Consider the following 72,089-nt stretch of genomic DNA (forward strand, 5'->3'; position numbering starts at 1 on the left):
GGTTTACTGGTTTGATCTCCTTGCAGTCCAAGGGACTCTCAAGAGTCTTCTCCAGCACCACAATTTGAAAGTATCAATTCTTTGGTGTTCAGCCTTCTTTATGGTCCAACTTTCACATCTGTACATGACTAGTGATGTAGTCTACCATGCTGCTGCTGCTGCTGCTAAGTCTCATCAGTTGTGTCTGACTCTGTGCGACCCCATAGATGGCAGCCCACCAGGCTCCTCTGACCTTGGGATTCTCCAGGCGAGAGTACTGGAGTGGGTTGCCATTTCCTTCTCCAATGCATGAAAATGAAAAGTGAAAGTGAAGTCACTCAGTCGTGTCCGACTCTTCGCAACCCCAGGGACTGCAGCCTACCAGGCTCCTCCGTCCATGGGATTTTCCAGGCAAGGGTACTGGAATGGGTTAGGGACTATATGGACCTTTGTCAGCAAAGTGATGTCTGTGCTTTTTAATATGCTGTCTAGATTTGCCATAACTTTCCTTCTAAGGAGCAAGCATCTTTTAATTTCATGGCTGCAGTCACCATCTGCAGTGATTTTGGAGCCCAAGAAAATAAAATCTGCCACTGTTTCCACTTTCCCCCCATCTATTTGCCATGAAATGATGGGACTGGATGCCATGATCTTAGCTTTTTTAATGTAGAGTTTTTAGCAAGCTGTTCACTCTCCTCTTTCACCTTCATCAAGAGGTTTTTTAGCTCTTCTTCACTTCCTGCCATTAGAGTGGTATCATCTGCATATCTGAGGCTGTTGGTATTTCTCCTGGCAATCTTGTTTCCAGCTTGTGCATTATCCAGCCTGGCATTTCATGTGATGTTCTCTGCATAGAATTTAAATAAGCAGGGTGACAGTACACAGCCTTGTTGTATTCCTTTCCCAATTTGGAATCAGCCCATTATTCCAAGTACAGTTCTAACTGTTGCTTCTTGACCCACATACAGGTTTCTCAGGAGAAAGGTATGTGGTCTGGTATTCCCATCTCTTTAAGAATTTTCCACAGTTTGTTGTGATCCATACAGTCAAAGGCTTTAGGGTAGTCAAAGAACCAGAAGTAGAATTTCTTTTCTGGAACTCCCTTGTTTACTTCATGATTCAACAAATAATAAATAAAATAATAAAAAATAAATAAAAGCTAATACAGTGTTAATTTCCTTGACCCATCTCAGCCTCCACTTGGGGAATTAATCCAAATTAAAATATATAAACATAAAATGCATAATGTTTTTCCCTTAATAAACTCCAACAGTTGGGAATGTCACACATCAGGTTGAGTTCCAGGGTCTGCTTCTGCTTTTCCCTCTCCCTAAATTCTTTCTTGTGGCCACAAATCTGCCTCCATTTGTGACTCCTCTGCTAAGTGTTTTTGTAGGCAGGAGAGAGAGAAGGATTTACAATGGAAGTATCAGTGTTATATTTGTGATGTTTACCCCATGTTGTTTGTGTTTGTAGTTTGCTTATTTTCATGTCTGTATTATAACGCATTATAGGATTATAACACTCTTTTTTGCTTGATGGACATTTGCATTGCTGTACGTTTTAAGCTTACCAATTAGTCTTCTTCATGTCTTTTGGTGGACACAAAGACATATTTCTGTGGAAATATACCAAGACTGCAACTGCTGAGTCAAAATGTACATGAATGTCTAGCCTTAGTAGACATTGTTTTCTAAAGTGGCTATATAAATTTATACTTCCACCTAGAGTACATATGTGGGTTCCAGTTATTCTCTATCCTTGCCAACACTTGACTGTCAGTCTTTTTTTTAGAAATGGATTCTTTTTTAAAATAATTTATTTATTTTTGGCTATGCTGGGTCTCTTTTGCTATGAGTGGGCTTTCTCCAGTTGTGACGAGCAGAGCCCACTGTCTAGTTGCAGTGTGAGGGCTTCTCATTGCAGTGGCCCCCCTTTCTGTGGAAAGGGCATGCAGGCTCAGTAGTTGTGGCCCACAGGCTTAGTTGCTCCAAGGTATGTGGGATCCTCCCAGACCAGGGATCAAACCTGCATCCTCTGCATTGGCAGGTGGATTCTTAACAACTAGACCACCAGGGAAGTCCACTGTCAGTCTTTTGACTGCTATTCATTCTCCCATTTGACATATGGATGGGCAAACCAACTGGGCCTAAAAGAGGTTAAATATATTTTTTTAAGTTCCAAGTCTGAATTCTAGGCTCTTCCCACTAGGCCATCAACTTTTACTGCATGGGTTTTCAGTACTCAAGAATTAGTTGTTTCAAAAATACATGCAATGATTTTTTGTAAGATTAAAATTATATTAAAGTTACCCTCTTAAATGAATGAAATGTTACCTGAAATTTACCCTGAAATGCATGAATATTAGTACTTACTCAACATCATATCTTAATAGTAATGGTTGTGGTGGTAGTGGAGGTTTAGTTGTTTCCTTTGGTCTAGGACCTGGGTTGACAAAATTTCTTTGTAAAGGACCAGATAGTAAATATTTTAGGCTTTGTGCACTATCTATTATCAAACCTGGTATTTTCATTTCCTTTATATAGGTTGTTCTGGTTACTATTGGTGCATAACAAATTACTCCAAAAATTAGCAGATTAAAATAATCATTTATATTCAGAAAGTATTCAGCTGCTAGGTTCTTTATTATTGTTATTCCACTATTATTTTCTTCCAGTTTTGCTGAGATATAATTGTCATATAATACTGTATAAGTTTCAGATGGTAAAGAATCTGCCTGTAATGTAAGAGACCTGGGTTCGATCCCTGGGTTGGAAGGGAAGATCCTCTGGAGAAGGAAATGGCAACCCACTCCAGTATTCTTGGAGAATACTGTGGACAGAGGAGCCTGGTGGGCTGCTGTCTATGGGGTCGCACAGAGTCGGACACGACTGAAGCGACTTAGCGTAGCATGCATCATCTTAAGTAGATACAAAATCAAAGAAATAGAAAAAAATTTTTGTGATGAGAATTCAAGATTTACTCTCTTATTATTCATGTATAACATATGGCAGTGTTAAATATATTATCTTGTACATTACGTCCCTACTACTTATTTATCTTGGGCTTCCCTGGTGGCTCAATGATAAAGAATTCACCTGCCAATGCAGGAGACAAGCAACACAGATTGGATCCCAGGGTTGGGAAGATGCCCTGGAGAAGGAAATAGCAACCCACTCCAGTATTCTTGCCTGGGAAATCCCATGGACAGAGGAGCCTGGTGAGTTACAGTCTGTGGGGTCAAAAAAATGTCAGACATGACTTTGCAACTAAACAAGAACAGCTTACGTATCTTATAATTGGAAGTTGTACCTTTTGTCTGCCTTCATCCAATTCTCTTTCACCCTTCCCCACTCTGGTAACCACAAATCTGATCTCTTTTTCTTTATTTGTTTTTGAAGTTTAATTGACCTACAACACTAAGTTAGTTCCTGTTACACGACATAGTGCTTTGGAATTTCTAAACATTTCAAAATGACCACTGCAATAAGTCAAGTCACAATATGTCACCATACCAATATATTACATAGTTGTTGATTATATTCCACACTGCATATTTCATACTGGTGACATTTATTTTGCAACATGAAGTTTGTACTTCTTTATCTCTCTCACTTAGTTCTTTCCTCCCCCAACTCCCCTCTCCTTTGGCACCCACCTGTTTGTCCTCTGTATATGTAACTGTTTCTGTTTTGTTATGTTTATTCATTTGTTTTGGTTTTTAGATTCCACATATAAGTGAAATCATACAACATTTGTCTTTGATTTATTTAATTCAGCCTAATACCACCTAGATCAAATCATGTTGCTATAAATGGTAAGAATTCATTCTTTTTTCATGGCTGAGTAATATTCCATTATATATCACATCTTCTCTATCCATTCATCTATTGATGGGCACTTTGGTTGCTTCCCTATCTTGCCTATTGTAAAGAATGCTGCAATGAATATATGGGTGCATATATTTTTTCTAATTGATGTTTTTGTTTTCTTCAGATAAATACCCAGAAGTGGAATTGCTGGATCATATGGTAGTTCTATATTTAATATTTTGAGGAATCTCTATAGTGTTTTCCATAGTGGATGCATGCTCAGTCGTGTCTGACTCTTTGGGACCTCAGGGACTGTAGCCCACCAGGCTCCTCTGTTTCCCAGGCAAGAATACTGGAGTGAGTTGCCATTTCCTCCTTTATGGGATCTTCCCAACCCAGAGATTGAATCCACATCTCCTGCATCTCCTGCACCGGCAGGCAAATTATTTACCACTGAGCCACCTGGGAAGCCCTTTTCATAGTGGCTGCACCAATTTACATCCCCGCCAACAGTGGGGCTCCCTTTTCTTCACATCCTTGCCAACACTTGTTATTTGTTGTCTTTTTAATAATAGCCATTCTGACAGGTGAGATGATACCTCATTGTTGTTTTTATTTGTAATTCTCTGATGATTAGTGAGGTTAAGTATTTTTTCATGTGCCCGTTAGCATGTATCAGCTCTTTATTCCATTTTTACTGAAAAATAGTATTCCATTATTATAGCACATTTTTTTTTATCCATTCATCAGATCACGAACATTAGGGATATTTCCACCTTTTAATTATTATGAGTAATGCTGCCAAGGACATTTGCATATAAGTTTTTGTGTGATATTTTCCCATTTATCTAGAAGTGGAATTGTCAAATCATACAATAACTTAATGTTTAACATTTTGAGAAACTGCCAGACAGCCTGTTTTCTACAGGTACACCATTTCCCATTCCCACCATCATTGAGTGATGGTTCTAATTTCTCCACATATTTGCAAATGCTTATTATTTTCTGCCTTTTTATTATATGGATATGAAGTGGTATCTCATTGTGGTTTTGATTTGCATTACCCTGGCAGCTAATAATGTTGAACATCATGCTTATTGGTTTTCTATACATTTTCTTTGCTGAAATATCTATTCAGATCTTTGACCATTTCTATTTATTTATTTATTCATTGCACCACAAGGCTTGTGGGATCTAAGTTCCAACCAGGGAAGAACCCATGGCCTTGGCAGTGAAAGTAAACACAGTACTGGACAACCAGGGAATTCCCTGCCTATTTTTAATTGAGTTGTAAGTGCTTTTTGTATATTCTAGATATAAGTCCCTTATCAGGCATATTACTTTCAAAATTTTTCTGTGGGTTGTGTTTTCACTTTATTAATTGTATTGTTTCAATTTAAAAGTTTTCCATTTTGGTGAGGCCCCATTTTTCTATATTTCTTTTATTACTTGAACTTTTAGTGTCATATTGAAGAAATCATTGCTTAATCCAAGATCATGAAGAGTTACACCTTTATTTTCTCCTAAGAGTTTAATAGTTTTAACTCCTATATCTAGGACTTCATTTATTTTAAGTTCTGTATACGGTGTGGTGTGGGAGTCCAAATTCATTTTTTGCATGTGGATATCTAGTTGTCTCACCATCATTTGCTAAAAAGACTCTTCTTTAAGCACTAAATTTTCTTGGCATTCTGGTTGAAAACCAATTGATTGTAAATCTGAGGCTTTATTTATGTATTCTCAATTCTGTTGGTCTGTATGTCCTTCTGCCAGTGCCACATTGTCTTGATTCCTGTAGATCTATGGTTAAGTTTTGAAACTTGAAAGTGTGAGACCTCAAACTTTATCCTTCTCTTTCAAGATTATTTTTGTCTATTCTGAGTTCATTGCATTTCTGTATGAATTTTGGGATCAGCTTGTCAAAATCTGCAGAGAAACCATCTGAGATTTTGAGAGAGGTTGTGTTGAGCCTGCAGATCAATTTAGGAAATATTGCCCATCTTAATGATATGAAGTCTACCAATCTATGAAACATAGGATAACTTTCCATTTATTTATGTATTCTTTAATTTTGTTCAACAACGTTTTATAGTTTTCAGTATAAAATTCTTGGACTTTCAAATTTTATTTCTAAGTATTTTATTCTTTTTGATATTTTAGATGGAAATGCTACTTTTCTTTCCTCTTTGAATTAGTCATTGCTAGTATATAGAAACACACTCAATTTTTGTTTATTGATCTTGTATTTCTGCCACATTGCTGAACTCTTTCATTCTCATAGTTCTTTAGTGAATTCCTTGGGATTTTCTATACGTGTGATCATATCATTTGTAAATAGAGATAGTTTTTACTTCTTCCCTTCCAATCTAGAAACTTTTCATTTTATTTTTCTTGCCTAATCTGAAAAGAATTTGAGTGTTTGTCAGAAAATAAGGCTCTTCATCTTCTTTAACTATTTAAATAATTATACAAATTTACTTTCCATAATAACCTATACCTTACTACTGAACAGAAATGCTTCTTTATCATATACTAAAAACTTTTATACTTGGAGATGTTTTGTTCCTCTTACTGTCTTTATTTCAGTACTACAGTGAGTTAAGCTTGTAGCTTTATAAATCATTCTGTTTCACTGAAGTATGAGTTTTTCCATCAAGTATAAATGAAATCCACACCAGATAACATAAGGTAACTAGCACAGTGCCTAGCACATAGGTGGTATTCTCTAGAGCAAGGGTCCCCAACCCCCTGGGCCATGGACCAGTACTGGTCTGTGGCCTGTTAGGAATGGGCTGAACAGCAGGGGGTGAATAGCAGGTGAGTGAGGGAATCTTCATTTGTACCTACAGCTGCTCCCCATAGCTCACATTACCGCCTGAGCTTCACCTCTGGTTACGTCAGTGGCGGTAGTAGATTCTCACAGGAGCGCAAACCCCACTGTGAACTGTGCATAAAGGAGATCTAGGTTGTGCCCTCCTTATGAGATTCACTCCCAAACCAGCCCCAGTCAGGGTCCATGGAAAAATTATCTTCCACAAAACCAGTCCCTGTTGCCAAAAAAGTTGGGGACTGCTGCTCCACAGGTCAATACCACATCCTGTGGTTATCCTTTGGGTCACACCATCCACAGTAATTTTGGGTTATGGATGGTTAATCATTATTTTTACTGCATTTTGAGCACCCAACATAAAAGGATTATTTTTCTAACCAAATGTCCAAAGATAACCAGGGTAAGCAAATATACTAAGAAGATTATGTAACCCTGGTTGATTCCTGGGTGGGGAAGACCCCCTGGTGAAGGGATAGGCAACTATATCTGTACTGATGGACAACTGTGATGTTCCTTTTTTTCCCATTGTAAACAAAGCCTACAGAATCACTACTGTAGCCCCAATTCCAGCAAAGGATAAATGCATAATAAATAATTGGTATGGGAATTTTAAAACATTAAAACACAAGATTCTATTTTAGCATTTTATTAATTATCTCCATGGGTAAATATTCGAGTTGGAATTGCTGAACCAAAATATCAAATATTTTTATTTTTAAACAATTTACAAAATTGCCCTGCAGAAAATTTTTACCAGTACACTCTACAAGAGCAGGGAGGGGTCGGGGGTGGGAGGGAGGTGGGAGAGGATAGCAGCAGGAATTTGGGGTTAGTAGATGTAAACTGATATATATAGAATGCATAAAGAAGGTGCTACTGTATAGCACAGGAACTATATTCAATACCCTGTGATAAACCATAATGGAAAAGAATATGAAGAAGAATGTACATGTATACATAACAGTCACTTTGGTGTACAGCAACAATTAACACAATGTTTTAATGCAACTGTACTTCAATTAAAAAAATTAGAAAAAAGAGCAGGGAGAAATGCATGTGTCCCCAATCTCTTACGTTTTTATGTAATCAAATCCATCAATCCTGTTCTTAATTGTTCAACTTTCACTTATTATGTTTTTAAAGACCTTCTACACGAAAAGCTTATGTAGAAGCAGAAGCTAGTTATTCAGAGCTTGTTATTAACAAGGGAGTTAGCCACCCTAACTTGTGTTTGGCTGAGACTTAAAGAGAGGCAGGGCAATGGGAAAACTTGAGAGTGAAAAAAACGAAGACCATATTTTCTCTGATTGGAAGTTGTTGGCAGTGAAACGCTGGTGAGCCAGAGGTATTTTATGTGATTGGTTTGGGGAGCATATTTAGATTTCTCTAGTTAGCAGCAGGGCAAAAATAGGAAGGCTGGTAGTCATTGATCAGAAGTCCAGAACATTGCTGTAGAGGCTGTGGTTTGGCTTGTGGGGCTGCTTGCTACAGAGGTTGTGGGTTACAATTCTATTGTCATCTGGTCATCGTCCGTGTATTCAGTCTCTCACTTAAAAATAAAAATCATTCTTTCATTTTGTTTCAAATATAAAATCATTTTCAGATCTAAATATTTAATTGATTAGAAAACTTATGTTTTGCATACCAGGAAAAAGGGACAATTTCACTTTGACGGTAACGTTTTTTCCTAAAAGTGCAATATTCTACTCTTTGTACAATATTAAAGTTCACAGTCATAGGATTTCATTTGTAAGTCTATGTTCTTTCAGTGGAATTTAAGAGCAAAGTTAGACTCCTCCCCCAGACTGCCCAAACCATTAAAAAAAAAAAAAAAAAAAAAGCCTCTGAGGTTTTGTTTTGTTTTGGTGGCGCCAGGCAGCATGTGGGATCTTAGTTCTCCCACCGCGGATAGAACCCGTGCCCGCTGCAGTGGAAGCGCGGAGTGCTAACCACTGGACTGCCAGGTAAGTCCCCACCTCTGTGGTTTTTACTAAAATTATTTCTTTGACCAACTTCTCAAGAAGAGGAAAAGGACAAAAGGGCCCAGAGAGGTTAAGAGGCACCTGCCGGAGGGTGGCGGTGGGCGGCTAGCAGACGCCGGCTGGTGGGCGGGGTACGGGGGCGGAGCTCGGGTGACGCGACGCTCACGTGACCGCTGGGCCCAGAAGTGGGCACCGGTCCGAATACTGGCCCTCCCTCGGTGCTGTCGGACCCGGAGCCGTCTGCGAGCCCCTAGTTGTTGCTCCTGGTTCTTTCAGGTCAGTGTGAGGGTTCTCGTCGCTGCCTGTGGGACACCGGAATGGGGGAGGAGGAACGGGCGCGGAAAGGAGAAAGGTTGGGGATGGGGTTCTGGTCGAGGGGAGCTGGCCAGACTGTAGCTAGTGATGGCGGTGGGAAAACGGCTAAGGGGGAGCAAGCGGCCATTGGGCGGAGGGAGGGGAAAGCGGACACCCCGAGTACCCATTCCCCTTTCTCTACACATCCTCTTCTCTGCCTTCCGTCCATTTTGGAGCCGGAGATTGTGAGCTAGGGGGCGCCCCAGCAGTGAGGCAGTGGAAATAAATCCTCTCTGCCACTCTGTGCGTGGAGTAGAAAGTTGACCTCAAGGGTGGGGAGGCTAGTTGCCTTTGGGAGAGAAGGACGCAGAGATCCAAAATTAGTTTGGAAAACATCCTGGTCTGGCGCCCGAGGCGTGAAAAGAAATGGCGGCTGGGGTGCATGGGGCGGAGGAGGTGGAGGGAGGGAAACGTTGGGTGAGGAGGGCAGGGATTCTGGAAAGGGACCCGAGTCCCTGTGCATTCACCGATGCGCATCCCCGGTCTCCTGTCTGTCTGCAGGTCTACGTGTCTGTTGTTCCCAGCTCTCTACTGGGCTATAGAAAGAGGAGGAACCTGTCCAGAATCCCCGCAGGTCAGTGAAGGAGGAGGGCACTGGACAGGGACCCAGAGGGGAGGGGAGTGTGGAGGGACCGCCCGCGAAGAATTGGGGGCCCCACTGCCCACTTCCCAACACATTTACACACTGCCGCGCTGAGCAAGCATAGGGAAAAATGGCAGGGCCTGCCAGGGAAGTGTTGTCTCACGTGTGCACGAGGAATGGTGGGGTAAAGGGTGGGCAAAAGGCATTCACGGAGGGCCAGGCCAGGTCAGGAGATCCCTGACAAACGGCAAGAAATGACTACTACTATCCGGACCTGCATTTCACCCCCAAAACCTCAGTCTCTCTTGTCTCCTCTTTGTCTTCTCTTCCCCCGCCCCACTCCCAGGACAGGAAAAGGAGGGGACACTCAACATGGAAAAACTCTGCAGTGAAAATGAAGCAAAGCCTGAGAACCAAGGCAAGATGGAAAACAAAGAACAGCCACTGGATGCAGGAGAACCAGGAGCAGCTTCTACTAAGGAAGACAAAGAAATGTTAGAAAACAAGGGAAGGACAGATCACAAGGGAAAGACAGATGAGGAAATATTAAAGGTTAAGGAAAGGCCAGAGAATGAGACAAAGCCAGAAGAAGGAAACCCAGAGAGCCAAGGAAAGCCAGTGAGTGAGGAAAAAGCAAAAGAAAGAAAAGCAGAGAGTGAGGGGAAGCCAGAGAGTGAAGGAAAGCCAGTGAGTGAGGGAAAACCAAAAGAAGACAAGCCAGCCAGCGAACCAAGGGAACTAAGGGCTGGCGGAAAGCGCCCAGCTGGGGAGGATGTACCCAGGAAGGCCAAAAGAAAAACCAACAAGGGGCTGGCTCAGTGTCTCAAGGAATACAAGGAGGCCATACATGATATGCATTTGAGCAATGAAGAGATGATAAGAGAATTTGATGAGATGGCCAGGGTAGAGGATGAGGTGAAGAAAACCAAACAGAAATTGGGGGGGTTTATGTGGATGCAAAAAAGTTTACAGGACCCCTTCCACCCACGGGGCCCAAGGGAACTCAGGGGTGGCTGTAGGGCCCCGCAAAGGGGCTTTGAAGACATTCCTTTTGTGTAGTGCCTCTGGCAGGCATTTCCCAGGCCTTGTGCTTTATTTAACCTTATGCTAATCCTATACTTTAGGTGTCGCTCTCATTATTCAACTGCAGCCCTCTGTGTTTCAGTAGCAGATTTTCATCCATTGCATGGAAAAATGTTTATGGTGCATTGTAAAATTAAAAACAAAAATAGTTTTCAGAACCATATATATGGCATCAGTCTATTTTTGTAAAACTACAAAGATACTTTACTAGTGATCCATGTACAGGAAAAACTGAAAACTGTCTACTAAAAATCAACAGTGGTTATCTGTGGCTGATTTTTTTTTCTGTTTTTTTGTTCATCTGTTTATATTCTCTTAAAACACAGATTACTTTTTATCATAGCAATAATGAAAGATAAAAAATAGGAAAGCAATACCAAGCAATCAAGTATTATTCAGTGAAGTGCCTTCTGAAGGCAGTGGAGACACACAAAATTTGTGTTGCCAGGATGTGAACTAAGTAAAAGTCACATTACCTCTGGGACTCAAAGGTGCAAGAATCAACTTGGCAGTTATTACAGATCCATTGTTGTAAGGGAGACTCTTGGCATCAGTGAATTGGGGATAAAACTTGCCTTCCAGGGCTGTGGAGAATATTCAATAAGATGCTGAGTATGTGAGCTGCTTCCCACCCTCTCCCCTGCACTAGCAGGGCCAGAGCCCCATCAGATGTTTTGGAGAGGGCTGAGGAGGTTTCAAGTGTGTGCAGGAATAAGTCCAGATAGCTGTAGGGTGGGTGGCCCTTCCAGCTGGGGTAATGTCATGACTCTTGGGTGGTATGCCTCTGCTTGTGGGAACTGTACCCTCCTAAGGCTCCCACCAACTGGGCTGATGGGCTGGAGACCATGATGGTCTAAGGCAATACCGTGTCACTACTGAAAGGTGGACAATTCTCTACAGTAAAGTTACCCTAACTCACCTGGGTAGCACCCAGTTGTCACTTGGGTCTTGCTATTTATAAAGATCTTATAAAACATACCTTTCCAAGTATTTTGTTGGTTTGTGTGTGTTTCTGCATACAGCCATCTGCACTGGATTTAGATACTAGAGATTGAACCAGGAGAAAAATCTGTGACCAGATGCTGTGCTGTTCTCACCTGTTAATCTCATCTGCTGACGCTTTTTTCTTAGAAGTTGTCTCCTAGGAAATTCCTGTTAAGCCCTGGCTTATCATTTCAGCAGACCCATCTACCTATGTGATTTTTTTCCCCTCTGGCTCTTCCTTAGCCTTTTATTTGCTTATAGTGTTTCTTTAAACTTTTAGGCCAGTTATAGGTTTACAGAATTATTACAAAGATGCAGTTTCCACATACCCCATACTTGTTATTAACATCGTTACTTTTTAGCTCGAAGCGTTTGTCACAATGAACCAATGTTGATACATTATCATTAACCAAGATACATTCTTTATTCAGAATACCTCAGTTTTTCCTTAATGTCTTTTTTCTGTCCCAGGATCCCATCCAGGTTATCTTACAATTAGTCATCATGTCTCCTTAGGTTCCTCCTGGCTGTGACAGTTTCTCACACTTTCCCTGTTTCTGATGCCTTGACACTCTTGAGAAGCACTGGTCAGGTACTTTGTATAGTGTACCGCAATTTCAGTTTGCTTGATTTTTCTCTTATGGTTACACAGGTGTGTTATTTGGGAAGAGGATCAAACAGGCAAAATTGCATCATATAAAGGGTATATACTATCAATATTATCACTGTTGATGTTAATGTTGGTCACCTGGCTGAAGTAGTGGTCTCAGGATTCTACATGGTAAAGTTACTCTTTTATTTCTCCCTTTCTAGACTATACTCTTTGGAAGAAAGTCACTCTGCACAGTCTACACTTAAAAGACTGCGGTATTATGTTCAATCTCGTTGATGAAGTATCTCCAACATTTATTTGGAATTCTGCATATTTGATTTCTCCCCATTTATTTAATATACTTTGGACTATAATACTACTATATATATTTTCATTGCTCAAATTTTCCACTTTTGGCCATTGGAAGTTCTTTGAGTTGGCTCTTGCATCTGTTTAACATACCCCCATCATTGTGTACATGTGTGTGTGTTTTTATAAAACTTTCTGGCACTACAAAATGGTCTAGTCATATCTTGCATATTTCCTGCCCAAATCCTAGAATCAATCATTTCTCCAAGGGACTCTGGTACCTTTGGTTGGAGAATGGTACTAAAAGCCAAGATTTAGATGTTAAGTGTACACCCTACCATTTGGATATCATTGCTTCTAGGCCCTTTCAGTTGATAAAGAAAGAAGATCTATATGCATCTCTTTCTGTCTCTCTCCATATATATATATATATATGTATGTACATTATACATCTTTATATGTTTTAAAATATATATAGAGAAAATTTTGTCTTTAGTCTTAACAGACTCCACTCATTTCCAAAGTTACCTATATCAGTGTCTTATTCTTCCATCCTTTTCAGTGAAGTTTCGTGCATTTGTGATATACTTAAGAGTCTTTTGTCAGATTCTGTGTTGTGGGAATGTTGTTATAAATGCACTTTTAAATATCAAATTCCAGTTGTTCATTGCTGGTATATAGGAAAGCAATTAAATTTATATATTAACTTATATCCTGTGATCTTGTGACTAGGAGTTTGTCAGTGCTTTGGCATTTTCTACATAGACCGTCATGTCATCTGCAAATAGAGATAGATTTATTTCCTCAGTTCTAATCTGTACACTTTTTATTTCCTTTTTTGTCTTAATGCACTAGCTAGGACTTCTAGTATGATGTTCAATAGGAGCAATGAGAAGGGACATCCTTGTCCTCTTCCTGACACTCCAGGTGAAGTGTCTCCTTTTTCATCACTAAGTATAATGTTAGTTTCTTGTAGTTTTTGTTGTTCAGTCACCATGTAGATATTCTTTATCAAATTGAGGAAGTTCCCTTCTACTCCCAGCTTGAAAGCGTTTATCATGAATGGTTGTTGGAGTCTGTCAAATACTTTTTCTGTATCAAATAATATCATATATTTTTTCTTTTTTAGTCTGTTAACATGTAGTGGATTATATCGATTGATTTTCAAATGTTGAATCAACCTTGAATACCTGGAATAAATTTCAGTTGTTTGGCACATAACTTTTTATACATTACTGGATTCAGTTTTATAATACTTTGTTGAGGATTTGTGTCTGTGTCCATTAGTGATACTGGTCTGTAGTTTTCCTTTCTTGTAGTATCTTTTACCTGGTTTTGGAATTAGGGTAATATTGGTCTCACAGAATGAGTCAGGTGTTCTCTACTTCAGTTTTATGGAAGAGATTGTGGAGAATTGGTATTATTTCTAACTTAAATGTTTGGTAGAATTCACTGGTGATTTCTAAATGTTTACTGGTGATCCTTAAATGTTTGGCAGAATTTGGTCCTAGTGATTTCTATCTTTGGAAGGTTGTTAATTATTGATTCAATTTCTTTAATAGATACAGAACTATTCAGGTTATCTTTTTCCTCTTGTGTGAGTTTTAGGAGTTTGTATCTTTTGAGTAATTAGTCCATTTCATCTTAAGTTATCTAATTTGTAGGCATAGAATTTCTCATAGTTATTACTTCATTACCTTCTTAATGTCCATGGGATCAAGAGTGATAACCCCACTTTCATTTCTGATATTGTTAATTTGAGTCTTTCTTGTTTTCTTGGTTACCCTCATAAGAGATTTAACAATTTTATCTTTTCAAAGAACCAACTTTTGGTTTTGTTGGTTTCCTTTGTTGTTTTCCTGTTTTCACTTTCCTTTGATTTTGTCTCTAGTTATTTCTTTTTTACTGTTTGCTTTAGGGTTCGATCCCTGGGTTGGGAAGATCCCCTGGAGAAGGGAAAGGCTACCCACTCCGGTATTCTGGCATGGAGAATTCCATGGCCTGTACAGTCCATGCGGTTGCAAAGAGTCGGACACGACTGAGTGACGTTCACTTTCACTTTCACTAGGCTTAAATTACTCTTCTTTCTTTAGTTTCCTAAGAAGAAAGCATAGCCTTCTTTTCCATATATGTGTTTAAGCTAGAAATTTCCCTTTAAGTGTTGCTGTTGCTTTACCCCAGAGATTTTGATATGTTGTATTTTCATTTAGTTCAAAGCATTTTTAAATTTCTGTTGAGAATTCTTCTTTGACTCATGTTATTTAGAAATGTGTTGCTTAATTTCCAAATATTTGGGTTCGCCGTCTATCCTGTTATTGATTTCTAGTTTAAGTCTACTGAGAGCATACTTTTATGATTTCTATTCTTTTAAATTTGTTAAGGTGGGTTTTATGGACTCTTGAGCTCATGTTTTATATGACCTTGAATGTTGAATGGAATGTTCTATAAATGTGAATTAAATCAAGTTGATTAATAATGCTGTTCAGATAGACTATGTGTTAGTCGCTCAGTCGTGTCTGACTTTTTGTGATCCCATGGACTGTAGCCCGCCAGGCTCCTCTGTTAGTGAAATTCTCCAGGCAAGAATACTGGAGTAGGTTGCCATTTCCTTCTCTGGCTAGATCCTTATTGATATTCTGCCTGCTTAATCTGTCAATTACTGATTGGGGGCATTAAAGTTTGTAACTATAATAATAGGTTTGTCTGTTTCTCCTTTCAGCTCTATCAGTTTTCGCTTCATATATTTTGACACTTTTGTCATGTACATATACATGTTTAGGATTATTATATGTTTTGCTCAGAATTGATCCCTTTATCATTATGTAGTGCCTCTTTTGATCTCTGATAATCTTCCTTGTTCTGCTTTGTCTAAAATTATGTAACTACTCCAGCTTTCTTTTTTTGTCCAGGTTTTTTTTGACTAGTGCAGATCTTTCTCTGTTGCTTTACTTTTAACTTCTCACTCTTTATCAGGGCTTCCCTAATAGCTCAGTTGGTAAAGAATTCACCTGCAATGCAGGAGACCCCAGTTTGATTCCTGAGTTGGGAAGATCTCCTGTAGAAGGGATAGGCTACCCACTCCAGTATTCTTGGGCTTCCCTTGTGGTCAGCTGGTAAAGAATCCACCTGTAATGCGGGTAGACCTAGGTTCAGTCCCTGGGTTGGGAAGATCCCTTGGACAAGGGAAAGGCTATCCACTCCAGTATTCTGGCCTGGAAAATTCCATGGACATATATAGTCCATGGGGTCTCAAAAGAGTTGGACACAACTGAGCAACTTTTACTTTCACTCACTCTTTATATTTAAAGTGGACTTCTTGTACACAGCATATAGTTGTTTTTTTTTTTAATTCACTCTGATAGCTTCAATCTTTAATTGATGTATTTAGACCATTCATATTTAAAATGACTCAATATATTTGGATTTAGTATCAACCATGTTTATAACTGTTTTCTATTTGTTGCCAGAGGCTTCTTTTTCTGCCTTCTCTAGTTTATTTTTGCCTGCACCAGGTCTTAGTTATGACATGTGGGATCTTTCAGTTTAGTTGCAGCATGTAGGATCTATATCCCTGATCAAGGATCAAACCCGTGCCCCCTGCATTGGGAGTGTGGAGTCTTAGCCACTGGACCACCAGGGAAGTCTGCCTTCTCTAGTTTTAATTAAGTATTTTACATGATTCCACTTGTCTTCTCTTAGTGTATCAATTATATTTCTTTAAAAGTTTTTCAATGATTTTCCTCAAGTTTACATTTTTAACTAAGAACATTTTCAAATAACATTGTTCTGCCTCACTTATATGTAGTACAGGTAACTTAAGTGTTCATTATTCATTTCACTCATCCATTTCCTGCAATCATTCAATACACTGTTATTTTATTACTTTAGATAAAGAGTTGTCTTTTACATCAACTAAGAATAAGACAAAAGATTTCATTATACTTTCATTCATTGCATTTTCAATGCTCTTCCTTTATGTAGGTCTGAGTTGCAGGCCTGCACCATTTTTCTGCTGCCTGAAGAAAATCTTTCCTGAAGGAAAGGTTTGCTGATGCTGAATTCCATCAGTTTTTGTTTGTCTGAGAAACTCTTTATTTCTCCTCCACATTTGAAGGATTATTTCACTGGGTATAGAATCTTAGGTTAGTGTTTTTTTTCCCTTTCAACATTTTAAATATTTACAGTTATAGAGACAGGAGTGTTAACACTGAAATGGAAGGTATTTTTTTATTTCTCCTTGTAGTTCTGTCAAATTTAATATTATTTATTTTGAGGTCTGTTTAATAAATGCATAGAAATTTTAAATATCATTAAGTGATGCTTATGTCTTGTAATGCTTTTTGCTTTAAAGTCTATTTTGTTATTAATTTAACTATAATGGCTTTCTTTTGCTTAGTGTTTTCATGTTATTTTTTCCCTATGCTTTTACTTTCAGTCTTTATGTATCTTTATATTTCATATATGTCTTTTGTAAATAGTATATAGTTGGGTTTTTCCAGTCCAAAAATCTTTGTTTTTTAATTGTTTCATGTAAACTATTTACATTAATGTACTTACTGCTATTGATATTGGATATAACCATTGTACCACATTCCTTCTCTTATACCCCATCTGGTTTATGTTAGTTTTTTCTTCCTTAAGATTGATTATTTTCTTATTTTTGCCCCTCTATTAGCTTCGAAGTTTTACTCTCTTACTCTTCCTTAATAGTTATCTGGTAATTATAGCATACAGTCTTGACTTACTAAAGGCTAACATTAATTTATACTTATACATACTCTTTAGATAATGCCAGAACTTTAAATACTTTTACTCTAGTCCTCTTGACTCCTGTGTTGTCAGTATAAATTAACAAGATAATATTATTTTATGCAGTATTGGTTTATAGATAGATATTTAACCTTTAATTGCTTTCTTTTCCTTCCTTCATCCCCAGTCTTCCATCTGAGATCATTTTCCTGTTATCTGAAGAATGCCCCATAGAATTGAGTATTTCCTTTGGTTTCTGACTACTGTTAGAAACTCTTTTGTTTTGGTTTATTTATAAAGCTTTTATTTTGCCTTCATTTTTGAAGGGTATTTTTGCTGGTTATTTTCTTGGTTGGCATTTACTTTCTTTCAAGATACTAAAGATGTCACTTTACCATCTTCATGCTTTCATCATTGCCATTGCAAAGCCAGTAATTAGCCTAAGTTTTGTTCCTTTTGAGGCATACTCTATCTTTTTGGCTATTTTTATGATTTTTCCTTTGTCTTGAATTATCTGTAAATTCACTATTATGTATTCTATGCATGGGCTTCTTTTTATTTATCCTGTTTGGGATTTGTTAGACTTCTTAGATCTATGGATTGATGTCTTTCATCAGTTTTGAAAAATCCTCAGCCATTAAATCTTCAAAGATTGCCTCTGAACAGTTCCATTTCTCTTTTCCTTTTCGAATTCCAATTGAACATGTATTAGACCTTATCCTACCGTCCTGTCTGTATTTTCCATCTTTTTGACCACCTGTGCAGCCTTACAGATAATTTCATCTGAATATAATTTCTAGTTATTTAATTCTCTTGAGTTGCACCTAATATGCTGTTAAAGCCATCCACTGAGTTTCTAATTTCAGCTTTGTTATTTTTCAGTTTTGGAGTTTTCTTTTTTCTCTACTTTTTTTTGGTTTTCTGGTTCCCTGTTGAAATTTTCAAGATTGGATTTTATTTATCTGAATACACTGAGCATCATGGTTTTGTTGTTCAGTCACTCAGTCGTGTCTAACTCTTTGAAACCCTATGGATTGCAGCATGCCAGGCTTTCCTGCCCTTTACTATCTCCCAGAGTTTGCTCAAACTCATGTCCATTGAGTTGGTGATGCCAAGCACTGTGGTTTAGTAGTCTGTATCTGATAATTTGAATAATTCAAAGCTAATGGATCTGCTTGTGTTGTCTATTGCCTATGGTGCTTCTTATCTATGATGTCTCTTTTCTTTGTTTTTCTGGTTATCTTTGTGTATGGGCATTGTACTTAAATAGCTGTTTGTTGGAATAATTTGAGGCTGAGGATGATGGAATCTTTCTCCAAAGAAGATTTTGTTTGCACTGGTTAGGCCCATAAGGATACTTCCTGTCTAAAACTACCATAATCTATATTCAAAAATTAAACTTTACCTAGTCCACCTAGATGTTGCAAAGCCAAGCTAAAAGACTTTGTGAGGGCTAGTTTATTTCCAGTTTATAATTACCCTTAAAGTGAAACATTTGAAGTTCCTAGGAAACTCCTTCCCTTTTAATAAGACTTGGGCTTTGAGTTTTGTTATTCTAGTTCTTTGAGTCTTCTAAAGCTTCAACTCACTTAACACTGGTTTATTCCTTAACCTTTACTTCTTAACCATAGATGCCCTTAAGACAAATACAGTTAACCATATGAGTACTAAAAGAAAATGGGGAATTCCTCTTTGACCTCATGTAGGAAAAGAGCTTTTAACTATGAGTCAAAAATCTAGATGCAATAAAAGACAAATGTGATAAATGTGACTACTTTTTTTTAATGCATGGCAGAAATACATCATAAAAAAGTCAAAAAGCAACTAACAAGTTGGAAGTAAATATTTGCAACTTTTATAACAGATAAAGGCCTAATATAATGTATAAAGAACACTTGAAAAGTGTGAAGGAACAATAACCCAATAGAAGAATGTAGAAAAGGAACTTCCTTGGAGGTTCAGTGGCTAAGACTCCATGCTCCGAATGCAGGGGGCCCAGGTTTGATCCCTGGTCAGGGAACTAGATCTCACACACCACAACTAAAGAGCCCACATGCCACAACTAAGACATGGTGCAGTCAAATGAATAAAAATAAATATTTTTTTAAAAAGAAAAAGATGTGGAAGAGACATGAACAGACAATTCACAATGATATTTAATTTGCTATTAAACAGAAATGCAAGATAAAATGCCATGGATATACTACTACTCATTTATTATATCAGTGAAAATTAAAAAGTATGTCACATTATGTTGAAAACTGGGGAAATAAGCACTCACCTATATTTTTGGTGGGAAAGCAAAAATGAGTCTGAGATTCAGGGGAGGGAAGAGGGACTGAACTGAACTGATTTACAGGAAAACGGACAGAGTCAGGGAGAGAGAACACATGGACTGAGAAGAGCTGAGGCTCAGGACACAGTTACACAAGGTGGCAGCGCAGCTCCCTGGTGGAACTAGCACCAGGGCTCTAGAGTCAGGAGGAGCTAGTCTTGAAAGCGGGCTGTGGGGCTATGTGGTGCTCTAGGCAAAATCTGGTACCTTCCCTGTGATCAGCTGCCACAACTGGGGATAATGGGCATGAGTGAGGACCCGAGATGCTCCAGGTAAAGCACCTGCAGACAGGAAGCCTCTCCACTCCTGCTTTATCGGTAATGCCTCCTTCTCCAACCACCACCCCCGCCAGCCCCCACCTTCCAGAGCTGTCGGGTCCCTCTGGGCTAGGGGCGAGGGAGTGGGGTGGGGGACCTGGATCAGGTGATGCAACGCTCACATGACTGGCTGGGCGCTGATGTGGGGAGCAGCCCCCATGCCCGCCCTGCCCGCAGAGAACCAGTTCCCAGAGCTGCCCGGGTGAGGAGCGAGAGGGCTTAGGCAAGCCCAAGGAGGCACAGACCTGGCCCGGGCCCCACAGGTCAGTGTGAAAGTGGCCACTGCTGGCGTCCTGGGCAGGGGTGGAAGCTGATGGGACTAGGATCCAGGAGCAGCGGGGAGAGACGGGGAGGGAGGAGGGGGTCCCGAGATGAATGAGGAGAATGGCGAGGCACAACATGGGCAGGTGGCCCCGTCTCCTCCTCGATGGCCCTCCTCTGTGCCCTCCACCCATTTTTGAGCCTGAAATTGTGGAGGGGAGGGGGTGTCCCCGCAGTGCGACGGTGAAACTTAGACAAATTCTGAAAATAATTCCTTTTCACACTCTGAGCCCAGGAGGAAAGAACTGACCTCACGTAAAGGGGTAGAGACACGGCGGGTTGCTTGCGCACGAGGAAGACACAGAGATCCAAAATAGTTTGGAAAGCATCCTGGTCTGGTGCCTGAGGCCTGAAAAGTAATGGTGGGTGGGATGCAGGAGAGGTAGGGGAAAAATTGTAGGATGAGGAGGGCTCAGATTCAGGAAAGGGACCCCAGTCCATGGACTGTGCAGTCCCTCTCCATCTCCTGTCTGTCTGCAGGTCTGCATGTCTGTTCCCAACACTCTGCAAGACTAGAAAAGGAGGAGGAACCTGGCCAGAATCCCTGCAGGTCAGTGAAAAAGGGGAGGGCACTGAACAGGCATGGGGCTGGGGGGCACAGCTTGGGTAGCATTTGAGGGCCCCACTTCCCATCCCCCCACCAGATACAATATACACCCTCCCCGCCATGCTAAAGTATGGTACAAGGTGGCAGGGCCTTCCAGGGAATGGTTGGCTCTCAGTGCAGGAGGAATGGTGGGGTAAAGGGTAGGCAGAAGGCAAACTAGGCCGGGCCAGGTCAGGGGACCCCTGACGCGGGTGAGATGCCAGTGCTGTCCAGACCCGTCTGCCACCCAAGCCCTCAGTCTCCCTTGTCTCCTCTTTGTCTCTTCTCCCCTCACCACCACCCTTATCTCCCAGGACAGGAAAAGGAGGGGACATCTCAACCTGGAAAAACTGCAATGTAAATGAAGGAAAGTTGGAAAGTGAGGGAAAGCCAGAAGATGAAGTAGAGCCTGAAAATGAAGGAAAATCAGATGAGAAAGAAAAGCCGGAAGTGGAGGGGAAGTCAGAACAGGAGTGAGAGCTCCAGAATGACGGACAGCCAGATGATGAGAGACAAACCGCAGATGAAGGACAACCAGCAAATGAGGGGAAGAAAGAAAAGCAAGGCAAGTTCAAAGCTGAGGGAAACCCACTCAAGAAGGGCAAGCCAGAGTCCCAGGCAAAGTCAGAGAGCCAGTCACGTGCTGCCGAAAAGTGCCCTCCTGAAGATTATGTGCCCCAGAAGGCAAAAAGAAAAACGGACAGGACGATGGAGGATTCCCCCAAGGACTATCAGGACAACTTACAGGAAAGGCATCTGGGAGGTGAGGAGATGCTGAAAGAATGTGGAGATCTGTCAAGGACTCAGCTTGAAGAGCTAAGGAAAAGACAGAAAATGGGTGGATTTCATTGGATACAAAGAGATGTACAGGATCCATTCACCTCAAGAGGGCAACGAGGTGTCAAGGGAATGAGGGGAGGAGGGAGGAGCCAAAGGGGCTTACATGATATCCCATATTGTTAATGCTTTGGTATTTGATTCTGGTTTCTTTGATGAGAATATCACTGACCCTGCTTTCCCTGGCAGTCACTTGCCAGGCTGTGTGCTTTATCCTCAAGCTGATACTTTGCTTTAGGTGTCACTGTCCTTACCAGCAGCCATTTGATCCAACTACAGTGCTCTGTGTTTCAGTAGGGGGTTTTCACCCATGTTCATGAAAGAGATGTTCATGGTACACTATAAAAAGAACAATAAAAAAGCACTTTTCAGAACCAAATGTATAGTATCAAACCAGTTTTGTAAAAGGGCTTCCCTGGTGGCTCAGACTGTAAAGAATTCGCCTGCAATGCAAGAGACCTAGGTTTGATCCCTAGGTCTGGAAGATCCCCTGAAGGAGGAAATGGCTACCCACTCCAGTATTCTTGCCTGGGAAATCCCATGGACAGAGAAGCCTGGTGGGCTACAGTCCATGGGATCACAAAGAGTCAGACATGACTGAGTGACTAACACTTCACTTTGTAAAAGTAGTAAATGTTTGCATAATGCATTTGTGCACAGAAGAAAACCATGAAAACTAAAAACTAGGTGATAGTTTTTTCCTACATTGTAGCCAGAAAATAGGTCTTGCTTGTACTTAAAGATGAGTCCAATCATTAGATGGTACCTCCATATCATTCCTCCACAAGTATGTCCAGCCCCATGTCTTCCCTTAGTTGTAACTATGTCAGTGGGCACTGCCAGCCCTTCTCCTGGGTCCTCTACCATCTTATGGCTCCCAACATGTGTGATTCTTTTTCTTGTCTTTGCTCACTCATCTCTACTTTTTCTTAAATGATGTTTGTCATAATAAAAAAATTCCTAGAAATCAATACATGATAAAAAAAAATTGAAATGTTCAGTGAGCTTATGAGGGCAATGAAGATTCCTGTTGTCAGACTGTAAAATGATAAGTAAAACATTACATCTAGGACTCATAGCTAAAGGAATCAACCTGACAGTTACAACAGATCCAGTGCTCTAAAGGTCAGTCTTGTCATCTGTGAAATGGGAATAAAACTTGCCTCACAATCTGCTGAGTGGATCAGATGAGGTACTGAATATGTTAGCTGTGTTGGGAAAGCTACTTTGTAGCAGTAGGACTCTGAACCTTGTCAGACACTCAGGAGACAGCTGAGGGTAGGTCTCACCTATACCTAGAAACAAGTCTCAGCAGCTGAGATGAGACTGCCACTCTTCTCTGGATACTACCATATCTGCTGGGCATTCCTGCTCTGCTGGGCCCTGTACCCTCTGCTGACAGGTATTGATATGATGGAGTCCTTATGGTGACAAAGCCCCTCTGGTTCCCTTTAGTCCCCAAAGGGTCAAAGCCCCTATTTGACTTCTATAGGAATGTGGGTAAACGCCCTCTCCCAACTTCAGAGTTGTATCTACTCTGGTGGCACTGCCCCAGGGGTTTGGGCTCCATTATATTACATATTTCTTAGCAACATAGTCATTAACATTTTAGTTCATTTTATATTTGCTTATAGTAGTTTCTTATCTCTTACAGGACTCATATATTTTGGGTCCCCTGGGGATTGTATCCTGAGACACATCTATGGATAAAACAGTTGATAACTATTTGAACTACACACCACAGTACCTCAGGGAAGCCATATCTAAATTTATATACCATTCTTAGTGTGAGTTTTCTCTCTAAAAAGTCTCCTGGTTGGTTTCCTACATAAATTCAAAGGACTTGTCCACACATAATCAGAGAGGGTTACACAACTGAGTTTCAAACGGAAAATATCCCTTCCCATTCCAGACCAATTCCAACTAAAAACTGTAACAGTGCTCTTAAAAATATTAAAAACTCTTAATGTTAGGGATTTTAATTTAACCCACTAGTATGTCGCTTTTTCCAAATGAGGACTTTCTTATTCACATATGTTTAATAAATTATGTGAGACATATACTTAATTAATTATGATTGAATCAGAAGCCCTGAGTTAAAAAAAGATACCCTATTCATGGATTAGAAGACTTGATAGTGTTAATATGGTAATTCTCTCCAAAAGTTATCTATAAATATCTATAATATATGGAAAAGCAAAGGACACTGGATAGCCAAAATATTTTGAAAATGAAGAACACAGCTGAAGGACTTGTTGCCTGATTTCAGGGCTAACTAAAACTATGGTAATCAAGACTATGTAGTATGGCATAAGGATAGACATATAGATTGATGGAATAAGACACAGTCCAAAAGTAGACCCACATGTATATCGTCAATTCATGTTTTAAAAAGGACCCACAGAAAAAAAAAAAAAAAGGACCCACAGGAATTCAGTGGAGAAAGACTTTTCAACAAATGATACTGGAACAACTAACTGTATGTCATCTTGGTGAGTTTGGACTGCTATAACAAAAATACCACAGGCAGGAATTCTTCATAGTTCTGGAGTGTGGACCCATGATCAAGATGCTGGCAGATTTGGTATCTAGTAGGGGTCAGATTCCTGGTTCATAACCAGATATCTTCACATGACAGAAGGGGCAAGGGAGCTTTCTGGAGTCATTTTCATAATGAAACTAATTCCTCATGAGGGCTCCACTTACATGGCTTAATTGCCAAAGGCCCTGCTTCCAAATACCATCCAACTGGATGAATTTTGCAGTTACACAAACATTCAGTCTATAGCAGACATCAATATACAAAAAAAGTACCCTTACCTCACACCATATACAAAACATGAATTAAAAATGGCTCACAGAACAAAAATGTAAAACCCCAAATTATAAAAACTTTATTTAGAGAATTCCTGGGTGATCCCAGTGGTTAGGATTCTGAGCTCTCACTGCCAAGGGCCTGGCTTCAATCCCTGGTCAGGGAACTAAAATCCCATAAGCCACGTGATGTGGCAAAAAAAACCAAAATAAAATAAAAATTAAAATTTCATTTAAAGATAGGAACAATATGGAATAGTTTGTTGTTTCAGAGTAAACTATTATTGTTTATTAATTCTGAAGTAATTTAAAGATTTTGTATTGTAATTTTTTATTTTAGGCTGCACTGGGTCTTCATTGCTGCTTGGGCTTTTTTCTAGTTGCGGTGAGTGAAGGCCAAGCTACTCTTTGTTGCAGTGCACAGGCTTCTTATTGTGGTGGCTTCTCTTGTTGCTGAGCACAGGGTCTAGGGCACTCGGGCTTCAGTAGTTGCGGTATGTGAGTTCTAGAGCACAGGCTTAATAGTTGAGGTGCACAGGTTTAGTTGCTCCACAGCATGTGGGATCTTCCCGAACCAGGGATTGAACTTGTATTTCCTGCATTGGCAGGTGGATTCTTTACCATTGAGCCACCAGTAAGCCCAGTTCAAAGATTTTTGAAATGAATTTTCTGCCACTATCTACTTCATAAGTTCCAGAGGTTTCTTCTACTAGGAAATGGGAAAGGCAAATGCTAATTATAAAATATTACATGTGGACAATAAAATTTAAGATATCATTAGAAAAATAGGGAAAAGGATAATCCTGGATTAGCATATGACATGAATTTGTGCCATATGACAATTTAAGATAATAACTGGACAATGAGGGTATTGACAAATTTCTGTGAAGTTCAAACAAGTCTAGAATATCTATATTAGTAACATATATCCATACATATATAACCTAAGAAAGCATAATATTTCTTATTTGACAATGTTTACCATGTAATTTAAATACCAAAAAACCCCTCTAATTGTTTTAACATGTCTTTTATAAAGTGAGAGACAATTTTTTTTGAGATTTTCTAAGGACCCTCTGGGAAATTTCAAAACTAGTTTGAGGTCAAAAAGATTCCATTTAGATTTTTATTTTGGGAAGCTGCCAAAAATGTCAAAAAGTTTGAACATTTGATTAAACAGGATCACAAGTCAATATGAAACAATACTTATCTATTTAACCAAAGGGACAATCAAAAAAATTTTAAGGTAAATACACAAGGTTACAAAACTGAATGAAAATATAGCTCTTTTCACATTGAGAAGACTCAGTTCTCCCACATAATCAAAGACCTGATATAGACAACATGAAACAAAAAATTCTTTGGTAAGACAAAATCTTTGCTTTCCAGGAAGATTACCCAAAAGGTAAAGAAAAACATTTCACAATCTCTTATCAAGAGAAGACCAATAGTCCAAAAGACTTTTTCTTTTTAACGGAGAGAAAGCCAAACTTTTTTTGTACCATTGTACTCCTCCCTCCCTCCCTCCCTTTCTCCCTGCCTCCCTCCCTCCCTTCCTTCCTTCCCTTTCTTTTTTTCTTGCCATACCTCTAAGCAGGCTAGATCTCACTTCCCTAACCATGGATCGAATCCTTTCCCCCTGCAGCAGAAGCATGGAGTCTTAACCACTGGACTGTCAGGAAAGTCCTTGTACCACTGTACTTTTGATGTTAAAGCTCATTCTTTAAAAAACTTATAAATAAATCCATTCTAATCTTAGCCAGCTTGACCACACATAAAATTCCTTTCCCAAGATTCTGTTTACTGAAACTTTCTACCCACTCAGCCAGTTTTTTTCCTGTATTTTCCTCAGGTTTTTTTCCTGTATTTTCCTCTTCCTCATTCTAGAATATCCAGTCATTTGACTTTAGAACAAAATTACTCCTTTTCCCTTAACAAAAACATGGCTTTCATACTTCTTATCCAAAACACACATCCTACTTTTTTTTTTACCTACTTTTCATACACAGTTGTTTCCTTTTACCCTTATTGTTTCTAGTATTTTTAATTACATATATAGATTAGCATTCTTAACCCTTAGAAACCTTAATTTCTAGAGAAACTAAAAAGTAAACAATTGAGGACTGCCTGTTACTTAAGCATTCTATGATTGGCAAATTTATAAATATATTTCATAATTTCTAAAAGCATATTCTTCCTGACAGTGATTTTTCCAATACTGCACAACACATGTTTGCTGATACATCCAAAAATCTTCAGTTCCTTTATGAGAAGATGCCAAAGTAGATAAACCCATGTTTAGCAGTCTGTTTCAGTATTTTATTTTATCTGAAAATGATCTAGATATTCAATGCATATCCATCATTAGTTAATATAACTTTTAAGTTTTCAAGTTATCAAAAAGATTTTTGAAACTATTTTTAAGTAGACATACCATGAAACATAATTACTGTTGAAAAGTTCATATATGAAGTTTTATCTTAATTGCATCTATGTAATTAACCTTTTAGATTACTCATGAAAACTTCTTGAGGCATTAAATAGCTAACCATCATCTTAAATTATTTTTCTTTCTAACAAATCCTGTAACAGAGATAATATGACTTTTAGTAAACCTGGATAGAAAAAGCTGTGTTTGCATCATATTTAATGCTGATAACTCTGAAGACATGCCTGTTTTAATTAAACCAACGAAGTTAGACTAACTTTTATTTATGAAAGATTATCCTAGACCACATGAACTTGAAAAATATTTGGGCTAATTTCTGTATTTCTGAGAGAATACTTAAAAAAAATTACTGGATCAACAGCCCAACTTTCAATTATCCAAATTCCTATATTAAGATTCAGGGGATTCTGAATTGCATGATTGATTAGCATAAACAAGTGTAAATTTTTTCTGCAGGAAGTTTACATCATCCTAACCCTACAGTCATTTTGGTGAATAGTCTGTCTACATAGTAAAAAATAGCCAGGTACAAAATGAGTGCAGACATGAAAAAAAAATTCAGCAGAAACAACACACAGCAAATACAGATCTATAGGAGTTCCAGATATTGGAATTACAAGACTCAATTTAAAAATAATTTTTCTGGGAATTCCCTGGCAGTCCAGTGGTTAAGACTGCACTTCCACTGCCACTACAAGGGCTGTGTTTGATCCTTTGTTGGGAAACTAAAATCCCATCTGCTGTGCAATGCAGCTAATAATAATAATAATAATAATAATTTTTCATACTAAATAGGAGATAAAAGACTGACTCATGGAAGTTTTAGCCAGTAACTAGAAAGTATAAAAAACATGAAATAGGGCATTCTAGAAGTAAATTTTTTTAATTCATTTTTCATTATAGTTGAATTACAATGTTGTGTTAATTACTGCTGTACAGTGAAGTGACTTAGTTATTTATATATATATATATATATATATATATATATATATATATATATTCCTTTCCATTGTGGTTTTTCACAGGATATTGAGTATAATTCCCTGTGCTATAAGTAGGACCTTGCTGTTACATGCCAGTCTGCATCTGCTAATCCCAAACTCCCAATTCAACCCTCTCCCACCACCATCCCCCTTGGCAGCCACCAGTCTATTTTCTATGTCCCCAGTTCTGTTTCTGTTTCATAGATAGGGTCATTTGTGTCATATTTTAGATTCCACATATAAGTGATATAATATGGTATCTGTCTTTATCTTTCTGACTTACTTCACTTGGTATGATAATCTCTAGTTGCATCCATGTTGCTGCAAATGGCATTATTTCATTCTTTTTTATGGCCGAGTAGTATTCCACTGTATATATGCATGACATCCTCTTTATCCATTCATCTGTCAATGGACATTTAGGTTGTTTCCAAGTCTTGGCTATTGTAAATAATGCTGCAGTAAACGTTGGGGTGCACGTGTCTTTTTGAATTACAGTTTTGTTTCTACTATCCTGATCATTTACAATATCTATAAGCATTTTTGAGACAAATAGAGCAAATTTAGGATTTGGTAAAAATGATAGATAGGCTTTAATTGCTTCTAGAGCCACAAATTGAGTTCTCTAAAAGACTCAATTTGTAAGACAAGTACAATTATTTTTAATTCTTAAAAGAATTGGGTTGAAACCTGAATGATATCAAGAGGCTAGCCCACCCATCCAACTATCTTCAATTAGCTTCTTTATATCAGGGAGAAGATATCCAACTAAGACAGAAATCAAAAGAATCATATGTTCTAGATTTAGAGCTGTATTATTGGACTTTATTTTCTTGGGCTCTAAAATCACTGCAGATGGTGGCTGCAGCCATGAAATTAAAAGATGCTTGCTCCTTGGAAGAAAAGCTATGATCAACCTAGACAGTATATTAAAAAGCAGAGACGTTACTTTGCTGATAAAGGTCCATCTAGTCAAAGCTATGTTTTTTCCAGTAGTCACGTATGAATGTGAGAGTTGGACTATAAAGAAAGCTGAGAACCAAAGAATTGATGCTATTGAGCTGTGGTATTGGAAAAGACTCTTGAGAGTCCCTTGGACTGGAAGGAGATCCAACCATTCAATCCTAAAGGAGATCAGTCCTGAATATACATTGGAAGGACTGATGCTGAAGCTGAAACTCCAATACTTTGGCCACCTGACGCGAAGAGCTGACTCATTGGAAAAGATCCTGATGCTGGGAAAGATTGAAGGCAGGAGGAGAAGGGGACGACAGAGGATGAGATGGTTGGATGGCATCACTGACCCGATGGACATGAGTTTGAGCAAGCTCTGGGAATTGGTGATAGACAGGGAAGCCTGGTGTGCTGCAGTCCATGGGGTTGCAAAGAGTTGGACATGATTGAGCAGCTGAACTGAACTTATCTTTGGAATGTTTTAGTAAATGTTCCCACAAAGACTTCAGAAGGTCTCATTTTGTTTTTTGTGCTCTGGGTACATAGTTTCATTTTAGCTTAGGGTGCTGGTGGTGGTTTTGTCGCTAAGTCGCATCCAACTCTTGTGATCCCATGGACTGTAGCCTGCTAGGCTCCTCTGTCCATGGGATTTTTCAGGCAACAATACTGGAGTGGTTTGCCATTTCCTTCTCCAGGAGATCTTCCCAACCCAGGGATTGAACCCGGATCTCCTGCACTGCAGGCAGATTCTTTACTGACTGAGCTATCAGGGAAGTCCTTGCTTAGGGGAAAGGGCTAAAAATGTTCCTATTAGGCTGTGAATATCAGCTTCCAATTTGGCAAACTTCTGACCAGAGCTTCCTTTAAAGAAAAATTTTCTCAAATATCTTATAAGGTTTTCAGAAACAGTAAATATTCCTGGCAGTTTTGAACTCTTTAATTTTTTTCCCTTTACCTTTAAGTCAAATATATACCTATCAAGTTATTTCCAACCAAAATCAATAAGCCTTTTATGGATTAACCATGGACACTTCAAGCATCCCCAAAGATGGTAAAAAGATGTAGTTTTCCCATTATCCAGGACCACTTGCAACGACAACCAAAGGAAAGAAAGACTTGGACAATTCCCCTGAGAGCTAGCAACAATCAGTAAGACACTAGCTGCAAATGGAGTGCAAGTCACATTTCTGTCTGGCCATATTCTTGGGGGTCCAAACCTGACAGTTCAGCTGCCTGTACATGTAAGCAGTGACAACTTGTGCTCCCCAGCAGGAAGAAACCCAAGCTAGTTCCTCAGTACACAAAATGAGAGACAGGCAGGAAAGTAATAGTTGTCATTGGGGTGGAAAGGATTAATAACAAATGGGTATCCCCAAACCAAACTCACAGAAGTCTGAATTTAGAAAAGAAGGAACACCATAAAATTTTACTTTCCTCTCTTAATTGGACACTACAGGTTGAGATCCAGGACAGCTGAGTTGGTAAGAATTCTTACTTTTCACTGGCTTCCATCTTTTTCCTGGGGTTCTATCTATAGGCTCTAGAACAAATGACATGTCCCAGAGGGTCTCATTTGGGTCATCAGAAATTGCAGGGGAAGAAAAATAATATTCTCTCTACCCTTCTGAGTATTTGGCTGATAACTGTTTTTCTCTAGGACATCTTATAAATAGATGAGCTCATCTAGGCTAAAACTTTCTCACTGTGGCCACTGTAATTAAAAGATTATCTTTGGCAAAATTAAACCATTTGTTCAGAAAAACATGTTTGGAGATCTTAATTTTTATACACATCTATACTTAATATGCATAATATACATATTTATATTTAATTTTTATATATACATATAATTCCAGTTAACTGGAATCCCAGATGGAGGAGTTTCTGACTCTTCGGACTTGAAGAAACCCATTTTTTCTTTTTCTCTCTTAAAACAAAATGTATTTACTTGAAGTCTCACACTGGCCCAGTCCAGTTTGTTGGACCAGTCCAACTGCAGACCCAGTCTAGAAAAAGAAATGCTCAAGTGAAGTCAGCTCACTCATTATGCAAAAACAGTAGAGCTTGGATATCCAAGAGGGACTTATTCACGACCCCCCAGAGAGAGCAAGAAGGCAATGAACCAGTGGGATCAGCAGGTATCTGCTCTTGCTCATTGTTCCTTAGGACCATTGGTGATCTCCTTTGGATACCACCAGGACAATTAAAGGGCTTCCCATGTGACGTTAGTGGTAAAGAACCCACCTGCCAATGCAGGAGACATAAGAGACGTGGGTACAATCCCTGAGTCAGGAAGATCCACTGGAGAAGGAAATAGCAGCCCACTCCAGTATTCTTGCCTGGAGAATCCCATGAACAGAGGAACCTGGAGGGGCTACAGTCCATAGGGTAGCAAAGAGTCAGACATGACTGAGTGACTAAGCACACAGGACAATTAAAAAATATACTGAAGCATATTAAACATTTTATAGTTTATCTGGGGCTTTCCCAGTGGCTCTGTGGTAAAGAATTCACCTGCCAATGCAGGAGACACGGGTCTGATGCCTGATTTGGTAAGATCCCGCATGTCGCAAGGCAGCTGAGCCTGTGCACTACAGCTACTGAGCCTGTACTCTAGAACCCAGAAGCCACAACAGTTGAGCCTATATGCTGCAACTACTGAAGCCCGCACACCTTAGAGCCTGTGCTCTGCAACAAGAGAAGGCACCACAGTATGAGAAACCCTCACACCACAACTAGAGAAGCAGCCCCCACTCACTGCAATTAGAGAAAAGTCCATGCACAGCAACAAAGACCCAGCACAACCCACAATAAATATTTTTGAAAGTTTATCTGAGCAAACACTGATGCAAACTAGGCTGTACAAAACCAGAAGCGGTTAGAAGCACTCCACCAACAGGACCTAGGGGGAAGGATTTTATAGAGAAGACATAGAAGCAAAGCAAAAAGAAAATTATTTGATTTGCTATAGCTTAAGTGGTTGCATTATTTGGGAAAGTCTAGTTGGCTGCTTGTGATTAGTTGTTCTTCTTAACCTTGAGAAACTTATAGGAATTGACTCTGGCTTAGGTTTTGGTTTGTTTACATGGACTACCAAGTCATTAGAGCCACCTCAGTTCAGTAGTCTCCTTGTTTGATTACTGTAAGAGTATAGAAGAGGAACACTTCCCAATTGACTCTATGAAAGCAGTATTACTCTGATGTCATAACAAGACTAGGTACAACAAGAAAAGTACAGACCAATATTTTTTTATGAATATAGAGACAAAAGCCTTAACAAATTACCAGCAAGTTGAATCTAACAATATATAAAAGGATTATACACAATGGCCAAGTGGAATTTATTCCAGGAATGCAAATTTGGTATATCACAGAAAAAGCAGAGAATATAAACCACTGAATTAACATAATGAAGGCCCCAAACCACATGATCATCTCAAAAGATACAGGAAAAAAAAATAAATCCAGCAATTTCTCATGATAAAAATATTCAACAAACTAGGAATAAAAGGTAACTTCCTCAACTTGATAGAGGAAATCTACAAAAAGATGCAACTGACATTACACATAAGGATGAAACACTAAAAAATTTCCTTCTAGGAACTGAAACAAGACAAAGATGACTTCTACTGCCATTTCTAGAGGTTGTACTAGAGGTTCTGGCCAAGGTAATTAGGCAAAAATAAATAAATAGGCATCCAGTTAGGAAAGGAAGAAGTAAACACGTCTCTATTTGAAGATAACAGTCTTGTACATAGCATAACCTAAGGAATCCATGAAAAAAAACTATGAGAACTAATACATGAGTGGAACATGGTGGCAGGATATAATATCAACATACAAAAATCAATTGTATTTCTTTATATAGAAATTAGCAATCTGAAATTGAACTGAAGAAAATGATTCTACTTATGATGACATCAAAAATAAAAATATTTTACGGATACATTTAACAAAAGAAATTTCAGGCTTATAAATTGAAAATACAGAATGTGGTTGAAAAAATTAAAGAAGACCTAAATAAATGGAAATAAATTCCATGTTTGTGGATTAAAAGACAATATTGTTCTATTGGTCATATTACCTAACTGATCTACAGATTCAATTCAATCCCTATCAAAATCCTATCTGGCTTTTATGTAGAAAATGACAAGGTGATTTCAAAAATCAAAGGATGCAGAATAGATAAAACTTAGTTTAGAAAGAATAACATAGGATATCTTAAACTTCTTAATTTCAAAGCTTACTAACAAATGACAGTAATCAAGACAGGGTGGGACAGCAACTAGAGATTATCATACTAACTGAAGTTAGTCAGAAAGAGAAAGACAAATACCATATGATATCACTTATATGTGGAATCTAAAGTATGACACAAATGAACCTATCCATGAAACAGAAACAAAATCAGGGACATAGAGACAGACTGGTGGTTGCCAAGGGGGAAGCGGGTGGGAGAGGGTAGGAGCGGGAGTTTGTGGCTAGTATATGCAACTGATATATATATATATAAAATGGATAAGCAGCAAGGTCCTACTGTATAGCACAGGGAGCCATATTCAATATACTGTGAAAAGCCATAATGGAAAAGAATATGAAAAAGAATAAATATATATGTATAACTGAGACATTTAATTGCACAGTAGTAATTAACACATTGGTATTCAACTATACTTCAATAAAAATAAATTAAAAAAAAGACAGAGTGGTACTGCCATAAGGACAGATATATAGATCAATGGAAAAGAATTTAGTCCAAAAGTAAACTATCACATATAGGGTCAATGGATTTTTGACAAATGTAACAAGACAATTCAAAGGGGGAAGAATCATTTTAAAACTAATAGTGACGGAACAATTGGATATCCAAATGCCAAAGATTGAATTTAGATCACTACATTATAACATACACCAAAATTAGCTCAACAAGGGTGATAAATATTAATGCAAGAGCTAAAATTATAAAAACTCTTAGAAGAAAACATAGGAGTAAACCTTCATGTCCTTAGGTTTCACAGTGTTTTCTTAGCTATGACAACAAAAACACATGTGACAAAAGATAAGATTAGAAGTCATCAAAATAAAAAAAAATTGTGCATCAAATGATACCACTAAGAAAGTGAAAAGACAACCCACAGAGTGGGAAAAAATACTTGTGAATCATTTATTCAATAAGGAACTAATTTCCAGAAAATATAAAGAACTCTAGAAATTCAACTATAAAAAGACAAGTAACCCAATTAAAAATGGGCAAATGATTTGAATAGATATTTATGAAAGTCATATAGATAACCAATAACCAATAAGCACATGAAAAGAAACTCAATACCATTAGTTGTTGGGAAATGTAAATCAGAATCAAAAGGAGAGAACACTTCATATAAATTATGATGGTTAAAATGAAAATGATGGAAAATGACATATTTTATTGAGGATGATGATAAACTGGAGCTCTCAGATAACATCTGAGTTTATACTAATGAGGTAACTCATGGTGAGTCCCCAGATACCTTCAGGTTAGGGGCTGGCCACCACAAGGACCAAATAAATTATTAGAGGGATATATGGACAAAAAAAAAATGTTACCTGCCATTCAGGTAGACAAGATGTTGCCTACTATCAAGCCATCAGCCACTGCAACCACCTACAACGCTGCACCCAGAGGGGAATTCAGGATGAAGAAAAACAGGACACTGGCCCTAGGTAGTTAAGATTCATATCGAAGGAAAAATTTCAGTGAGCCCAGACTCTTGTATTTTACCATACATAGAAAAGCACTAAAATCATTAACTTGAGATGTCTGTTTTTGTGATTAACAATAACTTTTGATGTTCAAGCACACATGTTTGTTTTTGGTTTTGTTTTTCAATAAAAACTCCCATATATCGTGGCTCCTGCCTTATCTCTTTGGAACAGTTCCTCGGAGCTATCTGACAGGCTGTATTCTGGGCTATAGTCTTCAGCAAGGCCACTGAATAAAACACAATTCTCAAGTTTTAGGTTGTGCATTGTTTTTCAATCCACAGCTGAAACTTTCAGTCTTAACATCCTACCCCTCTTCCCTGACCTCTGGAGAGGGAAGGACTGGAGATTTCCTGCCAAAAATTTTGGCTCCCTGTCCACCAATGCCAAATAGAAATACGGAGACAGTATGGAGGAAATAGAAAAGAGTTGTTTGTTTTTTTTTTTAAAGAGTAGTTTTATTTTTGCCTGACAAAAGGGAAACACAGTAGGCTAGTGCTAAAAACTGTGTGCTCCTTCCTGGGGTACTGGGGATCTTATAGGTGGAACTCATAGTCCAGAGTGAGTGAAGGTTTTGTATTCTTCTTCTTCTTGCATTATAAAATAGTCACTGCTGGCATCAGGCAGCTTGATAATTGGGTCCATTCATATCTGGGTTATTGGCCTGTGACCTTCTTTCTGAAATGTAAACAGCTATAAGAGGTAATCTGCTACTAGAGAGTGCAGGAAGGGTAAATACCAGGTGCAGGATTTAATTTACACAGTATTAGGGGGTGATAGGTTAGCTTTCTGAAGAACAGATCTAGTACAGACACCACAGATTAATAATAGTGAGTGAAGTCACTCAGTCATGTCTGACTCTTTGCGACCCCATGGACTATAGCCTACCAGGCTCTTCTGTCCATGGGATTTTCCAGGCAAGTGTACTGGAGTGGGTTGCCATTTCCTTCTACAGAGGATCTTCCCAACCCAGGGACTGAACCCACATTGTAGGGAGACGCTTTACAATCTGAGCCACTAGGGAAATCCAGATTAGTAATAGTTAAAACTAAAATTAGCTAGCTCTTTCAGGCCAGTTTATGTTTCTTCTCTAGCCTGTTCACTGTTCTCTTTATTTTCCTTGTTTTTCAGGAGAGAGGAAAAAAAAAAAAACTCATTTCTATTTTTTTTTTGCAGCCGATTGAGTTCAGTCACCATTGGTTGATTTAATCAATCATTCCTATGTAATAAAACATTCATAAACCACCCTAAATGACAGGGTTTGGGAAGCTTCTGGGTTGGAGAACACATGAATGTGCTGGGAAAGTGGTGTGTCTAAAGACAGCAAAGAAGCCCTGCCTTTCTACTTCCCCCCAATACCTTGCCCTATGCCTCTCTTCCATTTAGCTATGCCTGAGTTGTATCATTTAAAATCAATACTAGAAACTAAAGCATTTTTCTGAGGGTTGTGAGTTGTTCAAGTAAATTATTGAAACTGAGCAGAGGGTCATGGGCATCCCCAAATTTGTAGTTGGCAGGGCAGAAGTGTAGGCAACCAGGGCACCCCATTTGTGGCTGCTGTCTGAAGTGGAGATATTCTTCTAGGACTCAATCTTTAACCAGTGATGTTAGTCTCAGAATTGAATTGACTTGCAGGACACCCAGTTGGGGTTGAAAATTCAGAGAACTGGTTAGTGTTGAAAAACATGCTGCCTCTGTTGTCAAAAGTGGTGTCAGGTAATACCATACATGGTGAAAAGCAACTGAGAAGACATTTATAGATTCAATGGAAATAGAAACTAAACTGCTTGTCAGCTCATCTACCAGAGAAAACCTGGGAAAGAGAGAGCTGGGAGGAGACCTGGGATCAGAACTAATTTCAGTCTGCAGAACAATTTATGCCTCAGGACATTGTTGAAAACAATAGAGCAATCAGCAGGCCAGTTGGCGCTGGAGAATCAGAAAATTGGCTGCTGCTGAAAAATGCACTGCCTTTGATATCAGAAATGGTGTCACATAACACCACACATGGTAAAAAGCAATTGAGAGGACATTGATAGATTAATTGGCAATACAAACTAAACTGTAGGTCAACTCATTTACCAGAGAAAACCTGGAAAGAGAGAGCTAGGAGGCCTGAGAGCAGAACTAATCTCAGTCTGCAGAATAATTTATGCCTCAGGGTATTGTTGAAAACAGTAATGCAATCAGCAGGCAATTAGTGGTGTTTTAGTGGCAATTAGTTGTTGCATTTGGTCAGGGACAAAGAGAGTCCTGCCAAAAAGCACTGTCATTCCAAGGTGACTGTGGGCATACCTAAAGCTGTGCACACTGAGGAACAACAAAAGAGGTTTCACACATCTTATGTGTGTGGGCACAGGCATTACTTATTTAGAGACTAGCTGGATTACCAAAAATAATCTAAATTATCTAAAATTACCTAGCTAGTCACTAAACAACCTTGAAAAAAACAATAACAAGCCCCATATGGGGAGGAGGAGTTGCTATATTATCTAATATGTTGTTTTCAACAAAAATTTATGAGACATGCAAAGTAAGAGGAAAGTATGACCTATATATCAGGGGAAAAAAAAAACAGGCAACAGAAACTGCCTGTGGGAAGAAAAAAACTGCCTGTGAGAATGAACATATTTCAGATTTAACAAAGACTTCAAAGTAGCTGCTATACATGTAGTCACAGAACTAAAAAAAAATGATTAAAAAATTAAAGGAAGATGTGATGACAATATGAAATCAATAAAGAGAATTAAAAAGAAAACAAATACAAATTCAGGTATGAATTGAAAGTTACAATAACTGAAAAGAAAAATTCAACAGTGGATTTATTTATTTATTTTTTTTTTAAATTTTTTTATTAGTTGGAGGCTAATTACTTCACAACATTTCAGTGGGTTTTGTCATACATTGATATGAATCAGCCATAGATTTACACTTATTCCCCATCCCGATCCCCCCTCCCACCTCCCTCTCCACCCGATTCCTCTGGGTCTTCCCAGTGTACCAGTGGATTTAAACAGGCAGACTAATTAGTTAGCTTGAAGATAAACTGATAGATATTAATCAATCTGAACAATGGAAAGAAAGAAAGCTGACAAAAAATGTTCAGAGCCTCAGAGAAATGTGAGACATTATTAAGCTCTATATTTGTTAAAGAAATGACTCCCAATTGATTATGGTAATAGATTATGGATTCTTGATCTCCGAAGAACAAGATTTAGCTTGTTCTTGACCAGAGACCAGGCTTGATCACTCAAGAGCTTTTGTGTAGCAGAGTTTTATTAAAGTAAGCAAAGGGACAAAGAAAGCTTCTGACATAGACATCAGAAGGGGGGTGGAGAGTGTCCCCCTTCACTAGTGTTAGCAAGGGAGTTATATACTTTATAAATTAGTTATTACAATAAATCAAAAGAATGTCTTGAGGTTGTAAAGATCTTACTAGACTCACTCCCATGATTTACATTTTAAGATAACAGGATTAGCCAGAAGGTTTTCAGGAAGGAGAAACTGTTCTCAAGCAGGATACATTGTTGTTATATAATCCTTAGTACAGAGTTTAAACTGAGTTGTTTGTTGAGTAATCATCAGTTCAGGACTTAAAGAAAAATAAGTTTTATGTGACTAAGACTAAAGAATGTAGAGAAAAAAAAAGATGTTTGTCGTTTCCTCCTCCTTGAGAATTCCAGACCCCTATCTCTGCTAACAGAATGTGGTCCACTGGAGAACAGAATGGCAAACCACTTCAGTGTTCTTGCCTTGAGAACCCCATGAACAGCATGAAAAAACAAAAAGATAGGACACTGAAAGATGAACTCCTCAGGTCGGTAGGTGCCCAATATGATACTGGAGATCAGTGGAGAAATAACTCCAGAAAGAATGAAGGGATGGAGCCAACGCAAAAACAACACCCAGTTGTGGATGTGACTGGTGATAGAAGCAAGGTCCGATGCTGTCAAAGAAGCAGTATTGCATAGGAACCTGGAGTGTTAGGTCCATGAATCAAGGCAAATTGGAAGTGGTCAAACAGGAGATGGCAAGAGTGAATGTTGACATTCTAGGAATCAGCGAACTAAAATGAACTGGAATGGGTGAATTTAACTCAGATGACCATTATATCTACTACTGTGGGCAGGAATCCCTTAGAAGAAATGGAGTAGCCATCATAATCAACAAAAGAGTCCAAAATGCAGTACTTGGATGCAATCTCAAAACGACAGAATGATCTCTGTTCATTTCCAAAGCAAACCATTCAATATCACGGTAATCCAAGTCTATGCCCCAACCAGTAATACTGAAGAAGCTGAAGTTGAACGGTTCTACGAAGACCTACAAGACCTTCTAGAACTAACACCCAAAAAAGATGTCCTTTTCATTATAAGGGACGGGAATGCAAAAGTAGGAAGTCAAGAAATACCTGGAGTAATAGGCAAATTTGACCTTGAAGTACAGAATGAAGCAGGGCAAAGGCTAACAGAGTTTTGCCAAGAGAACGCACTGGTCATAGCAAACACCCTCTTCCAGCAACACAAGAGACGACTATACACATGGACATCACCAGATGGCCAACAACAAAATCAGATTGATTATATTCTTTGTAGCCAATGATGGAGAAGCTCTATACAGTCAGCAAAAACAAGACTGAGAGCTGACTGTGGCTCAGATCATGAACTCCTGATTGCCAAATTCAGACTTAAATTGAAGAAAGTGGGGAAAACCACTAGGCCATTCAGGTATGACCTAAATCAAATCCCTTATGATTATACAGTGGAAGTGATAAATAGATTTAAGGGACTAGATCTGATAGACAGAGTGCCTGATGAACTATGAACAGAGGTTCATGACATTGTACAGAAGACAGGGATCAAGACCATCCCCAAGAAAAAGAAATGCAAAAAGGCAAAATGGCTGTCTGAGGAGGCCTTACAAATAGCTGTGAAAAGAAGAGAAGCTAAAAGCAAAGGAGAAAAGGAAAGAAATACCCATTTGAATGCAGAGTTCCAAAGAATAGCAAGGAGAGATAAGAAAGCCTTCCTCAGGGATCAATGCAAAGGAATAGAGGAAAACAACAGAATGGGAAAGACTAGAGATCTCTTCAAGAAAATTAGAGATACCAAGGGAACATTTCATGCAAAAGATAAGATAGTCGCTCAGTCGTGTCTGACTCTTTGTGACCCCATGGACTGCAGCCTCCCAGGCTTCTCCATCCATGGATTTTTCCAGGCAAGAGTACTGGAGTGGGTTGCCATTTCCTTCTCCAGGGAAAGATGGGCTCAATAAAGGACAGAAATCGTACGGACCTAAAAGAAGCAGAAGATATTAAGAAGAGGTGGCAAGAATACACAGAAGAACTGTACAAAAAAGATCTTCACGACCCAGATAATCACGATGGTGTCATCACTCACCTAGAGCCAGACATCCTGGAATTTGAAGTTGAGTGGGCCTTAGGAAGCATCACCACGAACAAAGCTAGTGGAGGTGATGAAATTCTAATTGAGTTATTTCAAATACTAAAAGATGATGCTGTGAAAGTGCTGCACTCAATATGTCAGCAAAATTGGAAAACTCAGCAGTGGCCACAGGACTGGAAAAGGTCAGTCTTCATTCCAATCCCTAAGAAAGGCAATACCAAAGAATGCTCAAACTACCACACAATTGCACTCATCTCACACACCAGTAAAGTAATGCTCAAAATTATCCAAGTCAGGTTTCAGCAGTACGTGAACAGTGAACTTCCAGATGTTCCAGCTGGTTTTACAAAAGGCAGAGGAACCAGAGATCAAATTGCCAACATCTGCTGGATCATCGAAAAAGCAAGAGAGTCCCAGAGAAACATCTATTTCTGCTTTATTGACTATGACAAAGCCTTTGTGTGGATCAAAATAAACTATGGAAAATTCTGAAAGAGATGAGAATATCAGACCACTTGACCTGCCTCTTGAGAAACCTGTATGCAGGCCAGGAAGCAACAGTTAGAACTGGATATGGAACTGGTTCCAAATAGGAAAAGGAGTACGTCAAGGCTGTATACTGTTACCCTGCTTATTTAACTTCTATGCAGAGTACATCATGCAAAGTACTGGGCTGGATGAAGCACAAGCTGGAATCAAGATTGCCAGGAGAAATATCAATAACCTCAGATATGCAGAAGACACCACCCAATGGCAGAAAGTGAAGAAGAACTAAAGAGCCTCTTGATGACAGTGAAAGAGGAGAGTGAAAAAGTTGGCTTAAAGCTCAACATTCAGAAAACTAAGATCATGGCATCTGGTCCCATCACTTCATGGCAAATAGATGGGGAAACAGTGGCTGACTTTATTTTGGGGGGCTCCAAAATCACTGCAGATGGTGATTGCAGCCATGAAATTAAAAGACACTTACTTCTTGGAAGGAAAGTTATGACCAACCTAGACAGCATGTTAAAAAGCAGAAACATTACTTTGTCAACAAAGGTCCGTCTAGTCAAGGCTATGGTCTTTCCAGTAGTCATGTATGGATGTGAGAGCCAGACTATAAAGAAAGTTGAGCACTGAAGAATTGATGCTTTTGAACTGTGGTGTTGGTAAAGACTCTTGAGAGTCCCTTGGACTGCAAGGAGACCCAACCAGTCCATCCTAAAGGAGATCATTCCTGGGTGTTCACTGGAAGGACTGATGTTGAAGCTGAAACTCCAATACTTTGTTTGCCCACCTGATGTGAAGAGCTGATTGATTGGAAAAGACCCTGATGCTGGGAAAGATTGAGGGCAAGAGGAGAAGGGGACGACAGAGGATGAGATGGTTGGATGGCATCACCGACTCAATGGACATGAGTTTGGGTGAACTCCAGGAGTTAGTGATGGACAGGCAGGCCTGGCATGCTGCGGTTCATATGGTCGCAAAGAGTTGGACACGACTGAGCAACTGAACTGACCTGATCTCTGCTTTGAGAGTCCCAGACCTCTTTCTACTCCTCAGGGACCCCAGACTTCTTTTCAACCTGCCTAGGAATTGACTCTCTCACAATGGTAACTGGAATCCAGAGAAGCCAAGTGAAGAGACCCAGAAATAATACATAAGAAGGTTGATATAACAAAAGCTATGGATATATACTAGCTTTCCTTCCTTCTCTCCTAAGTTATATAAAGTAATAATTATAACAGTATATTGTTGGGTTTGAAGATATATAGGCGTCATATATAGAGATATCTCATGCTCATGCTCAGTTGCTCAGTTGTGCCTGACTCTTACATATATATATATATACACACACATATATATATATAAAGTATATACATATATATGTAAAACAATAAAATCTCAGAAAAGGGTAAAGTGAATATTTACATAGGAATAATTTTTTCTGTATCTCACTAGAATTAAATTAGTTATAAATCTGCAGCTCATTCTGGTAAGTTAATATGCATATAGTAAATAACTAAAAAAAAAAATAGCCAAAAAGTTAATGAAATTAGAATGCAACATTAGAAAATATTCACTTAATGCAAAAGAGGAACAGAGGAACAACAAAAAAAATGAGTCATAGAAAACAAAAAGTAAAATTGCAGAAGTAAATCCAACTACATCAGTATTAATAGAAAGTGTGAATGGGTTAAAATAGGCAATAAAAGATAGAGTTGTCAGACTGGATATGAAAAAAAGGCTAGGGACTTTCCTGGTGGTCCAGAGCCTAAGACTCTGTACTCCCAATGCAGGGGGCCCAGGAACTAGATCCCACAAGCTGCAACTAAGAGTTTCATGTGCTGCAGCTAAAGATTCCACAGGCCACAATGAAGATCAAAGATCCTGCATGCCACAACTAAGACCCAGCACAGCCAAATAAATAAAATAAATATTAAAAAATAATAAAGTATAGTAATATGCTATATGCATGAGATACACTTCAAATTCAAAGATGCAAATAGATTTAAAGTAAAAGGATAAAAAAGATTTACAAGCAGCTAAATATATATATATATTTATATATACATATATTTGTATATACATATATATATTTATATATACGTATATATACGTATATATATATACAAGCAGATAAAAAAGATATACAAGATATATAAGAAAGTTGAAGTGACTATAATATCAGACAAAATAGACTTCAAAACAAAAATGTTAGTAAAGACAGAGACATTTTATAATGATAAAAGGATCAATCTATCAGAAAGATAAAACAGTTTTAAACATATATGCTCCTAATAATAGAGCATTAGAATACAAGAAGAAAAAATTGACAAAAATAAATGGAAAGTAGACAGTTCAACAATAGTTGGAGATTTTCAATATTTAATAATGTATAGAACAACTAAGCAGCAGACCAACAAAAAATAGAAACTTGAACAACATTATAAACCAACTAGAACTAATAGACATCTATAGAACCCTCCCCCCAACAATAATAGGATTCTTCTCAAGTACACATGGAATATACTCCAGAATAGACCACATGCTAGCTGACAAAACAACCATGATATATTTATCATGAACCATGATAAACGTGAAAGATTAGAAATACTATTAAGTATGTTTTCTGCTAACATGGAAAGTAGAAAACAGAAGCAGAAAGAAATTTGGGGAAAGCACAAATTCATGGAGATTAAACAGCATGCTCCTAAATAACCAACAGATCAAAGAAGAAATAAAAAAGGAAATTAAATTATATTGAGATGAATGAAAATGAAGTTACAACATACCAAAACTTATGGGATGCATCTAAAGCAAGGCTTAGAAGAACATGTGTTGCAATAAATGCTTATATTAAAAAAGAAGAAAGATCTCAAATCAATAACCGAACCTTTTACCATAAGACCTCAGAAAACAGAGCAAACTAAACCTAAAGCAAACAGAAGCAAGGAAGTAATAAAGACTAGAGAGAAACTATTGAAACAGAGAATAGAAAAACAGCAGAGAAAATCAATAAAACTAAAAGCTGGCTCTCTGTAAATATCAACAAAATTGATAAACCTATAGACTGAAAATAAAGAAAATTCAAACTACTAGAGTCAGAAATGAAAGAGAGGACATTACTACTGACTTTAGAGAAATAGAAGGATTATGAAGGAATACTAAGAATAACTGTATGCAAATGCATTACATAACTTAGATGAAATGAACAAATTCCTAAAAAGACACAAACTACCAAAACTGACAAAATGGGAAATAAGAACATACCTATAAAAAGTAAAGAGAATTAATTAGAAAACAAAAAGCTACCCAAAAGGAAAAGTCTAGGCCCAGATTGCTGCACTGGTGAATTATGCCAAACATATAAAGAAGAATTACTACTACTCTTTCACAAATTTTTCTAAAATATACAAGAGGAGAGAATACTTCCTCACTCATTCTGTGAGGTCAGTATTATTCCGTTATCAAAACCATACAAAGACACCACATGAAAAGGAAACTACAGATTAATATCTTGTATAAATATGGATGCAAAAATCCACCACAAAAATACCAAAAAGTGAATTCAGCAACATATAAAAAGATTTACACCAGTGGGATCTATTCCAGGATTGTGAAAAGTGAAAGCCACTCAGTTGTGTCCAACTCTTTGTGACCCCATGGACTATACAGTCCATGGAATTCTCCAGGCCAGAATACTAGAGTCGGTAGCCTTTCCCTTCTTCAGGGGATCTTCCCAACCCAGGGATCAAACCCAGGTCTCCCGCATTGCAGGTGGATTCTTTACCATCTGAGCCACAAGGGAAGCCCAAGAGTGTGAGGTTGGCTTAACATCCAAAATTTAACCGATGTAAAATGCCATAGCAATAGAATAAAACACAGGGACTTCTCTGGTGGTCCAGTGGTTAAAAGTCCACCTGTCAATGCAGGGGACACGGGTTCAATCCCTGGTCCAGAAACTAAGATCCCACATGCAGTGGGGCAACTAAGCTCATGAGCTGAGACTGCTGAGTCTCAGTGCTGCAACTACTGAAGCCTGCACACCTCACAACAAGTCACCACAATGAGAACACCGCACAAAGCCCACACACTGCAACAAAGAGTAGCCCCCCCTTGTTGCAACTAGAAAAAGCCTATGTCCTGCAAAGAAGATGCAGTGCAGCCAAAAATAAAATGAATAAACAAACAAAAGACCCACAAAAACCACATGATAATCTGAAAAGGTGCAAAAAAAGGTATTTTAAAAAATCAAACATCTTTTTGTGAAAAAAACACACAACACACTAGAAGTAGAAGACAACTTCCTCAACCCGGCAAATGGCATATACAAAAAAATGCACAGCTAACATACTTAATGGTTAAGATTAGGAATATAAGGATGTCTGCTCTTCCCACCTCTATTCATCATTGTGCTAGAGGTTCTAGCTATGACAGGCAAGAAAAAGAAAGAAAAGGCATCCAGATTGGAAAGGCTAGAAGTAAAACTATCTTTATTCACAGATGACATGATTTTATATAGAAAATCCTGAAGGAGCCACTAAAAAATTGCTGCTGCTGCTACGTCACGTCAGTCGTGTCCGACTCTGTGTGACCCCATAGATGGCAGCCCACCAGGCTCCTCCATCCCTGGGATTCTCCAGGCAAGAATACTGGAGTGGGTTGCCATTTCCTTCTCCAATGCATGTATGCATGCTAAGTCGTTCCAGTCGAGTCTGACTCTGTGCGACCCCATGGACAGCATCCCACCAGGCTCCTCTGTCCACAGGATTCCCCAGGCAAGAATACTGAAGTGGGTTGCCATTTCCTTCTCCACTAAAAAACTATTAAAACTAATAAATGTGTTCAACAAGATGGCAGAATACAATTTCAATATACAAAAATCAATTGTATTTATATATACTTGCAAAAAAGTGAAAATAAGAAATCAACTCTATTTACAGTAGCATCAAAAAATAAAATACTTGGTGATAAATTTAACAAAAGTATAAGAATTATACATTAAAAAAAATTAAGAACAGGACTTCCCTGGTGGTACAGTGGAAAAGAATCTACCTGCCAATGCAGGGGACAGAGGTTCGATCCCTGGTCTGGGAAGATTCCACATGCCAGGGAGCAACTAAGACTGTGCGCCACAACTACTAAGCCCATGTGCCACAACTACTGAGACTGTGTGCTACAACTACTGAAGTCTGTATGCCTAGAGCCTGTTCTCTGCAATAAGAGAAGCCACCATAATAAGAAGCCTGTGCACAACAATGAAGAGTAGCCCATGTTCACTGCAACTAGAAAAAGCCCATGAGGCAACCAAGATCTAGTGCAACCAAAATGAAAAAAAAAAAAAAAAAGAATTTAAGAACACTGTTGAAAGAAATTAAAGCTCTAAACATGGAAAAACATATCATCTGCATGAATCAGAAGACTTAATATTGTTAAAATGACAATAATCCCCACTTGATTTACAGATTAAATGCACTCCCTATCAGAATCCCTGTGAACATCTCTGTAGACACTGACAGTTCAGTTCAGTTTAGTTGCTCAGTCGCTTCTGACTCTTTGTAACCCCATGGACTGCAGCAAGATGACTCTAAATACACAACACAGAGCTACCATATGACACAGCAATTCCATTCCTAGTTATACACCCAAGAGAAACAAAAACATATATGTCCACACAAAAATTTGTATATGAATGTTTAAAGCAGCATTATTCATAATAGCTAAAAGACAAAAACAATGCAAAGGCCCATCCATCAATTGATGGATGGATTTTAAAGTATGGTATATCCAGATGATGAATATTATTTGGTTATAAAAAACAATAAAGTACTGACACTTGCTACATTTATGTACCTTGAAAACATTCTGCTAAGTGAAAGAAGTCAGTCACAAAAGACCACATATTATGTGATTCCATTAATATGAAAGGTCTAGAATAGGTATATCCATATAAACATGAAGTAGAGGAGTGGTTTCCTAGGTTTGGGGAGAATGAGGGGGCTGATGGGTGATAGCTAAAGTGTATGGACTTTTGTTCTGAGATGATGAAAATGTTCTAATATTGACTGTGGTGATGGTTGCACATATTTGCAAATATACTAAGAACCACTGAAATGTACACTTTCAATTGTATGATATGTGAATAATACCTCAATAAAACTGTTTTTAAAAAAGAATGAAAGAGGCCATCATTACAGATACTCCAGACATTTTAAGGATAGTAAGGGTAATATTATGAGTAACAATTATATCAGTAAACTCAATGACATACATAAAATTGTCAAATTCCCAGAAAGATACAAATCGCCAAAGTCACTCAAAAAGAAATTGAAGGGGCTTCCCTGGTGGTTTAGTGGTTGAGAATCTGCCTGCCAGTGCAGGGGTCATGGGTTCGATCCCTGGTCCAGGAGGTTCCCACATGTTGTGGAGCAACTAAGCCCGGTGTGCCACAACTACTGAGCCAGTGCTCTAGAGCCCGTGAGCCACAATTACTGAGCCCCTGTGCTGCAACTACTGAAGCCCACTGCACCTACAGCCCATGCTCTGCAACAAGAGAAGTTACCTCAATGAGAAGCCCATGCACCGCAACGAAGAATAGCACCCACTTGTGGCAAATTAAAGAAAGCCCAAGAGCAGCAATAAAGACCCAGCACAACCAAAAATAAATAAACAAAAATTTTTAAAAATTGAACACCTGAACAGAAGAATGGATTTTAACCATCAGGTCTCTAGAAGAAAATAAAGTCATTAATTTATAAGCATATCTAGCTTCTACAGTGTAAACCATGGCCAATTTTAAGCTATCAGTGTGATCACTGAATGAAGATTTGTTAAGAGATGAAAGCAATCAGCTTTCAATTAGCTAGTACATGCCAGCTCCAGCATGCCACTCCCTGTATCTATAAAAAAATTAATTTATTAAAAACTTCCAGGAAAACTCCAGGCCCAGATATCTTCACTAGTGAATTGTATCAAACATTCAAGGATGAAATAATACCAATTTTACAGACTCTTTTCAAAAATTAGAGGAAGAGTTCTCCTCTTACATAATGAGGCTAGAATTACTCTGATACTAAATACAAACATTACACAAAATCTAAGACGAATATACCTCATGAACATAAATGCAAAAATTCTTTAAAAAATTTTGGCAAGTTGAACCCAGCTATATATAAGAAGTATAATAAATGAGCTTTATCATGAGCTTGGTCATGACAATATAATTCAACATACTAACAGGATACAAGAGAAAAATTATTACCATTTAAATAGATATATAAAAGGCATTTGATCCAAGACAATACTCACTTATGATAAAATTTCTTAGGAAATTCTGACTAGAAAGGAAGTTCCTTAGCCTGAAATAAGTCATCTATGAAAAAACTACAGCTGACATCATACTTAACAGCGAAAGACTGAACACTTTCCTCCTATTAAAGGAACAATGCAAGGAAGCATGTTTTCACCACTGCTATTCAACAATGTGGGGCTTCCCTGATAGTTCAGTGGTAAAGAATACCCTTGCCAAGGAAGAGTTGCAAGTTCAATCCCTGGGTCAGGATGATCCCCTGGAGAAGGAAATGGCAATCCACTCCAATATTCTTGTCTGAGAAATCCCACAGACAGAGGAGCCTGGTGGGCTCCAGTCCACGGGGCCCCAAAGAGTTGGGCATGACTTAGCAACTAAATAACAGCGAGAGCAATTCAACAATGTACTGGAAATCTTAATTAGTTCAATTAAGGCCAGGGGAAAAAGTGTGTAGATGGGGAAGGAAGTAAAACTGTCTTTATTTACAGGAATATTATGAGTATGTATACAGAATGCCCTAAGAATCTATATTGGACTTCCCTTATAACTCAGTTGGTAAAAAATCTGCCTGCAATGCAGGAGACCTGGGTTCGATTCCTGGGTCAGGAAGATCCCCTGGAGAAGGAAATGACAATCCACTGTAGTATTCTTGCCTGGGAAATCCCATGGACAGAGGAGCGTCGCAAGAGTCCGACACAACTTAGCAACTAAATCACCAAGCCAAGAATCTATATAAAGTTATTAGAACTAATAAGTGAATTTAGCATAGTCTTGTTGCAGCAAAAACAGAAATGAGTGAACAGCCTTCAGCACATACCAGCCAAACAGGCCTGCAAGAGTTAAACAATCTTGGTTATTCTTTAGCTATTACTACTAACAAACATTTGCAGCTGAACTTGTCCTTCACAAAGCTAATTACTCTAAGTCTATATAGATTATACTCTACACATGGCATTCTCCTCCTCAAACACCCTGTTGTAGCATTCTGCATTTCAGAAAGAAGGTCACAGGTCAATAACTTCAGGGACACCAGACCAAACAATAAATTTTTGGTTTTTATTGTAACAGTAAAACTTCAGTTTATTTTACCAAACTGTAAAACAAAAACACTTGCTGAGTTGCCTGGTACCAGCTGTGGCTGTTTTGAAACTTTGCAAAGAAGAAAAAAAAAGAAAGACTTTCACTGGGATATAAAAATCTCTCTGATCCCCTAGAGAGAGGGGACATAGTTCTTGAGGCACTAGCCTGCTGTGTATTCCCCTTTGCCAGGCAAAGATAAAGCCATTTTTCTATTTTTTCCAAACTGTCTCTGCATTTTTTTTAAATTTGGCACTGGTGGACAGGGGGCCAAGATTTTGGCAACCATCTCAGGATAAAAGGTAGCTATATGTAAATCAAGTATATATCTTAAATACTGGAAATAGTCAATTAGAATATGAAAAACTTAAATACCATTTGCGATGGTATATCAAAAAGAGTGAAGTCAGTAGGGATAAATTTTAGGAAATACATGAAGACTTATACACTGAAAACTACAATATACTGCTGAGAGTAATCACAGAAGACCTAACAAATGACACAGTATACCATGTTCATGTTTCAGAGAACTCAATACTGTCAAAGTGGCAATTCTCCCCAGATCTGTATACTCAGTATAATTCCAATTAAGATCCCAGCTGGCTTTTGCGTATGTGTGAAAATTGACAAGCTGATCCTAAAATCTGTAAGAAAATGCACAGAATCTGTAGCAGTCAAAGCAACCTTGAAAAAGAATATCAGAAGACTGGCAATAACTGACTTTGAGTTTTCCTATAAAGCTGTATTAACCAAGACAGCATAGTACTGGCAAAAGGACAGGAAAGGAAATACAAAATATATGTATCTGTCATTCTTGCTGTTCAGTTTGCACGTTGCATTCCCTGTGTCCCATGAGCACCAAATTCCAGTGGAGCCTTGAATGGGAGCTTAGCAAGACTCAAAGCAAGAAACTGGTAATCTGGTTACTTTTATGACTGCTGATAGTCTGGAGAGGCCACCCTCTTGATTCCACCCAGAACTTACTTGCAACATATAGTCACATTCCAAGAAACACAAATGACCAAGAAATCCAACCATATCCTTCCTGACATACATTGTGCATGTGTGCTTAGTGCTCAGTCATGTCTGACTCTTTGCCACCCTTTGGACTGTAGCCCCCAGGCTCCTCTGTCTATGGGATTCTCCAGGCAAGAATACTGGAGTGGGTTGCCATTTCCTCCACCAGGGGATCTGCCCAACCCAGGGACTGAACCCGCATCTCCTGGGGCTCCTGCATTGCAGGCAGATTCCTTACCCACTGAGCCATCAGGGACATATGTTACCTCCTTGTATTTGCCAACCACTTACTGTTGAAAGTGATGACAAAGAAAAGATAGAACAACCCGCAGTTGCAATTCCATTTTACATGTGTAGAATGTGCACATGTGCGTGTACCAAAAAGTAACACAAAAACAGTTGAGTGCGTTTTGTGCAACATTTCCACTGTTCTGTTAAGAAGTAAATAAATATGCATGTATGAGCTACAAAATGTGAATTATGCAATTTTGGTGATTTTGCTTATGAGTCAAGCGCTCATGTATTTGCATTTAACACTGATATTGTAGAATACAGACTATATAATTTATGGTAATAGTTAAAATTTTCAACTTTACTTAGAATAACATTAAATAATAAATAAAAAGCACAATGTCAAGGTCAACATTAATGGTCATAAATGATATCAATAGCATGTAGCTTTGATATGATGTGATGAAATGGCACTTTATCCTGGGATCTTCCTCTCCACACCCATAATCCCAGTTTAACCAAGAGAAAAACACAAGACAAATCTCAAATGGACAGTCATTCTACAAATACCTGGCTCATACTTATAAAGATCATCAAAATCAGTAAAAGCCTGAGAAACTGTCATAGCTAAGAGGAGCCTAAGGACATGACAACTCAAAGTATGTGGTATTCTGGATAGGATCCAGGAGTAAAAAAGGGGCATTACCTAAAAAAAAAAGTAACTTTGAATAAAGTATAGACTTTAGTTAATGACAATGTATCAATGCTGGTTCATTAATTACAACAAACGTTTTATATTAATGTATAAGGTGCCTATTCCCCCTGGGGCAGGGGTGGGGGAGGCAGGCCTGGGAGCCCCAGGCTGGATGGGCCTGCTACAGTTTCAGGCAGAAAGTCTTGAGATCCAAGTACTGACATGGGTGTCATTAGGAAAGAATGAAGAGGCGGTAGCAGCAGGGGGAACCTCTGGGCTGGAGAGAGCAGAATTCTTCAAGTCCATCTCCAGACAGATGGGCCCTGCAAAGGCAAACCAGACCTCCATGGAGTCTGTGCTGGAGAGGGGCTCCGTAGGCAAGGGTGGGGGGTCTCTGTATCTGCCACACAAGTGCAGTCTCACCAGGGAGCAGGGATCCCTGAACCAGAGACCTACCCTGGGCTTCCTCAGAGCTCCCAGAGAAAGGCCACGCCCCTGGAGACTGTTGTCATGGCAGCAGCTGGCAGGGGCTGACAGTCTTCCCCCTTGGCCTGCATGGCTTCCCTGCCTGCCTTCTGGGACCTTCAGCTCCTGCTCCCTGAAAAGGCCTCTGCTGTCCACCTTGACTGCAGGTAAGCATGGCTGCAGCCCACTGCCCAGTAGCAGTTTTACAAAAGTGTTAAAGGTTCAGTGTCTCATGTCACATTAGTTAGTTAGTTCAGTTCAGTCGCTCAGTCGTGTCCGACTCTTTGCGACCCCATGAATCGCAGCAGGCCAGGCCTCCCTGTCCATCACAAGCTCCCGGAGTTCAAACTCATGCCCATTGAGTTGGTGATGCCATCCAACCATCTCATCCTCTGTCGTCCCCTTCTCCTCCTGTCCCCAATCCCTCCCAGCATCAGGGTCTTTTCCAGAGTCAACTCTTCGCATGAGGTGGCCAAAGTATTGGAGTTTCAGCTTCAGCATCAGTCCCTCCAATGAACACCCAGGACTGATCTCCTTCAGGATGGACTGGTTGGATCTCCCTGAGGCCCAAGGGACTCTCAAGAATCTTCTCCAACACTACAGTTCAAAAGCATCAATTTTTCAGTGCTCAGCTTTCTTCCCAGTCCAACTCTCACATTCATACATGACCACTGGAAAAACCATAGCCCGGACCAGACGGACCTTTGTTGGCAAAGTAATGTCTCTGCTTTTTAATATGCTACCTAGGTTGGGCATAACTTTCCTTCCAAGGAGTAAGCGTCTTTTAATTTCATGGCTGCAGTCACCATCTGCAGTGATTTTGGAGCCCCCCAAAATAAAGTCTGACACTGTTTCCACTGTCTCCCCATATATTTCCCATGAGGTGATGGGACCAGATGCCATGATCTTAGTTTTCTGAATGTTAAGCTCTAAGCCAACCTTTTCACTCTCCTCTTTCACTTTCATCACATTACCAGGGTTTAAATCCCATTTCTGCTCCTCACTGGGCTTCCCTGGTGGCTCAATGATAAAGAATTCACCTGCCAATGCAGGAGACACAGGTTCTGTCCCTGGGTCAGGAAGATCTCCTGGAGAACGAAATGACAACCTACTCCAGTATTCTTGCCTGGAGAATCCCATGCACAGAGGAGCCTGGAGGACTACAGGCCATGTGGTCACAAAACACAGGAACAATTTGTAACCTCCCAGAGCCTGAGGCATCTCACTTTCAAAATGGAGTTCCTTAGACTAACTCTCACAGGACCCTAAATCAGCAGTATCAAATCAAATCCATGGGAAGAATTATTTCATCATCATCACCTTCCCTCCCCTCATATGCACCAAGTAGCAGACCACATTCCTTTGTACCAAATGGTTGTCACCATGGCAGAACCCTCTTCACTTTATCCTCTCAAAGGAACCCCAAATTATCTACTGTCAGGAAGAGACTTAGAGCCAATACAAAGGCACTGTCTTCATTACTTCTTTCTGGTTCTAATTCCTCATACCTCTCTGTCTGCCCTCCATGTTTACCAAGTTCTCATTAAGGGTTAATTTATATTGGTTTGGGAGATTTCAGAGGCAACCATTAGCTTCTATCAGCTCTCCAGGCAAGAATACTAGAGTGGGTTGCCATTCCCTTTTCCAGGGGCTCTTCCTGATGCAGGGATTGAACCCAGGTCTCCCACATTGCAGGTGGATTCTTTACTGTCTGAGTCACAGCAGCAGAAGGTAAATCCACCCTAAGAAAGGAAAGGAGCAGGGTTGGCCTGGCAGGGCATACTCCTGGCTGCCACACCCAAAGGGAAAGGGAATTTATTTGTTTCATTAGGAGTCAGAGCTCTTTGCTGAGGATCTCCCTTAGGTCTTTCCTGAGCTTGCTGAAGTTATCATCCCATTTAGTACTAATAGTGTGCTATAAACTAATATTTTGTAGCTCATGTACTGAATCTGGATTCAAAGAATGAGGAAGTGAATCTTACAGACAACATTTAACCCAGAAAAATACAAGCTTCTGCACTTGGGTTAAAACTAAACTGATGGACTTCCCTGGTGGCACAGTGGATAAAGAATCTGCCTGCCAATGCAGGGGACATGGGTTTGATTCCTGGTCTGGGAAGATTCCACATGCCACAGAGCAACTAAGCCTGTGCACCATGACTACTGAAGCCCACATGCCGAGAGCTTCCACTTGACAACAAGAGAAGCCACCACAATAAGAAGCCTGCACACTGCAACAAAGAATGGCCCGCAATCACTACAGCTAGAAAAAGCCCATGTGCAACAATGAAGACCCAGCTCAGTTAAAACTAAGTAAATAAATAATCTCTTTAAAAAAATCTAAACTGATTTACAGAAGTGCATTAACAGGGATTGGGGGGTTCTCAGCTGACTGCAACTTAAAGTGGATTCAACTGTGTGATATGGCATCCATGAAATCTATGATCTTAGGATGCATCTGTAGATATATCTCAACTATTCTAGAATGAAGGATGTGGTCAAATACCTCCATGCTACACCAGGAGGAATATTCAGTATTTTCAGACATTTATAAATTCAGGAGCATGTAGAATGGTGAGTGACTTTGAACAAATATATCACATTAGAATGAGCCAAAATAACTTGGGAAATTAAACCGAATCAAAAAAACAAACAGTGAGAACGTAATTGTTTACAGATTAAATGAGATAGCATATGTGACAATGCTTAGTGCAATGCCTGGCACACATGTTCAAATAATGTTAATAAAAAAAGGATGATAATTAGTAGTATTATCATACTATCATTAGTTACTATTATTACAGTTAATACTTATAAAGTGCTTTCTATCTGCTGGGCACTACTCCAGGTCCTTTACATATACTGACTCATTGATTCCTCTTACCAGTCCTATGAGGTAGGTACTAATTGTCTCCAATTTTGCAGATGAGGAAGTAGAGTCACAGAAAAAAGTCAAGAATATCGCACAGTGTCTCACAGGTGGGCAGGGGAAAGAAGCAGAATGTTAACTTTGCCAGAGTCAGGCTGTCAAGGGTAAAAGGCACTTTTGTTATTTTATATGTCTTTTGTGGGCTTCTCAGGTGGTGCTAGTGGTAAAGAACCCACCTTCGAGTACAGGAGATGTAAGAGACTCAGGTTAGATTCCTGGGTGGGGAAGACCCCCTGGAGGAGGGCATGGCAACCCACTCCAGTATTCTTGCCTAGGAAATCCTGTGGACAGAGAAGCCTTGTGGGCTACAGTCCATGGGGTTGCAAAGAGTTGGACATGACTGAAACAGCTTAGCACACACGCACACACTTCTTTTGTAACACTCCAGAAGGGAGGACCAGGACCAATGTGTGTAAATTACAGGAAGGCAGATTACAGCTCAAAGTGGGGGGGGGGGGTAAATTCTTTCTTACTTCTATTATAATTACTGAATTGTATATATATGTAGAGTACATATATACAATATGCAAATACATACATATATATATAGTAAGGCCATAGTGTTAGTCGGGCTCAACTGTGCCCGACTCTTTGCGACCCCATGGACTGCAGCCTACCAGGCTCCTCTGTCCATGAGATTTTCCAGGCAAAGATACTGGAGTAGGTTGCCATTTCCATCTCCAGGGGATCTTCCCAACCCAGGGATCAAACCCATGTCTCCTGCACTGCAGGCAGATTATTCACCAACTGAGCTACAAGGGAAGCCCATTAATAATGCCATGTTCTCCATCAAAAATGCTCCCATTTCAGATAACGTTTTCCAACTATTTGTACTTAGATGCACTAATGTGCATTCCGATTTATGAAAATCAAAGTACTCAGTCTTTTTAGATTCATGTTCTTTACAAACTTTACTTTATTCAAGAGTTCTAGAACTGAATGATTACCAATTTAGACCGGCGCTTCTGTTTGTGATTTTGGTCTAGAGACTCAAAAAATCCTGAAGTCACGGAAAAGTGAAAGCTTATTGTCCACGAAAATGACAAGACATGAGAATCATTTTGATAGAACCTAAACGGACATGATTGAGTTATGGATGTGGATTAAAACTGGAAGAAGTGGCATATGATAGTGACTCATTAAAGAGAAACAGTCCAATTTCAGTGCAGGATCTTAACTGTAAGGGAAAAAATGGGCCTTGGTAGCTGATGACAGGAGAATGAGGGAGAGAGGTGTTATTAAGGGAAGAGACAGAGAGGAAGAGGCAATAACCCTCAAGACTGGATGCTGACCATCTCTGGTAACCAAGAAAAGGCATACATAAACAAAAGAGAGGTGAGTGACGATGTCTAGTGTGTCGGGGGTCAAGAAATATCGGCTGGTTGCGGCAGCACGGCCGCCGGTCAAAGTGGTAACTGGGGATCTGAGCTCGGCGGTGACGCGCGGCCCTCACGTGACCAGAGCCCGTGTCTGCCCAAGTCCTTCTCGTCCTGGTCCTTTTTGCCTGTCCAGACACCATCTGCCTATCGCCCTTTGGACGAGGGGGAAAGCAGAAGAAAGTAAGTCCCCTTCGCCCTCTTAAATCGGTGTGTTGGTGCTGCCCAGTAACCTCTGGGATTGGGATGGCACTGAGTCCAGGCGTTCTCCCTGCAAAACCCCGCCCCCGCGCCCCCATTTCGGTGCCAAAAATGGTGGTCTAGGGAGTGGGCTGGGGAGGTGAGTGGATCCCCCCGCCCAGGAAGACAACACGGGCACTGAGAAATAGTTTCTAAGCAGTCCTTCGCTTTCACTTCCCGCCTGAAAAGAAATGACGAGCGTTACTGGGTAGGGGCGGGGTGGGGGGGAGGACGAAGCTTTGAGATGGAGCGGGGTGGGGGGCAGGGGAATACAGGGGGGCGGCGGCCGGTGCCCAGAAAAGGGGCGTGTGTCAGTCTTTCCCTCCTCCCCGCCCCCTACCCTGTCTCGGCGTCTGTCTGCAGCTCCGCAGGTCACAGCGGGGCACCTGGAGGAGAGGCCGCCTCGGAACCAGCCGCCGGGAGAGGTTCAGGTAGGGGAAGGGGTGGGCTGCGGGCCGGGATGGGGTGCGAGGGAGGTTGCTGGAGGGAGCCGGGTCCACGGCACCGCCGGCCCGCTCCGCCCCGGTCCCTGCGGGAGAGGCCTGTGTGGCAAGGCCTGCCGGGAAAATGGTGGGCTTTCGGAAGGAGGGGGCGACAAGGTGGTGGGGGGTGGGAGGGGAACCACACGCGGCGAGATCCCGGGGGCCGGAGAGCCCCTCCCGTCAGCGTAGGTTGAAGGACCCGGGCCCAAACTGGGGAAGAGGCAGGTATTGGAACTCGTGGGCGGGGTCTTAGTCCAGGCAGCGCGTATTCTGACTCGCCTCAGCCTTTCTTGTTTCCTCTGTATCACCGTGCTTTAAAAAAGACCATCCTGAACATGGAAAAAGCCTGCAAAGAGCCCGAGGAGCGGCCACAGAGCTCGCCCAAGGCGGATGAAGAGCGGCCTTCTGTGGAGCAGTCTCCCGAAAAGTCGTCTCCAGAGGAGCAGTCTTCGGAGGAGGCGTCCTCGGAGGAGGAGTTCTTTCCCGAGGAACTCCTTCCTGAGCTCCTTCCCGAGATGCTCGAGTCCGAGGAGCGCCCTCCTCAGGAGCGCCTGTCGAGGAAGGACCTTTTTGAGGCGCGCCCTCCCATGGAGCAGCCTCCTTGCGGAGTGGGCAAACACAAGCTAGAAGAGGGAAGCTTTAAGGAAAGGCTGGCCGGCTCCCGCCCGCAATTTAGAGGGGACATACACGGCAGAAATTTAAGCAACGAGGAGATGATAAAGGTAGCAGAGGAGATGGAAGAGATGAAGCGAGTACGAAACAAACTGATGATCATGCATTGGAAGGCCAGGCGGAACCGTCCTTATCCTATTTAATGTGTTCGGCCTTGAATTTTGTTTTGTCTGATGTTTGCTTTTTCTTACATACCTTACAATGTCTTCCTAATCTGAACTTTTTGTGTGGCTTTGGGGTATTTCTCTTGTAACTGGCATAAAATTGCATCTCACCCCCATATGCAAGACATCCTCTTTCAATCATGTCTTCTCCATTTGCATGGAAAGATGCACAGTATATATTGTGGAGTGGAAAAAAGCAATTTTCGAAAAGTATATGTAGTATCCCATTTTTGTAAAAAGTATATATTTATATATTAATATGCAAAGAAAAAACTCAAAGTATATACTGCAGAGGTTTAACAGTGACTATCTGTGTGGTAGGATAACAGGTGATTTGTTTTTTCATTTTTGCTTCATCTGAATTTCTCATTTTCTCAAGATGAACACATTTTACGTGTTACAAAAAAAAGACAATACAATGGGAAAAATTGTAAAGCAATGAAAGAATTTGTCAATCAGCTTATAAAGATAATGTGGCACTTAATAAATACTTTTCAGAACTTTAAAAAAGAAAAGTAAATCCCATTTTTTCTGAATCTCTTAGGCAGAAATGTAAACCAGGTACTGTACTCACATTTGTTTAAGGGTATTATTTTCCTACTTAAATAGGAATAAGATGATTTATTATTTATGAATTATTTATTACGGGGCCTCAGTGGAACCAAGTGAGGTAAAGGTCATGTGAGCTATATTTTTTCCCCTACTGGCACAGGCTGAACCCCATCCCCTATAGATTCCCTTCAGATAGTGGGGATAGTACCCAAAGGTCTTGTTTGCACTCACAAATCCTGTGTGATGCCAGGTAAGTGCTACATACTACTTCTGTCCTGCTGTTCTCTTCCCTGGATACTGCCATGTCTGCTGGCTATAGCTGCCCCTTCTCCTGGGTCCTGCTCCTTCCGTGGCCCCCATCACAGCTGAGGTACCAGAGTTCTCCAGGTGCAAAGCTTTACTGATTGCTCTGGAGCCGCTGCAGGACCAAAGCTGAACCCTGTCTCTTAACAGATATATGAAGGATGCCCCTTCTCTAGCTTTAATATTACACCTATCCAGGTGGATACCATCCCAGTGCTGCTTAAGACCTCTAAATCTTATAGAATTCTTAGCAAAATAGTCCTTATTTATTTTTCTCCTGAAAGCCTCCCTTTTCTCCACTAGATGCAAACATGAGTTCACTTGGGCTTGGAGAAAAATTTGTGAGCCAGACACAATGCTATGTGCCTAGAACTGGAAACCCCCTCTCTCAAGTAATCTCCAAGGATAACTATGGTTGTAATTGCCCAATACTTGTCTTAGGGTGAGTTCTCTACCGGAGGCTTCTGGCAGGCTTGCCTTACCAATTCCTCTAACTTGCTCAGTATGTATAAGTTAGAGGAAATTATGACTTAAGCTCAAGCTAGGATATTACCCATCCGCCCCACCCCACACCAACAAGAAACATGCAAAAGTACTTTGTAAGTCATTAAATTACTATATATGTCTGTATCAGATATTATGATTTCTGTGTTAAACTTGTTTGTAAAAACCTAAAATTTTGTTTATTGATTGGATTCACTTTAGAAACACAGACAGTGGTTAATAATTTCTCAGAATTATAACCCAATCATGAACCCAGTCTGTCTGATGAACTACGTAAGATTCAATGTGTTCACATCTCTAGAAAGTGTAATTTGCAATTCCAAAGGAATCTGGGAGAGGTATTGTTTCCCCAAACTCAACAGTAAAATTTAAATATTTCAGGTGTCAGTGTTTCTCCTGTAAAATAAGCAGAGACCTGGGCTCTACCCCAGACCCACTAAATCTGCTTTTCTGTTTATAAGCACACGAGCTAGAAAGTCACTGCTAGCTATATACAATATATTCCTAGTTTTAGTAAGGATAAACTATGACATAAATAGAAGTACAGATGATTATAAGAGAACTAAAGAGGTAAAAGCCTTGTCCAACCATATTTTTAAATAAGGAATTAAAAATAACTCCATCAATTTTACTACATAAAATTTAATTGGGGGGGGCTTCCCTGGTGGCCCAGTAATTAAGCCTCCGTGCTTCCAATGCAGGGGGCATGGATTTGATCCCTGGTTGGAGAACTAAGTTCCCACATGTGGCATGGCACAGACAAAAATAAACAAAAAGTTTAGACTTTTTGCAGCAAAGCAAGACCATATACAGAATAAATATGGTATAAATAAATAAAAACCTAAGAGAGGTGACAAAACAGCAAGATGTATTTTCTATGACTGACATTATGTAATGCCTTGCAGTACTTCCTTACAATATGAGTAAAGGACATCAAAAATAAGTGCAAAGTTCTTTGGTAATCAGATCTCAAAGTGGTAAGCCAGTCCTGTGCCCTTAATTTTGCTTTTAATTTTTTCACTGTGTGATGCCATTTGGAGGATCTTCATGTCTCCAGATCATTCCTCAAGATTATGGTAGCCTGATGGATGCTGATTGGGCTGGATTCTGGCTGGAGTGAGATAAGAGTCCAGCAACTCACCAGTTCTATAGGACAGGATGAATCTAGCCCCCTGGGCAGGATGAGGAAGGGCTCCCCCAAGGCACACCCCTCTCCAGGGTGGTCTGACATTGGTTTCTCTGCTCCAGCCTGCAGCAGGCACCAGACTCTTCTAGGCTGAGGGCCAGACTGTCCTAGACATGCATACCTGGAAGACAACGACTGTCCCCATTGCAGGTCAGAGCACTTTGCTTCTCCTTCCTTCTCCCTCCCTCTTTTGGGGAACCTTCTATAGGGGAGGAGATAAAGCCCAAGGATTCCCAACTGGAAACACTGGTTGGGATACTCATTGAGCAAACAGGTGTCTGGCCTGGGCCTAACCAGGTAACTTAGGGCTGAAGCAGAAGGGCCTGCCCCTTCTGTCAGAGTCCAGTGAAGTAGCCCCCCCTCCCCCATCCCGAAATGGAGTTAGAACTCAGACAAGACCTCACCCATCCCTCTCCCACTCACCTTGCTCAGATTCCCAGAAGGGCCTCAGATGTGCCCTGGCCTGTTTGGGTGGTTCTGTGGTGACTTTAGGTCTGTGTGTGCTGGTGCGGCGCTTCTGATGTTTGCGTCAGCCCAGGCCCAGAGGTACAGGTGCCCCCAGGTAAAGGGAGCCTTAAAGGCCTGTGGTCTTACAGCTCAGGAGAAAAGAGGTGTCACTCCTGTATGAACACCCCTATGCACTGCAGTACCAGGGGTCAGGGAAGTCAGGCTGTGGGTTAGTGTGAAGATGTTTTGGAGGTGTTGATGGTGGAGGGTCAGCAGCATCCAGAGCCTGGTTGTCTAGGCCTCTCACCACTTCCCTGCTCACACAGAAGGCTTGTATCCCTGTCACATGTCCAAGAAGCTACCAGCTTGCCAACTCCAGAGCACAAAGCATTGAGGGTCCAGGACCCTGGAGAGAGCTGTGTGCTAAGCAGGATGCCTACAATGCCTGGGAGTGGGAGCCCCTCTGGTGAGGAAGCATAGAGGGATCAGGTTCAGGGTTCTTGCAAAGTGCCCAGACTGCTCCCTTTCCCATTCAGAAATACAAACTCAGTTATTTTTACAAATGAGGAAGATTATACAGATAAATAAAAGGTAGACCGTGTGTTCTCAGATTTATCTCAATCAAATTCTGTATTCTCCCCAGTCTGCCTCCAATTTAGCTTGTAGCTTTTTGGGGCTTAGGAAATAATTTATTTGGATTTGCTAAGTATGCTATCCTTGTTGGTTTGTACATTTGGGTGAGTTTCCACACTATTATCTTTATCCAGGTGGAAATGTCCAGTAGGCAGTTAGATATGTGTCTAGAATTTGGAAGAGACTGGCATGGAAATAGGGATTTTGGCTTGTGGTATGCAGTGCATCCCAGAAACTCAGCAGTTAAAGAATCTGCCTGCAGTGCAGGAGACACAGGTTTGATCCTTGGGTGGGGAAGAGCCCCTGGTGGAGGGTATGACAACCCACTCCAGTATTCTTGCCTGGAGAATCCCATGGACAGAGGAGCCTAGAGGGCTACATTCCATGGGGTCACAGAGTAGAACAGGACTGAAGCGACTGAGCACACACACACTGGGCGTGTAGTGAGCTAGAATCTGATTGAATATCCTTCTATCCTTTACTATAAATATACACGTTTCAGAGTGAGATTCTACTGAATTCACTGGTTCATGGTCTGTGTGTAAAAAATGAACATTTTCTTTACACCTCTTTGCCAAGATAATACCCCTTTTAATAAGTTTAGAAACTAGAACTTTTATAGTTTCTGGTCTTACATTTAGATCTTTAATCCATTTTGAGTTTATTTTTGTGTATGGTGTTAGAAAGTGTTCTAGTTTCATTCTTTTACAAGTGGTTGACCAGTTTTCCCAGCACCACTTGTTAAAGAGGTTGTCTTTTTTCCATTGTATATCCTTGCCTCCTTTGTCAAAGATAAGGTGTCCATAGGTTCATGGATTTATCTCTGGGCTTTCTATTCTGTTCCATTGATCTATATTTCTGTCTTTGTGCCAGTACCGTACTGTCTTGATGACTGTGGCTTTGTAGTAGAGTCTGAAGTCAGGCAGGTTGATTACTCCAGTTCCATTCTTCTTTTTCAAGATTACTTTGGCTATCTGAGGTTTTTTGTATTTCCATACAAATTGTGAAATTATTTGTTCTAGTTCTGTGAAAAATACTGTTGGTAGCTTGATAGGGGTTGTATGGAATCTATAGATTGCTTTGGGTAGTATAGCCATTTTGACAATATTGATTCTTCCAATCCATGAACACGGTATATTTCTCCATCTGTTTGTGTCCTCTTTGATTTCTTTCATCAGTGTTTTATAGTTTTCTATGTATAGGTCTTTTGTTTCTTTAGGTAGATATAGGCAAAACACTCTCCGACATAAATCACAGCAGGATCCTCTATGACCCACCTCCCAGAATATTGGAAATAAAAGCAAAAATAAACAAATGGGACCTAATGAAACTTAAAATCTTTTGCACAACAAATGAAACTATAAGCAAAGTGAAAAGACAGCCCTCAGATTGGGAGAAAATAATAGCAAACGAAGCAACAGACAAAGGATTAATCTCAAAAATATACAAGCAACTCCTGCAGCTCAATTCCAGAAAAATAAATGACTCAATCAAAAAATGGGCCAAAGAACTAAACAGACATTTCTCCAAAGAAGACATACAGATGGCTAACAAACACATGAAAAGATGCTCAACATCACTCATTATCAGAGAAATGCAAATCAAAACCACAATGAGGTACAATTACACGCCAGTCAGGATGGCTGCTATCCAAAAGTCTACAAGCAATAAATGCTGGAGAGGGTGTGGAGAAAAGGGAACCCTCTTACACTGTTGGTGGGAATGCAAACTAGTACAGCCGCTATGGAGAACAGTGTGGAGATTTCTTTAAAAACTGGAAATAGAACTGCCATATGACCCAGCAATCCCACTTCTGGGCATACACACCGAGGAAACCAGATCTGAAAGAGACACGTGCACCCCAATGTTCATCACAGCACTGTTTATAATAGCCAGGATATGGAAGCAACCTAGATGCCCATCAGCAGACGAATGGATAAGGAAGCTGTGGTACATATACACCATGTAATATTACTCAGCCGTTAAAAAGAATTCATTTGAATCAGTTCTAATGAGATGGATGAAACTGGAGCCCATTATACAGAGTGAAGTAAGCCAGAAAGATAAAGACCATTACAGTATACTAACACATATATATGGAATTTAGAAAGATGGTAATAATAACCCTATATGCAAAACAGAAAAAGAGACACAGATGTACGGAACAGACTTTTGGACTCTGTGGGAGAAGGCGAGGGTGGGATGTTTCGAGAGAACAGCATCGAAACATGTATATTATCTTGGGTGAAACAGATCACCAGCCCAGGTGGGATGCATGAGACAAGTGCTCGGGCCTGGTGCACTGGGAAGACCCAGAGGGATTGGGTAGAGAGTGAGGTGTGAGGGGGGATAGGGATGGGGAATACATGTAAATCCATGGCTGATTCATGTCAATGTATGACAAAAACCACTACAATATTGTGAAGTAATTAGCCTCCAACTAATAAAAATAAATGAAAAAAAAAGAAAGAAACTAGAGGTAAGGGCGCCATCTCGTGGCCTTAGCCAGAACTGCGAGTAGAAAACAGCTATGCTGTGTCAGTAGTGTCTGTCAGGATTGAGGTCTTCTGCCCCCATCACCCAATAGTTTCTCCTTCCCTCTCCTTGAGTGAGTGAGTGTGTTAGTCGCTCAGTCGAATCCGACTCTTTGTGACCTCAAGGATTGGGGCCCGCCAGGCTCCTCTGTCCATGAAATTCTCCAGGCAAGAATACTGGAGTCGGTTGCCACTCCCTTCTCCAGGGGATCCTCCCTACCCAGGAATGGAAGCCACATCTCCTGCACTACAGGCAGACTCTACCATCTGAGTCACTATGCTGTGGCAATGCAGGAGATCCCAGTTCGATCCCTGGGTAGGGATGATCCTTTGGAGAAGGGATTGGCAACCCACTCCAGTATTCTTGCTTGAGAAGTTCCATGGACAGAGGAGCCTGGTGGGCTACAGTCCATGGGGTCGCAAAGAGTCGGACACGACTGAGCGACTAACACACCCACTTACTCAAGAAGAGGGAAGGGGGAAAAAAAAGAAGAGGGAAGGGGAAACTATTGGGTGATGGGGGAGGAAGAGCTCAATCCTGACTGACACTGGGCCGACACAGTTATCAGCTTCTTCCTGGGCAGGCGGAGGTAGTGAGATGGCACAAGAAGCAACCTATTATTAGGTGGTTTTTCCCTGTCTCAGGTCAAGTTAAGTGTGTGTGTGTAGGGGAGCAGGGGGTTTAAACTGAGTGATCTTATACTATTGTCACTTTTTCTCTGAATATGAAGTTACATATTTCTACTAGAAAAATATATGCAAATGTAGAAAAGTATAAAAGAAAATATAAATTAGTTTCTCTATGTAGAGAAAATAATTAATATTAACATGCATTACTTATATTGTGTGTGTATATATATATATATCTCCTTTTATATACTCATAACTTACTTTTTATATAGTATATATGTGTATTGGAAAAGGAAATGTCAACCCACTCTAGTATTTTTGCCTGGAGAATCCCCATGGACAGAGGAGCCTGGCAGGCTATAGTCCATGGGGTTCCAAAGAGTTGAATACAACTGAGGGACTAACACAGATGTATATTACTTTATATAATTATATGATATATATCTGAATACCTTTATGTATTCATATGTATATTTGTATTTATATCTTATATAGCATATATTTTGTTTATTCCTTTATTTTTCTTTACATGTGCCATGATATTCATATAAGTTTTCATTCCATCAACCCCACTGCTTGACAAGGAAAAGCATCTCACCATGTGTAGTCAAGCTGGTTAAAACTGATATTGGTTCAGTTCAGTTCAGTTGCTCAGTTGTGTCCTACTCTTTGCAACCCCATGAACTGCAGCACGCCAGTCCTCCCTATCCATCACCAACTGCCGGAGTCTACCCAAAGCCATGTCCATTGAGTTGGTGATGCCATCCAACCATCTCATCTCCTGTCATCCCCTTTTTCTTCTGCCCTCGATCTTTCCCAGCATCAGGGTCTTTTCAAATGAGTCAGCTCTTCACATCAGGTGACCAAAGTATTAGAGTTTCAGCTTCAACATCAGTCCTTCCAATGAACATCCAGGACTGATCATCCCGACTGGTTGGATCTCCTTGCAGTCCAAGGGACTCTCAAGAGTCTTCTCCAACACCACAGTTCAAAAGCATCAATTCTTTGGTGCTCAGCTTTCTTTATAGTCCAACTCTCACATCCATACATGACTACTGGAAAAACCATAGCCTTAACTAGACGGACCTTTGTTGACAAAGTAATGTTTCTGCTTTTTAACATGCTGTCTAGGTTGGTCATAACTTTCCTTCCAAGAAGTAAGCATCTTTTAATTTCATGGCTGCAATCACCATCTGCAGTGATTTTGGAGCCCCCCAAAATAAAGTCAGCCACTGTTTCCCCATCTATTTGCCATGAAGTGATGGGAGTGGATGTCATAATCTTAGTTTTCTGAATGTTGAGCTTTAAGCCAACTTTTTCGCTCTCCTCTTTCACTTTCATCAAGAGGCTCTTTAGTTCTTCTTCACTTTCTGCCATAAGGGTGGTGTCTTCTGCATATCTGAGGTTATTGATATTTCTTCCGGCAATCTTGATTCCAGCTTGTGCTTCCTCCAGCCCAGCGTTTCTCATTATGTACTCTGCATAGAAGTTAAATAAGCAGGGTGACAACATACAGACTTGACGTACTCCTTTTCCTATTTGGAACCAGTCTGTTGTTCCGTGTGCAGTTTTAACTGTTGCTTCCTGGCCTGCATACAGGTTTCTCAAGAGGCAGGTCAGGTGGTCTAGTATTCCCATCTCCTTCAGAATTTTCCACAGTTTATTGTGATCCACACAGTCAAAGGCTTTGGCATAGTCAGTAAAGCAGAAATAGATGTTTTTCTGAAACTCTCTTTCTTTTTCAATGATCCAGCAGATGTTGGCAGTTTGATCTCTGGTTCCTCTGCCTTTTCTAAATCCAGCTTGAACATCTGGAAGTTCACGGTTCACATATTGCTGAAGCCTGGCTTGGAGAATTTTGAGCATTACTTTACTAGTGTGTGAGATGAGTGCAATCACCTCCACTAGTTTTGCTCGTAGTGATGCTTCCTAAGACCCACTTGACTTCACATCCCAGGATGTCTGGCTCTAGGTGAGTGTGAGTGACCACACCCATCGTGATTATCTGGGTCGTGAAGATCTTTTTTGTACAGTTCTTCTGTGTATTCTTGCCACCTCTTCTTAATATCTTCTGCTTCTGTTAGGCCCATACCATTTCTGTCCTTTATTGAGCCCATCTTTGCATAAAATGGTCCCTTGGTATCTCTAATTTTCTTGAAGAGATCTCTAGTCTTTCCCATTCTGTTGTTTTCCTCTATTTCTTTGCATTGATTCCTGAGGAAGGTTTTCTTATCTCTCCTTGCTATTCTTTGGAACTCTGCATTCAAATGGGTATATCTTTCCTTTTCTCCTTATCCTTTCACTTCTCTTCTCTTCACAGCTATTTGTAAAGCCTCCTCAGACAGCCATTTTGCTTTTTTGCATTTCTTTTTCTTGGAGATGGTCTTGATTTCTGTCTCCTGTACAATGTCATGAAGCTCTGTTCATAGTTCATCAGGCACTCTGTCTATCAGAAATAGTCCCTTAAATCTATTTCTCACTTTCACTGTATAGTAATAAGGGATTTGATTTAGGTCATACCTGAATGGACTAGTGGTTTTCCCCACTTTATTCAATTTAAGTCTGAATTTGGCAATAAGGAGCTCATGATCTGAGCCACAGTCAGCTCCCGGTCTTGTTTTTGCTGACTGTATAGAACTTCTCCATCTTTGGCTGCAAAGAATATAATCAAATTGATATTATAAGGGTCTTTAAAAATAAGCTTTAGTATCAATAGTGTGGGGCTTCCCAGGTGGTGCTAGTGGTAAAGAATCTGCTGCCAATGCATGAGACACGGGTTCAATTCCTGGATGGGGAAGACCCCCTAAAACAGAGAATGGCAAGCCACTCCAGTATTCTTGCCCGGAAAATTCCATGGACAGAGGAGCCTGGCAAGCTACAGTCCATGGTGTACCTATATAAAAGTAAAACTTAATTCTCTTTTTCTCTGGTATAAGGAAAAAGTTTCATAGACTATCAGTCTGCTCCTGATAAGAGATTGTGAAAGGCTTTTCTTTACCTTTTAATCTGCCTAGAAAAAACAAAGATTTTGTGTCTTACCAAAGTAATTTCCTATGCTTCATATTCATCATCCGGTCTCCAGTTACTTCAAACCAAGTCTTCTGAGTATTTGCCTTTAAAATCTTTTTTCACTTTGGTTAGATGAATAAGTAGCTTCACAATGATCTGTGATCCTTCTTAGTCAAGTGTCCACCTTTTTATTTTCTATTAACTTCCCCAAATCAAATTATAAATGATGTCTTTTTGACCTCAAACTAATTTTGGAATTTCCCAAAGGTGCTCTAGAAAATTTCAAAAGATTTATTCTCTCTCCTTTTAAAAAAAATGAGCTATTAAACTAATTAGGCTTATTTGATATTTTAAACTTTCTTTGGATTATATTCATATATGTTAAATATAAGTGTTCCAGAAATTGTATGAAAATTTCTAGATTTCTGCTATGTCCTAGTATAATGTTATCAGTCATAATTCTAATTATCTTAAAATACTGTCACAGAAATAACCAAATTTCCTTATCAATTGCATTACAATGTATTCTCATCATATCTTTAATGATGGCCATTTTTAAGCCTTTTGTCATTTATAGAAAGGAGATCAAACCAGTCAATCCTAAAGGAAATCAGTCCTGAATATTCATTGGAAGGACTGGTGATGAAGCTGAAACTCCAATACTTTGGCCACCTGATGCAAAAAACTGACTCCTTGGAAAAGACCCTGATGCTGGGAAAGATTGAAGGCAGGAGGAGAAGGGGACGACAGAGGATGAGATGGTTGGATGGCATCACTGACTCAATGGACATGAGATGAGTTTGAGCAAGTTCCTGGAGTTGGTGATGGACAGGGAAGCCTGGTGTGCTGCAGTCCATGGAGTTGCAAAGAGTCAGACACGACTGAGCAACTGAACTGAACTGATTGTTTTATTCTGATGAGTTTGCAAAAGTGCTTCATCTTCCAGATTCATGGGAAGGACTATGAGAACAACGATTTCTGAAAGCTTTCACATCATACCACTGGACTGGATAAGAATTTATAGAACTCTAGTGAAAAAATTGCATTCATAAAACTGCTAACAAAAGAACAAGATCAATAAGAGTTAATTTATGTGGGGCTGAATCAACTAATGAGGATGATTGGAATTTTTTATGACTTGTTTGAAACATCTTGATTCAATGTTTTGTTATCCACACTTAAGGAAACCTCTTTTTCTTTTCTCTTAAGCTATCTATGACTTATATCTAGTTGTTCAAGTATACTCTTGGGGCTACCCTGGTGGCTCAGATGGTAAAGAGTCTACCTGCAATGCAGGAAATGTGGGTTTGATCCCTGGGTCAGGAAGATCCCCTGGAGGAGGGCATGGCAACCCAGTATTCTTGCCAGGAGAAGTCCATGGACAGAGGAGCTTAACAGACTGGGGTTGCAGAGTCGGACACAACTGAGTGACTAACACACACACAAAGTATACCCTTATGAACAAAGATGAAAAATTAATTTTTCTCCCTATCTGATCCCTCCAGAATTTGAAACCTTACTAGGTAGTTTTCATGGCAATGTAGTTATTCACATTGGTTCAGTAAGAAACTGTCTTTGTAACAGCACGCAATTAGAAACACTGGTTATATTAACAAGACTTTAACTGTGTAGGAGAAGAAATATAATTTTCTCTCTACCCTACCAAGGTTGTGGTTGAGATCTGCTGTAATAAAAGACAGACTAACAGGAGAAAAACAAGCAGAAGTTTAATATCATGTATACCTCCTGTTCAGTTCGTGGGGTCACAAAGAGTCAACACGACTAAAACTACTTAGCATGCATGCATGGATACCTCCTGTGAGGAGGTACCCAGGAAAACTGAGTAACTCCCCCACATAGCCCAAGCCATCACCTTAAATACTATCTCCTACTAAAGACAAAAGATGTTGGTGGGGGTGGGGACAGTCACAGGTGGTTACTGTTATGAACCGGCTTTATTCGCTTGATGTTCAGCAAGCCAAATGATGAGATGCTGAGGTTTTATAGCAAAGGACAAGTTTATTCACAAGGCAGCCATGTGAGGAGACAGGAGAACAAGCCTCAGATCTGCCTCTCAATGTTGAGAGGCTTGAGGTATTTATGGGATAAAGAAGCAGGGTGGCCATAGGCATGGGGAAAGGTGATTGGAGGTAGTAGGGAAAAGGTTAGGTAGTTAGTGTTTTGTGCAGGCGTATCTGAGTTACCTGCTTCTTCATGGGATGTATGTTATGAAAAAATGGAGATGCTTATCATAATCTAAGGGTGGAGTTTTTGGCCCTCTGATGTTAAAAGGTCCTTCACTGGACACCTGTGCAGGCTTGATTTTAGGACTGGTGGTCCCAACCAGTTTTAGCCAGCTTGAACTGGACAGGAGCCAAATCCAAGTTCCTAGAAAACAACTTAAGCCCCATTACTATAGTGGCCCCTACATCAGAGATGGTAGGGGTGGTTAAGAAGTCTTATGATATATTACCTAAGCTTGGAGGATATGCAATTAAAGAAGGAATAAAATAGAAAAAAAAATATCAAAAGCATGCTTAATCGGTAAAGGCAGATTACAAGCAGAGGGTTTTTTTTTTTTTTAACAAGTTGTTCCCTTATATGCTGTTCTGTAAGATACACTCAAGGATTTCGGTTAAGGTGCCAGATTCTGTTAACCCTATGGGGCATGGTTTTATAGTCAGACAAAGCACAGTAAACAAGAGTGCTGTTATTTAAGTTTGCTCCTTCTCCATGAGTTTATAGAGATTTCTGTCATCCTCCTTTTCTTGGTACTAAGAGGAAGACACCCTTACAAAGGAGACTTCCCTTACTAGACTCATTTTGCAAACAAATTAGTCTTCCTTTGATTTTCTCTGATAGAAATGGGGGTGAGTGTAGAGAATAAAATTATGTTTTCAGTGGAAACTGTAACATACCTGTGTGGATTTCAGATTCTAGTCCTGTTAAATGTATTTTGCTTGATAGCCTCTCATAACTGCCCCTCCCTCCAAACATCTTTCTTTTGTATTTAGCTAAAGATGCTATTTAAGGTGGTCGTTTGGGCTATTTCAGGGAGTTACTCAGTTTTCCTGGATTATCTTCTATGTATATAGGAGGTATATATGGTATCAAATTTCTGTTTGTTTTTCTAAGGTTAATCTATCTTTTATTACACAGGGGGTCTCAGCCAAGGCCCCAGAAGGATAGAGGCAAAATTATTTTTCCTCCCCTACAACATCTATGTACTTATGTTGTGTGTGTACATATATTTTCTTTTATACAGTTTATTCCCTGGTGGATCAGATTGTAAAGCATCTGCCTGCAAAGTGGGAGACCTGGGTTTGATCCCTAGGTTGGGAATATCCCCTGGAAAAGGAAACAGCAACCCACTTCAGTACTCTTGCCTGGAAAATCCCATGGACAGAGGAGCCTGGCAGGCTATAGTCCATGGGTTCACAAAGAGTCAGACATGACTGAGCGACTTCACATAGTTTGTCAATTTACTTTTTTATATAGTATATATGTATGTTACCTTATATACTTATATAATATTGTCAACTAAGAAGATGTGCATATGTATTCATTTACATATTTATTGTCATATCTTATATAGCATATATTTTATTTATTCCTTTCTTTTTTTGCACATGTGCCATGGCATTCATCCACATGGACATTCCATCAACCACAGTCCTTGACAGTAGTGTCTATAGTGAAGATAAAATTGTTCTCATTGATTTCAGAGGCCTCTGTCTGAAGGCCACATGAATGGACGGTCCCCAAAAAAAGCATAAGGTAGAGCAAAGATCACTAGCTTTGTTTGGAACTGAGCAAAGAAATTCAAAATGAGCTAGAACCTACTTTAGGCCAGATATTTAATCTCTGAGATCTTTTTTAATCCTTACAATGCTTTGAGGAAGACATTCATCCTTATTATAAACGGATTTGAACTTACATTTGTCTGACTCTTAACCATTATGTCTTGCTTGCTCCTAAAATTTCACACTGAGTCTAGTGGCACTCACTTTTTGGAACTCAGAAAAGTTGTGAACACTACCCCACTCTCATGCCCCACTCTTATTAAGTTTGAATTTTTTTTTCACCACAAGAATACTTTTGCAATCAGAAAATTTAATAGAATGATCTCTTTCAAAATCTTTGAAGTTAAAAAAATCTCAAAGAATATCAACTGGCACATGAGAAACAGATGAATATTTAAAACATATATTACAGATTTTGAGATAAACATATATTACAGATTTTGAGATGTCTTTGAAAAATATTAAAAAAAATATAAATCTCCACTCACCAATAGAAAATAAGCAAAGTATATGGAGAAGTTCACATGAGAAACAATTCATAAACATGGAAACACACATATTCATAGAATTTGAATGACATTATATAAATGACGTTATACCCTACTTTTCATTCAACAAAATGTTCTTTATTTCCATTCCAGCATGTCTTAGAAATCTATCCAGTTTCTTAACTACTATGGTATAATAAGAAATATATTTGATTTTTGTCCCCAGTTCCATGCACATTGCTCTTCAAAGCTTTGGAACTGCCTGAGTGATAGGAGTCTTTTGTTATTCATAGGGAGACCCTTTTGAGCTTATGCTTAAGGGGGTGGGGCCACTAGATAGCTTCAAGATGGGGCTGGTCACCAGAAACTGGAACTTTCAGCCCCAAGGACAACTGGGAAAGGGAACAAGATTGGATGAGCTTCCAGTTGGCTTCCCCAGTGGCTCAGTGGGTAAAGAGTGAAGTGAAAGTCACTCAGTCATGTCTGACTTTTTGAGATCCCATGGACTATGCAGTCCATGGAATTCTTCAGGCCAGAATACTAGAGTGGGTAGCCTTTCTCTTCTGCAGGGGATCTTCCCAACCCAGGAATCAAACCCAGGTCTCTTGCATTGCAGGAGACACAGGGGATGTTTGTTTTTATTCCTTGGTCAGGAACATCCCCTGGTGGCTAGTATTTTTGCCTGAAAAATCCCATGGAAAGAGGAGCCTGGCACAAAGAGTTGGACACAGCTAAGCATGCAAGAACAGGCTGGTGAATGCATCCACATGCTAAGAGGGTGGGACACCCCACTTCCTTGGGAACAGAAGTCCATGCATTCAGGTCCCTTCAGGACCTTGCCCCTACCTCCTCATCTGA

General features: G+C 39.8%; 3 protein-coding genes and 1 long non-coding RNA gene across 5 annotated transcripts; 3 read left to right on the forward strand and 1 right to left on the reverse strand.

Annotated features, from left to right (window-relative positions):
- The first annotated feature begins 8,728 nt into the window (after positions 1–8,728).
- TCEAL4 (transcription elongation factor A like 4) lies at positions 8,729–10,894 on the forward strand. Of its 2 annotated transcripts, none has more exons than XM_043897134.1 (3): positions 8,729–8,879; positions 9,459–9,531; positions 9,887–10,894. In XM_043897134.1, exon 3 carries the CDS (start codon positions 9,913–9,915, stop codon positions 10,597–10,599), a length of 687 nt encoding a protein of 228 aa, XP_043753069.1. In that variant the 5' UTR covers positions 8,729–8,879; positions 9,459–9,531; positions 9,887–9,912; the 3' UTR covers positions 10,600–10,894. The 2 variants fall into 2 exon arrangements, with proteins under 2 accessions (XP_043753069.1, XP_043753070.1); XM_043897135.1 differs by having other exon boundaries at positions 9,892–10,894.
- Positions 10,895–19,055: 8,161 nt separating this feature from the next.
- On the reverse strand, positions 19,056–21,993 carry LOC122690137. The gene is made up of 3 exons (XR_006339985.1): positions 21,908–21,993; positions 21,562–21,632; positions 19,056–20,579 (listed from the first exon to the last, which is right to left on the reverse strand). It is a non-coding gene; the product is annotated as an uncharacterized LOC122690137 (long non-coding RNA).
- LOC122690135 (transcription elongation factor A protein-like 3) lies at positions 20,588–22,023 on the forward strand. The gene is given in 2 exon segments (XM_043897133.1): positions 20,588–20,780; positions 21,131–22,023. Coding segments are annotated over 2 exon segments (798 nt in total). The 5' UTR covers positions 20,588–20,631; the 3' UTR covers positions 21,780–22,023.
- Positions 22,024–55,620: 33,597 nt separating this feature from the next.
- On the forward strand, positions 55,621–57,657 carry TCEAL1 (transcription elongation factor A like 1). Its single transcript, XM_043897529.1, has 3 exons — positions 55,621–55,767; positions 56,188–56,255; positions 56,630–57,657. Exon 3 carries the CDS (start codon positions 56,642–56,644, stop codon positions 57,119–57,121), a length of 480 nt encoding a protein of 159 aa, XP_043753464.1. The 5' UTR covers positions 55,621–55,767; positions 56,188–56,255; positions 56,630–56,641; the 3' UTR covers positions 57,122–57,657.
- The last annotated feature ends 14,432 nt before the right edge of the window (positions 57,658–72,089 follow it).

The sequence above is a fragment of the Cervus elaphus genome, chromosome X (assembly GCF_910594005.1).
Source record: "Cervus elaphus chromosome X, mCerEla1.1, whole genome shotgun sequence".
In the NCBI taxonomy this organism is placed as follows: domain Eukaryota; kingdom Metazoa; phylum Chordata; class Mammalia; order Artiodactyla; family Cervidae; genus Cervus; species Cervus elaphus.

Excerpts from the sequence above, each read along its gene's own strand:
- TCEAL4 (XM_043897134.1), top strand. The coding sequence starts at position 9,913 with ATGGAAAAACTCTGCAGTGAAAATGAAGCAAAGCCTGAGAACCAAGGC.
- TCEAL1 (XM_043897529.1), top strand. The coding sequence starts at position 56,642 with ATGGAAAAAGCCTGCAAAGAGCCCGAGGAGCGGCCACAGAGCTCGCCC.